General features: G+C 40.2%; 1 protein-coding gene and 1 long non-coding RNA gene across 2 annotated transcripts; both read right to left on the minus strand.

The window, feature by feature from the left end:
- Positions 1-25,499: 25,499 nt before the first annotated feature.
- Positions 25,500-41,398, minus strand: LOC122356088. The gene is made up of 2 exons (XR_006252272.1): positions 41,365-41,398; positions 25,500-26,385 (listed from the first exon to the last, which is right to left on the minus strand). It is a non-coding gene; the product is annotated as an uncharacterized LOC122356088 (long non-coding RNA).
- A 13,314-nt stretch (positions 41,399-54,712) lies between these two features.
- On the minus strand, positions 54,713-65,045 carry LOC122356087 (arginyl-tRNA--protein transferase 1-like). The gene is made up of 3 exons (XM_043254551.1): positions 64,810-65,045; positions 61,880-61,979; positions 54,713-54,736 (listed from the first exon to the last, which is right to left on the minus strand). The coding sequence occupies exons 1-3, from the start codon at positions 65,028-65,030 to the stop codon at positions 54,728-54,730; spliced, it is 330 nt and encodes a 109-aa protein (XP_043110486.1). The 5' UTR covers positions 65,031-65,045; the 3' UTR covers positions 54,713-54,727.
- Positions 65,046-72,089: the final 7,044 nt, after the last annotated feature.

Here is a 72,089-nt window from a genome sequence, read left to right on the forward strand (position 1 = left end):
AAAGTAACGTGTACAAGATGCACAAATTCAGGGTTATCCTCATTAACCTAAACCATTAAAAAACATTCCCATTACTTAAATAAAAAAAGCATTAACTGATAGAATATTTATCAGTTAGTGGGCATTTAATCGCATAACCAGTTTATTTTACATAATAGATTTTGTTTATATACATATACATATATACATACATATATACATATACATATACATATACATATACATATACATATATATATATATATATATATATATAGTTGTATTATCAAATGATTAATCTTGGAAAAGTTTTTGTTTAAATAATATGCATGTGTGCTGTGTATATTTATTATGTATATATAAATGCACACAAATATATATAAGTATAAATGTATAAATGGACAATTAAGAGTTTTAATTATCGTCTTAAATTACGACACAAAAAAAAAAAAAAAAAAAAACAAACTATGGACACAAACAATTCAAACACACACCAAGGCTCATCCAAACATGCCACATTTCCAGCTGGCAGCCAACTACACACTGCTCTCCTTTTCCAGAGCTTCCACACATATTTGACCCGGAGGCCAGGGAATGTCGTGTAGAGACGGGCCAGATGAGCCAGCGGAGGTGAGGCGGGGGTCCTGTGTTAACTGTGGTGTGAATGGCAGCGGCTCTCTGTGTGCGCTGTCTGCCCGCCTAATCTGCTAATGTATTCCTGAGGTCAGGAGGTCCTCCACCAAATCAATGGCAGGGATTTACACAGCTTTCCCCTGGAATGTGCCTGATCCGCACTCCTCTCCACGGCCGGGGGGGAAACATCCAGTCTGGCAGCGGCGTCCAATTTTCCGCAGAATTTAACCAATGAAAAGTGAACGGGGGAGGAGGAGGCCAGCGACGGCCCCCGCTGACATAACGCTTCTCACTGAATAATATTAATAGACGTAAAGGACGAAAACCTTCTCACACGGCTTCAAATGAGAGTCTGGGAGAGTCAAGTGCATTTTAAAGTAGTCTGAAACTAAGAACTTGGACCCAAACTCACTCGAAAGTGCGACTCATGAGCTAACGCTGACAAAATACCCATAACCTCACTATGAACTGTTACTATTATGAACTAACTTTTAGTTCGACGTTAACAGTTAATTAAATTAAAATCTGAAACTCTACAGAAATTCGGTCATTTTTTAACAAGAAAAAAGATTTTCAAGACAAACATGGATGAACAACAGATGGACGGATAGATAGAAAAACAGACAGAAAGACAGACAGACAGACAGACAGACAGACAGATAGATAGATAGAAAAACAGACAGACAGACAGACAGACAGACAGACAGATAGACAGATAGAAAACAGACAGACAGACAGACAGACAGACAGACAGACAGACAGACAGACAGATAGATAGATAGATAGATAGATAGATAGATAGATAGATAGATAGAAGACAGACAGACAGACAGACAGACAGACAGACAGACAGACAGACAGACAGACAGACAGATAGATAGATAGATAGATAGATAGATAGATAGATAGATAGATAGATAGATAGAAAAACAGACAGACAGACAGACAGACAGATAGATAGATAGATAGATAGATAGATAGATAGATAGATAGATAGATAGATAGAAAAACAGACAGACAGACAGACAGACAGACAGACAGACAGATAGATAGATAGATAGATAGATAGATAGATAGATAGATAGATAGATAGATAGATAGATAGATAGATAGATAGATAGATAGATAGATAGATAGATAGATAGATAGACAGATAGAGTGTGGCTTTAATCCATAAACTCCAGCTATAATAGAAGGGTTTTCGTGGAGGAATTTCCCTACAGAACTTCAAATAATGCTGGAAAAGACTCCAGAAAATCACTGCCAATACAAACAGACGCCTTAAACGCATTCAAATAGATCACTGCCATTTATAATCACTTTAAAGCCATCTAGTGAAAGCTGATGTCCTACGTCAATTTCTTATCTCTTCATAATGCAGCTTCTAATTTCCACCACATCATAAAACCCGGCGAGAGACAGAACGACGACTCATCGAACTAGTCAAACACTGAGATGATCTTCTCCACGAGTGCCTGCTCCTCTTCCAGAAGCCTCAGCCCAGATGATTGAAAAAGAACTTCTTGACTTACTTGGTCAACCAGATACATTCTGATTGGCGAGACTTATCAGTTTTGTCACTAACGAGGATGCTGTTTTCAGAAGTGACTTCAACCGAATGTATAGGGCGTTCAATAAAAGTGCAACACGAGATTATAGTTGACATCTTAAATGATACTGTGATTACTGAGGTCTTTTTCTCCGAGGAGCATCTGAGAAGCAGAAGACCGGCGTCTACAAGAAACAACAGAGATACTAAAACCATCTCGTTTGTAATTTTTCCTTTCTGTGAGCGAAACACAGACAAATCTGTCAGAAGGACGGAGAAGGAATCACAGATGATTAGATCCCATCACACTAAGCAGCCCCTCCTTCTTCTCCTCTTAGCTTTTCATTGCCATGATCTCTCCATTCATCCGTCAATGTGCTTCCTGTCCGAGACGCCACAGGGTCAGCAGAGTGACAAACATATAAATCCACCCCATTTCACCATGTGCCCCATCCCATCCTGAGACTGTCCAACCAAACGGCCCCCTGCCCTCTGGTTCCCACGGAATGTGTGACCGTCAGTCACTCTGAGTGACAGGCCTATTATAAACCACTGCGGTCCCTTGTTTCCAAACTGCCATGAGATGATGAGCTGTCTGTCAGTCATACGCCACTGAAGCCAAGCGCTAATGGGTCAGAAGGCTAACAAATAATAAACCCAAAATACGGCAGTCGGGCTCATAGGTATAAGGCGTGAAGCTAGCCTCCATATCATCCATATTGATTATTAAGAAATAAAAGGAAATATTGCTAATGCATATTATAGCAAGATAAAAAAAAAAAAAAAAACACAGAACGCCCTAGCTTTAAAAGAAAACATCCCAATAACCACATAGCAACATATCTGAATCCCAGAATGCCCAAGCAATCACTTAGAAAAATATTTACATTCAGATCTATTTAAGAAAACATACTTCAGAATAATCCAGAACCACCTAGTAACCCCTTAGCAACGGAACAACTGACCAAGAACAACCAAGGAACCCCTTAGAAACATACTTAAAACTATCTCAGAACCACCTTGTAAGCACTTAGCAACATACTTAAAATAACCTACAACAAGCTGGCAACCCCTTAGCAACATATTTAAAATAACCTACAACAAGCTAGCAACCCCTTGGCAACATACTTGAAATAACCTACAACAAGCTAGCAACATACTAAAAATAACCTACAACAAGCTAGCAACCCTTAGCAACATACTTAAAATAACCTACAACCTTAACCATAGCCCTTTAGCAACATACTTAAAATAACCTACAACAATCTAGCAGCCCCTTAGCAACATACTAAAAATAACCTACAACAATCTAGCAGCCCCCTTAGCAACATACTAAAAAAATAACCTAGCAACCCCAACAATCTAGCTAGCCCCTTAGCAACCTTAAAATAACCTACAACAAGCTAGCAACATACTAAAAATAACCTACAACAATCTAGCAACCCCTTAGCAACATACTTAAAATAACCTACAACAAGCTAGCAACATACTAAAAATAACCTACAACAAGCAAGCAACCCCTTAGCAACATACTTAAAATAACCTACAACAAGCTAGCAACCCCTTAACAACATACTTAAAATAACCTACAACAAGCTAGCAACCCCTTAACAACATACTTAAAATAACATACAACAAGCTAGCAACATACTAAAAATAACCTACAACAAGCAAGCAACCCCTTAGCAACATACTAAAATAACCTACAACAAGCAAGCAACCCCTTAACAACTATACTTAAAATAACCTACAACAAGCTAGCTTAAAATAACCTACCCTTAACAACATACTTAAAATAACATACAACAAGCTAGCAACATATACTAAAAAGCAACCTAGCAACAAGCTAAGCAAACCCTTAGCAAAATTCTTAAAATAACCTACAACAAGCTAGCAACCCCTTAGCAACATACTAAAAATAACCTACAACAAGCTAGCAACCCCTTAGCAAAATTCTGAAAATAACCTACAACAAGCTAGCAACCCCTTAACAACATACTTAAAATAACATACAACAAGCTAGCAACTACTAAAAATAAACCTAAAATAAGCTAGCAACCCCTTAGCAACATACTAAAATAACCTACAACAAGCAAGCAAATCTAGCATAACATACTTAAAATAACCTACAACAAGCTAGCAACCCCCTTAACAACATACTTAAAATAACATACAACAAGCTAGCAACATACTAAAAATAACCTACAACAAACAAGCAACCCCCTTAGCAAAATTCTGAAAATAACCTACAAGCTAGCAACCCCTTAGCAACATACTAAAAACAACCTAAAACAAGCTAGCAACCCCTTAGCAACATACTAAAAATAACCTACAACAATCTAGCAGCCCCTTAGCAACATACTTAAAATAATCTAAAACAAGCTAGCAACCCCTTAGCAACATATTTAAAATAACCTACAACAAGCTAGCAACCCCTTAGCAACATACTAAAAATAACCTACAACAAGCTAGCAGCCCCTTAGCAACATACTTAAAATAATCTACAACAAGCTAGCAACCCTTAGCAACATATTTAAAATAACCTACAACAAGCTAGCAACCCCTTAGCAACATATTTAAAATAACCTACAACAAGCTAGCAACCCCTTAGCAACATACTTGAAATAACCTACAACAAGCTAGCAACCCCTTAGCAACATACTTAAAATAACCTACAACAAGCTAGCAACCCTTAGCAACATACTTGAAATAACCTACAACAAGCTAGCAACCCCTTAACAACTTGAAATAACCTACAACAAAACCCCTTAGCAACATACTTAAAATAATCTACAACAAGCTAGCAACCCCTTAGCAACATATTTAAAATAATCTACAACAAGCTAGCAACCCCTTAGCAACACAGGTTTAAAAAATACTCCAAAAAAACTAAAGCAACCTAACAACCACATTGCAAGGCTCTGACAAGCACCCACAAGCGAAACTGAAAAGATCTAGTTTATGTATGTAACCCCGCTCCACTTTTGCTTCAGAAAGATGAAAGCATGAGTGTTGCACTGCAGCAGATGTGAAAGTGCAGTGCAGTCACTCTCATTTAAACTGCTGCTCTATCCACTGTAACTCATCCCAGTCGGAGCGGAGCAGGCAACGTCTGCCAGAGCCTGAACAAAACCAGAGGCACATCACACTGTCCGTCTGAATAGGAGGAATGTAGCATGAGAAAAGTGCTTTCTCCGCAGACGGACAGCTGAATGGAAACCGAGCTGGTGCTGCGCTCTCTTGGCACATGAAGGCAGATGCCCCTATTGGAGCAGTCCAGTGTAAGATAGAGATTCGTCCTGGGTGGGTAAACAACAGTTCCTCCTCACATTCTTATGCAGAAAGGCGTTTGATGGGGTAAGAGTTAGCATGAATGTCAACCCACAACTTTAACTTCAAATAAACCCACAATCTATGCTTCTATAATTAATACTGTCTGACGTATAGTCATAACATACTGAGGTAGTGTCCAGTGGAATCTATCTATCTATTCATTTATCCATCTGCCCATTCATCCATCTATCTATCTATCTATGATTCATCCATCTATCTATCTATCTATCTATCTATCTATCTATGATTCATCCATACATCTATCTATCCATCTATCTATCTATGATTCATCCATCCATCTATCTATCCATCTATCTATCTATCTGTGATTCATTCATCCATCTATCTATGATTCATCCATCCATCCATCCATCTATCTGTGATTCATCTATCTATCTATCTATCTATCTATCTATCTATCTATCTATCTATCTATCTATGATCTGTCTGATTCATCCATCCATCTGTCTGTTCCATCTATCTCATCTATCCATTCATTTATCCATTGTTCCATCTATCAATCCCATTCATCCATCCATCCATCTATCTATCTATCTATCTATCTATCATCCATCTATCTATCTCCATCTATCTATCTATCTATCTATGATTCATCCATCCATCCATCTATCTATCTATCTATCTATCTATCATCTATCTATCTATCTATCTATCTATCTATCTATCTATCTATCTGTGATTCATTCATCCATCTATGATTCATCCATCCATCCATCCATCTATCTGTGATTCATCCATCTATCTATCTATCTATCTATGATCTGTGATTCATCCATCCATCTGTCTGTCTGTCTATCTATCTATCCATTCATTTATCCATTGTTCCATCTATCAGCCCATTCATTTATCCATATCTATCTATCTATCTATCTATCTATCTATCTATCTATCTATCTATCTATCTATCTATCTATCTATCTATCTGTGATTCATCCATCCATCCATCTATCTGCCCATCCATCCATCCATCCATCCAGATGAGGTGAATCCTTCATATACTCTGCAAGAATAAAAAAATCAATGACTACGCGGACTATGAAAGTTCTCATTTTTAGATGAGAGCATCTTATCACGATCTGAAGACTTAATGTGTTCAGGCGGAGGAGGGAGACGTCTGGGGAGAGTCCAGGGCTCACGTTCTTTCCAAGTGGAATTGCACTGTCACACGGCACATCCATTAAGACCTCGCTAAGTGATCGCCTGGCTTACAAGAGGCTAAGAGAAGATGAGCTAATCTCGTCAAACTCACACAGACATTTTCAAGAGGGGTTAGCTCGCCTCCTCACTGAGTTATTATGGAACTCTCATTTGGATTCGGTTCGAAGAAAAGGTCAGAGATTTTAAACGAGCGTGAGTTCTCACAGCGAGCGTCAGATGAGAACAAACGTCCTATGCTGAAATAATAAAGAATAAATGATCGACACGCTACACAGAAACCATCAGTTCTGAACCACCACAAACTAAACTTCAAGCTTTGATTTTGAAGAGAAATGTTCAGTGATTTTCATTCTGCAGAGTGTGACAACGGCCGTCCGTTTTTATATGTTCAAAGAAATTTCAGAAGTTATTTGCCAGGTCCATGGGAAAGAAAATACTGAATATGTAAATTAGATGGAAAGTTCATTTGCGAAGACTTTTCATCCTTACTTGAACCATCCATAACAACATCCTCAGCTTCTAAGGCCCCCAGTGATCACACGTATCACTTATAAAGTTAAAAAAAACTAATCAGACAACACAAAAGTTGCAAACAAATGCAAAATTTCTCAGGAGAATGCAAAATGTGGGCAAACGAATGGAAAGTTTCTCAGTGGAGTGCAAACAAATGTGAAGTGTCTCGGTAGAACTAAAAAACGTACAAGTGAACGCAAAGTTCCTGTAAACACGCATCGTTTCTTTCACATACAGGAAGAACAAAGTTTTGTTTGCACAACATTCGTGTTCCACAAAGAAACTCTGCATTCATCTGAAAAAACTTTGTTGCTTGTTTACCGAGAGACTTTACATTCGCTTGAAAAAAAACTTTGTTGCTTGTTCTGTGTTCTCCTGAGAAATGAAAATGTTGCATTCCCCAAATAAACTTTGCATTCGTTTGCGAAACTTACTATTCTCCTAAAAACTTCGCATTCGCTTGCTAGCTTTTCGCATTCGCCCAAGAAACGCCAAAACGGTGATGAAAATAATGCGATCCGAGGAAAAAACGATTTTTTAATGCTAGATTTGTTTAAACGCATGGCAAAGCGAATCTTCAGCTCCAACTTAATCTGTTTTCCTAATGAATGCTGCCATCTTTTGTTATCACGTCAGTTCAGAGACGTGCGAGTGGACCTGGAAGGGTTAACAAAAAAGCATGGAAAGAGACCCGATTTATTTTATACCCACTAACCGTGCCTATCCATTTTGATTTCATTACTGGTTTTTCTCTTGAGCTGCTCTTTTCTTCTTGTTTACCAGTGAGCACCACAGAGAAGAAAGATCACCCTTCAGCTCCCAGCATTCCCATAAACCAGCCTGGAATATATACTGTACAAACACAATCTTCATAATTACATAACCACAACTAAACGCTTCCTCTCCTCATGCCTAGGGTATCAAATTATTGATACCATTAATTTTTGAGGCTTGGCTTCGGCTTCCATGATTTAACCCCAAATTCGCTCTTGGTTCCTGGGGTCTGGTGCCACAGATCCCCGGCCACATGTCTCAATTCTTTGGGGGTTTGTAAGTAAATGCAAATTCTCTTTAAATTGCTTCTAGCCCTGGATGTGAAGGAGGGAAAGGAGAAAGAGAGGCGTCAAGGTTTTCGTCTCCTCAGCTCAGAATTCCTGGATAATGACTGGGCTGTAACCGTACAGCGTCGCTCGCAGCCAAGTGAAACAATCACTTTTGCCAGTTTCTCTCTATTTATTTCCTCCATTTTTCATCTTTCTCTTTTTTTTTCTCTCTTATTAACACACACACGCTCAAAAAAAAAAGTCACATAGACAGAATCTGCACTTCATTTGCATGGCAGCCCACCGTTCTCCTGTTTTTTTGCACATTCAGCAAATGCTTGGGCCAAGACCGGGATTTGTGGCTGGTCGTTCTCCAGTCGGAGTGGGGAATATTTTCTGAGAAAATGCACCGGCCAACAAGGTTTCTGTGCTGTGGTTATAAACGCTGACCTCCGTAAATTAGTTTTAAGTGTGCAGACAATAAAAACACTTTGGAAAAACAAAACCTCTGTTGTCAGTTTTGTTCTTCAGGTACTTTTCTGCAGCATAGACTGGTTTTATGCTCACACAGATCACAGATACTGAGCACATATGAAGCTTGATACTACTGGTCTATATATACTGTGTGTGTGTGTGTGTGTATATATATATAAACAAACTTTAAAGGATAAATTGTGGGTGTAGTGTACAGTACAAAAATAAATGCATCGGACAAAACTTGCCTGGTTGCAGCTAAAAATCAAAGAAGGAAACAAAAGAAAATAAATAAATTTTTGTTTAAAGGAGGTTTTAGGGATCTAAATAAATAATGAAATAAATACATTAATAAAACATATATATATATACACACATATATATATATATGTATATATATATACATATATATATGTATATATATATACACATATATATATATATACACACATATACATATATATACACACATATATACATATATATACACACATATATACATATATATACACACATATATACATATATATACACATATATACATATACACATATATACATATATATATATACACATATATATATATATACATACATATATACACATATACATACATACACATATATACATACATATACATATACACACACATATATACACACATATACACACACACACACATATATATATATATATATATATATATATATATATATATATATATATATATATATATATATATATGACCATATACGACCATTTAAATTGAAAGGTATTCATGTTGCAAATCGTCTGATTAAACAAAACAAAAAAATCCACAGTAATTTACTGCATTAAACCGAAACTTAATGAAAGTCACCACTGAGAAGAAAAACTCAGTAGTGAAATATTTAAAAGTACTAAAATGCATAGAAAGCCTGGGTTTGAGTTTGAACCGAACATTACAGCAGAAATGCAAAAGCGCAAGAGTACACGTCAGGCAGCCAAAGTGAATGCATATGATTGAGACACACAACGGAGCGAGGGTGACCTGTGTTGAGTTTGGCAAGGCAGGTGTGAGGCTTTGCTCTGGAGCACGCAGTGTGTGAGCAACTGATCTGCTCCAAGACTCCTTAAGACGACTCACTCACGCACCCAGCGGCTCTGAGGCCAGACGGGAGGGAGAGAAGCGTCTCCGCGTAATCTGCTTCTCAAAGCCACCGCTTTCGTCTCGTCCAAAAGACACAGCGGCTAAGAGCGTATGTGCCCTGTGGAGGGAACCGCTGCATTATCTGAAGCTCATCTTGGCGAAAGGACTCCATATATGGTTGGATTTATGGTTCAAACCGCAGCTCTAGGATTCGGTTCTGCATCACAGAAGCTTGGAGAGGTCCGGCAGCGCTGAGACTCCATCGCTCAGCACAATTTTTCCTTTGGACCCGGGGCCCTTTACATGGAAAAACAGAGCACTTCTTTCAACCAGTGCTAGAAAACAATAACTTGAAGTTGCATAAATCAGCATTAAAGGGATAAATCAGCCCAAACAGGATCATTCTGTCACCATTTGCTCACCCTTGTGTAGTTCTAGACTTTCTTTCTGAGAAAGAGGTGTTTTGCGGAGTACTTCAACTCCCGTTTTCCATGCAATGAAAGTTGATGATCATGCACACTCTCAAGCTGTGAAAGGGCAAAGAAACACCTTAAATGATTCGAAACGAGCGCATTTAGCTTTTTAATTCGTTATTTTTTGCTTCATCGGCATTTAAGGAATATTTGAGCCAATACCGTCATTTACTCACCGACCGCATGAAACCCGGATGACCACTGTCCAACTGCAAAAAGGCCCCATAAGCAACTTAAAAAGCACTGAAATTAGCACTCTGTGCCTCGGCAGCATTAGAGGAACGTTTCTAACCCAAACGGAAAACTCTTTTATTTTACTCATCCTAGCTTTGTTCCAAACCTGACTTTTTTTTGCACTCGAAAAAAGGTGTATTGCGGTATATTCAAGCTACTTTTCCATGCAAAAGCTGCTATTCGCGCACACCGTCAAGCCGTAATGAGGAAAAATTTTAACTGCACTTATAACGGCTTTGAAAATGACCTTCCACGTAGTCTAAGTGAATGAAAACGTCCTGTAGTTTTAAATGTAAAAGGCGCACTGTGTATAAAGTTAATCATTGTCTCTCGAAAGAGCCGACTCTCATTAAACCATTGAAACGAATCATTTTTAAAATGAATCGTGTTGACTTCAAATCTATTAGCATGTATAAAAAGTATTAGCATGGCGCCCGTCCACTTAAAATGAAATTCTGTGCCTCTTTGGAGCGGTAAAATAGATGTTTCCGTGGTAACGGTTGTAAACTAAAAATGGACCTTTTTCAAATTTTTTTTTTTTGCATTCCCATTTGCTCAAATAGCCAAAAAAACTCTACGATGGTGTTTTCATGATTTCCTAAAGGGAAAATCGAGAGATAATGATCACGGCAGTCATCATCGGAATCGTTTGGGAAAATAAGATCAAAACAAATGCATATTATAAGACAATGAAAATCTTTTTTGGACCATGCATGCTTGTCGACCTGTTGTTGGGGACTCCCAAAACCAACAAACCCACAATTAAATGAAATTTACGTGCAAAATTAGCATGCAACAGGTCAAGTCGATAACTTTACTTCGATATTTCAGAAATACAGAAATGACTACATGCCTGCCGTTACATCCTGTCAGAGTCCATCACTATAAACTCCATCGCACCTCAAAATAACAACGTGTTTTACAAGTGTAAAATAATGAGAAAAATTCTTCAGAAAGCTGGACGAGAACTTTAAGAGATTGTGAAGTGCCTGGCGATCGCTCTTGGCTAATGATGAACCTAAAGCGTTCGGTGCGCTTCAATACAAGTCTACACTTACTAACTCTTGAGTGGAATCATTTTTTTTAGGGCAAAGACTAAACAAGTCGATAGAAACCTGAAACACAGCGGCGTCTAGTTGTATTCTAAGTGTAGACTTGTTAAACTGCACACCTGCAGAAACTATATAGTCACTGAACATTGAGATGATCGGGTCGCTCTCACAGTAGCAGAGCAATCGAAAAAGCATGGGTTTAGGACGGGTACGATCCGCTGGCTTCCCTCAGGCCCGAGGTGGTGGGATTTAATGAAGCGTGTCTCCTTTCTACTCTCTAATGACCGTTAATTAAGAGCGCTGTGATCCAGCTCAGTTAAACCACCTCAGCCAAGACACTGAGTGAGAAACCAGCGTCTCCAAACATTAGACCCGAGCCAGTGTACAAATATATGTTTTATACATACAGGCTTTTGACCAGTTTTAATTTACATGCAATAAATAATGCCGATACGATAAATTATAATAATAATAAAAATGTATTTTATGACCAATATGATGAAAAATAAAGTGAATAATATTCTTAATAAAAATATTTTTTAAAAATCCCTTTGAAATTTTGAACTGTAATAAAAGCTACAAATTATTCAAATATTATCTGGACAATGGCAAGAAAAATATAACTTATTATTAATTTCTTAATTTTTATATATGCATATTTAGTTATTTATTGTTTGTTTGTTTGTTTGTAGTGATGAAATTTTAAATATTTCAAATACGGTCACGAATAGTAAAAATAGTAATTCTGCAGAAAACTAATTGACTGACTTTTATTTAGCGCTTTAATAAATACTTAAAGCTTATTCAATAACTGAATTATCGCAACGTACTCGTCGGAGGAAAGGAAAATGTGAAAATATATAAACACTTTTTTAGTACAATGGCTTAAAGATGTACTAAAAGATTATTAGATGTGCTACAAAAAAAAAAATCATTATTGCATTCAACATTATCAGTATAAAGGAAAATATAGATTATTAAAATGACTATCACTTAAATTATACAGATTTTATCTGGAAAGTAGAAAAATAAAATAATAATAAATAATAATTTAAAATAAATAAATAAATATATATATATATATATATATATATATATATATATATATATATATATATATATATATATATATATATATATAAACTATAGTTATATAGTTTTTAATACATGCATATTTGATTTTTACTGTAATTATTATTATTACACATTGTGCTACTATATTAATTTCCATTCATTATGCAAAAACATGGTCGGATAACGCCCTTTCTTTTAAGTATCCTGAAATATTTAAAAATACTGCACTGTATCGTTGTACCAAGGTACAGCCATAGTACAAACTTGTGATGCTGTCTAACCAAAAAACAAGTACTTTTACTAATCACTAATCAGAGCAGAGCATATATCGAATCCCATCCTAAAAGTGTCCACCATGAGATTGCTTACGTCAATCCCGTTTGATTGTTTTGGAGGAAGAAGCAGTAATACTTCTGCATGTTTCTCCAAATCAGCGGTTCATCCATCCAAGGGCACTGATGAGTCTGTGGTCAAGCAGTCCGGTTACAGCCAGAGACAGAGTTCTGGACAAGAAAACGGAAAAATGCTGAAAGTTACTCCACCCATCCTCTGGAAGATACAAAAGAACAGAGTTACAGAGCGTCTAGACTGGATCCACTTCACAACTGCACCGAAATATAGATCTTCTGACATGTGCCACAAACACGAAGCGGCGGCGTTTCATCACGACAGCTACGTATGTAGTAAGCGTTTAGTAAATCAGCACATCTGATTGTTTTATATGTAAAATAAATGCTGGATTTAGGAGGATGTAAGGCTTGAAACATTTCTGACATTGCTGAAATGTGTGTTAAATCAGGAAGGGCAGTAAATGTCTCGGTGTCTGTGATTTACAAACACGCTGTAGGCCGAGCGCAGGCGTTCATGAGCCGAAGAGCTGGAGGTACGGTGCAGTGAGACGTTATGTCACCGCTTCTCGTCCAGCCATCTTGTTCATATTAAACGGCAAACATGTTTTGCCGTTTTTGATGATTGATGGATGCCTCTTCACCCAAAAATGAAAATGCTGTCATCATTTATTCACTCTCATGTTTCAAACTTGAATGGCTTCTTTCTTCTGTGGAACTTGAAGTTAGTTTGAAGCGTTTTACTATATGGAGAGTTTATTTACAAAGCTGTGTTTTTGAACATTTAAAAAAAAAAAAAAATCATGTTTCTAGGTGCTTTATTGTGAAAGTTAGCTGTATTTTTTATATTCTTTACATAATCAAACCCTACTGCAGTTTTATTGAGATTAACTGGAATGCAAGTGAGCTCCTCATATACAGTATATATCTATAATTATTATTTATTTATATATTTATTTTTATTTTTTTATATTTTTCATGATAAAAACTATATAAACTTTAGAAAATTTTGTTATTATTATTCATGTTTTACAATTGCAAATTATCTAATATACATATATATATACACATATATATATATATATATATATACACACACACATATATATATACATACATATATATACATATATATACACATATATATACATATATACACATATATATACATATATATACACATATATATACATATATATACACATATATACATATATATACACACATATATACATATATATACACATATATATATATATATATATATATATATACTGTGGCGAGGCAGAGGAAGCACAAGAGAAACAGGTGCAGTGAAAACCCCCGGAGGGTGTATTTATTAGACAATACACAGAAGGTGAGCGGTGAGTCCGTGCGAGGAGTGCGGCGGTGAGTCCGGGGGTGGTGTAGCGGTGAATCCGGTGAGTGCAGCGGTGAGTCGTCTCTGTGTTTCCGTGCTTAGTAACGTGAGGGAGTCCACTGTGAGGTAGTAGGGGAAGTAGCTCAGGCAGGCCCGTCACGTTGTAGCTTCTGGGAGACAAAGAAAGAGACAACAGGTTAGCTTGCGTTTCCGGAGTCTCGTGGCTCACTGAAGCCGTCGCCTGGCCGGGCTTATCTGGCCCGCGGCTGATGAGCTCCAGGTGTGGCGAATCCGTCGTTGAGTGGCTGGTGTAGGTGTTCCGTGTTTGTTCCCAGGGCAACGCTGATCGATCCTCGGGGCCTTCGTCACACTCCCCCAAGCGCTGTCCTGGTCCTGGTGGATAAAGCAGAGCGTAATAACGGGAAATTTGGGGTGGGTGGGGAGTGACCCCTGACAGACCTGCAAAAGCCGACCACATCCGCGATAGGCCGTCGGCGTTGGCGTTGGCTGTCGGCGCGGTGTTGCACGTCAAAGTGGAAGTCCTGGAGCGCGAGAACCAGCGGGTCACCCTGGCGCTCGTGTCCTTGGCCTGGCCATCCACTGGAGGGGTGCGTGGTCGGTAAGTAGGGTGAACCGCCGGCCCAGGAGGTAGTACCGCAGTTCCAGGACTGCCCACTTGACGGCTAGGGCCTCCTTCTCCACCGCGGCGTAGTTCTTTCTCGGCGGGGTCAGCTTTCCTACTGATATATAAGACCGGATGCTCCTCACCCTCCTGGATCTGGGACAGCACGGCTCCCAGACCCACATCAGAAGCATCCGTCTGTAGCAGGAAGGGCAGCCGAAGTCCGGGGCTCTCAGGACAGGGTCTGAGGTGAGTGCGGCCTTAATCCTCTGGAACGCTTCCTCCAGCGTCGGGTTCCACAGAACCCGTTCAGGCTGCCCCTTCCTGGTCAGGTCTGTCAGAGGGGCGGCTATGGAGGAGAAGTCGGGGATGAAACAACGATAGTACCCTGCCAACCCCAAGAAGGCGCGTACCTGGGTTTTGTTGGTGGGCCTCGGGGTCTCCTGGACCGCGGTGACTTTACTCTCCTGTGGCCGGATCAGTCTCGCCCAACTCGGTAACCCAGGTACTTCGCTCAAGAGCGCCAGGTGACATTTCTTGGGGTTGGCGGTGAGTCCAGCCCGTCGAAGATCCCGAAGCACCCTCCGCGGCGCGCTCAGATGGTCTTCCCAGGTCTCCGAGTGAATCACAAGGTCGTCGAGATAGGCTGCGCGTGCTGTTGGTGGGGTCGGAGTAAGATGTCCATTAGTCTCTGGAAGGTGGCTGGTGCCCGTGTAGACCGAAGGAAGGGACCGGTATTGCCAGTGGTGCGCCGGGGTGGAGAAAGCCGTTTTTGGCTTGGCTTCCTCTGACAGCGGAACCTGCCAGTATCCTTTGGTGAGATCGAGGGTGGAGATATACCGGGCCCTTCCAAGGCGTTCCAGCAGTTCGTCTACACGGGCATGGGATATCCGTCGAACTCGGAGACCTGGTTGAGTCGCCCGGTAGTCATTGCAGAAGCGGAGGGTGCCGTCCGGTTTTGGAACCAGGACGATGGGGCTGGACCACGGGCTCGTCGATGGTTCAATCACCCCAACTTCAGCATTTGGTTTACCTCCTCCTCAATAGCTCGCCGACGAGCCTCAGGGATCCGGTAGGGCGCGCTGCGGACGATGGCGCCGGGAGGGTCGGATCGTGCTGGAGGAGGTTAGTCTGCCCGGCGTGGGCGAGAACACATCCGAGAACTGACCGACCAAATGTTGGAGTTCCGTCTTCTGTCGCGGGAGCGAGCAAGGCGTTGGTGTCGACGACCGGGCCCTCCTGAATGGCGAGAGTGTGGAAAGGTGTTCCCTAGTCCCCACCCACTTCTTTAACAAGTTAATGTGGTATATTTGTTCGGTAAAGCGTCGACGGTCTGGTTGGCGGACTCGGTAAGTAACCGGGCCAACCTTTCCAGGATGGTATATGGACCCTGCCAGGTGGCCAGGAATTTGCAAGCATTGGTGGGGACTAGTACCATGACCCGTCGCCGACCTGGAATTCCCGAGGTTGTGCAGGGCGGTTATAGTGTCGTTGTTGTTGCTGCTGGGCCTGCGTCATGTGCTCCCGCACGAGGGGCATCACCCGTTCAATTCGGTCCCGCATGGCTTGGACGTGTTCTACGACCGACCTCTGGGCATCCGGCTGCTGCTGCTGCTCCCAGGCCTCTTTTGCCACGTCCAGCAGGCCTCGCGGCTGTCGGCCGAACAGCAACTCGAATGGGGTGAAGCCGGTGGAGGCCTGGGGCACCTCTCGCACTCGAAGAGGGCGAGGGAGCATCTGGTCCCAGTCCCGTTTGTCCTCGGAGACAACCCTTCTCAACATCTGCTTCAGTGTCTGGTTGAACCGCCCCACAAGTCCGTCCGTCTGGGGTGGTACACTGAGGTGCGCAGCTGCTGGATCCGTAGCAGCCGGCAGAGGTCGGCCATCACTCGGGACATGAACGGGGTGCCTTGGTCGGTCAGTATCTCCCCGGGTATCCCCACTCTGGTGGACAGGGTGAAGAGCTCCTGGGCGATCGCCTTGGCGGTGGCTTTGCGGAGTGGGATGGCTTCGGGGTACCGGGTGGCGTAGTCCACGATCACCAGGATGTGTTCGTGGCCGCGGGCAGAACCTCGCAGCGGGCCCACCAGATCCATCCCGATGCGCTCGAAGGGCACCTCGATTATGGGCAGCGGGATAAGTGGACTAGGGGGAGGTGGCCGGGGCGAGGTCTTCTGGCACTCGGGGCAGGCCTGGCAGAACAGTTTCACATCTCCGTCGAGCCCCGGCCAGTGGAAACGGTCCCGGATCCTCTTGATAGTGTTGGCGGCCCCGAGGTGTCCGGCCAGCGGGTGGGCGTGGGCGAGCTCCAAGATGGTGTCCACTTTCCCTCGGGGCACCACCAGGAGCCGTTTCTCCTCCCCCCTCCGCTGGGCGACGCACAATAGAGTAGGCCGTTCTCCACAATAAAATGGGGAAGAGGATGGGGCCGGGCCGTCTCTTCTCCATCCATGAAATGTACCTGGTTCCAGCAATTCTTGAGCCGGTCATCCTCCCGCTGAGCCCGGCCGAGCAGAGCCCCTCCGACTACCTGTTGGAACACATCAAAGAATACATTAGTAGTATTCGGAGGGGACTCACCATCTCTTCCGCTGTCCGATGCTAGGAGAGCGGCAGGCGGCGGTTTCCTCTCCCCTCTCGCCTCTTCCGGCGAGGGCTTTGGGGCTGACAGGCTGTGTCGCGGTGTGTAGCGCCTCCTCGAAACCCGGCCAGTCCCGCCGAGGATGATTGGTACCGGCAGGTCCTGTACGAGGCCCACCTCCAGGGGCCAGCTTCCTCCTGTCGTCAAATCCACGGTGATGAGGCGGTGGAGACTTTCCTGGTGTCCCGTGGGCGCAGGTCAGTGGTGCAGCCGTTTCGCGGTTCCGTGCGCGGGGTAGGAGGCGGGACTGAACCAGGCTGATGGTACTGCCAGAGTCAAGGAGGGCTCTGAACTTCCGTCCATTCAGGCCGATGGGGATTTCCGGTGCGGCGCGGGGAAGCTCCCGGTGGAGACTGCAGCCTGCCAGCCACGCTCTAGAGGAGTTGGAAGCCTCTTCGGTTGGCATCGGCTCATCTCTCACGGTCGGGACCGCCGCCCTCTCCATCGGTCGCCGGTGCTCCTCCGGCGCGCGTCGCTCCTGGGACACCCTCCGGGAAAAGATGGCGCCGCTCCCGGCCTCTCGAGCGCTGCGGCTTCCGCCAGCTCGACCGCCTCAACCAACTCCATGGCGTTCTTGGGGTTTCTCATACCGACCGCCTGGCGATAATTCCGGGGGAGAGCCCGCAGGAGCCGGTCTATCACCACCCTTTCCACAATGATGGCGGGGGTTGGTGTCCCATCCAGGAGCCAGTGTTGCGCTAGCCGAGTAAGTTCGGCGGCCTGGGTCCTTGCCGGCTGGCGAGACTGGAAGACCCACTCTTGGAAGGCTTGGGCTGCGCAGACCGGTGATAGACCGACCCTGCCCAAGATTTCCCTCTTTAGGTCGTCGTATACATTCGCCAGGTCGGCCGGCATGCTGAAATAGGCGCGCTGGGGCTCTCCTGACAGCAGCGGGGCCAGCGCGTGCCCAATCCCTCCGGTCCCATCCTTCCGTGGTTGCGGCGCTCTCGAACATCTCGAGATATATTTCAGGAGTCATCGCTGGCGGCCATTTTGGGTAGCAGCTGTGTGGCTTGCATCCGGGGATCAGGCACGACGGGCGTGGTTGAGTGGCGCGCGGAGAGCAGCGAGCTCCTGCTCGGTCTCGTTCTGGCGGGTAGCCAAATGCTCGACGATCTGTTGCTGGCGAATGGAAACCTCTGAGAGGCGTTGGAGGAATTCCTCCATCTTCGCCGGGAAGCGGCGCTGCCTGGGGAAAACAAGAGAAGTTGATGTTGTGGGGAACCTTTAATAGAAGCGGCGATAGCGCTCTTCCTTTCTCTTTGTTTCCTCCGTTCTCTTGCGCTTAAAACTGCCCGCATTCTCCACCACTTGTGGCGAGGCAGAGGAAGCACAAGAGAAACAGGTGCAGTGAAAACCCCGGAGGGTGTATTTATTAGACAATACACAGAAGGTGGCGGTGAGTCCGTGCGAGGAGTGCGGCGGTGAGTCCGGGGTGGTGTAGCGGTGAATCCGGTGAGTGCAGCGGTGAGTCGTCTCTGTGTTTCCGTGCTTAGTAACGTGAGGAGTCCACTGTGAGGTAGTAGGGGAAGTAGCTCAGGCAGGCCCGTCACGTTGTAGCTTCTGGGAGACAAAGAAAGAGACAACAGGTTAGCTTGCGTTTCCGAGTCTCGTGGCTCACTGAAGCCGTCGCCTGGCCGGGCTTATCTGGCCCGCGGCTGATGAGCTCCAGGTGTGGCGAATCCGTCGTTGAGTGGCTGGTGTAGGTGTTCGTGTTTGTTCCCAGGGCAACGCTGATCGATCCTCGGGACGCTCGTCACAATACATATGTATATATATATAGATAGACCGACAGACAGATAAAAGATAGATAGATAGATAGATAGATAGATAGATAGATAGATAGATAGATAGATAATTTGCAATTGTAAAACATGAATAATAATAACTAAATTTAAGTTTATATAGTTTGTATCATGGCCGTTCTATATATCTCACAATTTTGAGAAAAAAACAATTGCAATAAAGGTGGCAGAAACAGGCTTCCTTAAATTTTAAACAGCATTACAGTAAATAATTACAGCACTTTCTTTTTAAATTGAACATTGGATAAATATTTTCCAAACCCACACTTTTCTGGCAGTCTATTTTATATATACATCAACTGAATGCTATTCCTTACCGTGCACCGTGTAAGAAAATGCAGCTGGACCCAAATAAACCAATATATACGTCTCATAACAAGATCTGCTGGGAATATGAACTGTGCAAAAATAAATAAACTCAAGATATTTGGAAAACGAACCCGCAGAACAATAGCAGTTCTTGGAATAATGGGCTATTACAGACTATTAATGAGCAGAAGCAGCGTTTACTGGACGAACATCCCAGCCAAGAGCATTTACAGGATCAAATGAGGTGTGAAGAGGCGAGAAAGACAAAGGAGAGAGTGAAGGAGTCACATCTTTAGCTTTATGAGAGTGAACAGCAGTACGCTTGTTGCTTTTACAGACAGAGTAATTGCATGGGTGCATTTATCCATGACAGAAACCAGGTGAGAACACTACATGAAGAGAAGGAGCGAGTCACCGTGACCTCAGCAAGACGAACATATATTAACTCAATCTTCCAATCATCAGGTTTTGTGAGCGCGGCCGCACTGGACCACAAACATCTGAGATCTTCTAATCTGCAATCTACAGAGGTTTTCACGCTCCGGAGCGCGGGCCAGCTCTCCCCGAGACTCAGCAGGGTTTCAGGGCAGACGCCAAGCGCCAGAGAACAACAACAGCATTCATGAAGGTGCAAGACGTAGAGGGTCGCGAATATAAACCCCAATCCACTTCACCTGAGGACAGTGAAAGAAAAGATTTATTTTCCCCAATTCTGCTCCGAAACCTAGCCAGCCGCCTACCCAGACATCACAGGCTCACTCCTGACAACGTCTATAAGGGTTTGACACCGAAATGATCTCAAATGATCTCCAGACGTGAAAACAACTAAAAACTGTATAATGTGAGATTGCATAGTTGCTGATGTCACTTTGTAGAGAAATATGCTTATAGACGGAACGCACAACATGCTTAGGCATCGCTTTTTTCACAAATTCGGGTTTACGTAGAGATAACGGTATCGTTTTTTAAAAAAATTGCGCAATTTGAAACCCGTTTTCAAATGTTAGCTTTTCCGGGTCCCCAAAAAACACAGCTGTGGTGGACACGGAAGGCCAAAAAAGGAATAAAACGTTTTTCGGTTTTAGTTGAACCCTTGAGACCGCAACACAGGAATCCTTAGCGTCAAACTCGGAACGGAGAGAAATTCGGATTTGGGAATGGCAATAAATGTCGATTTTAAGTTGATCTGAAAGGGCAGTTTATCTAAAAATCATTTGCTCATGTCCACGTTTTTTCCAAACCTGCGGTACTGTGTCTTGTGGAACACGAAATAATCAGGGTTTAAAGGTTGACTAATGTTGACCGGTTGGATTATTGCTCGCTCCCTTTGGATTACGTTTGCCGTGGATGACCCTCGCTTGCTCTCTGGTGTCCTCTTACGTATCTGTTAGCCCTTGATTTGACCTGCTTTCGTCTCGTCTGCCCCGTTACACTATCGTTGCGTGAACAAAACTATCATCTTTCCTCAGAAGACGCTCATACAGTTTTGGATCAACATGACAGTGAGTAAATATCGACATCATTTGAGGAACTGCTTCAAGTCGTGAAAACTCTTCTAGCCGAATCTAAAAATAAACCAATGAGCTTACGGTCACTTTAACGTTTGTGAGGTGTCCCGTACGCCAGCGGACACGCACAAGCATCACGGTTCAAAGCGGATGAATTTTATTGACAGAGCCAAAGGGAAGGTGGGGGTCCCACAAACCCCAGGCCTAATCCCTCAGAGAAAAGCCCCGCATTTAGGCCCTGGTACACTTAATCCAGGGCCCCTGTTCTAATACACTTCAGATCTTCTTCTGGCCGCTGAGCTTCGCTCGGGGCCCATCAGTGCCACGAAAAACACAAAGACAGAACGAGAGGTTAGGAAACTACAACACATGGATGGCTTCAACAAATCAAAGTTGAGCGCTGATTTACCTAAAGCTTCCACGCGATCATCACCGCGATGATTGAGTGATATAAACATCCAGCGTTTACAATATCTCGCCGGCTGCCAAACCGAACGCGAAGCATCCAAAAGAGCACAGTGTTTTATTTACAAGTCAAAAGCACAAAACCAAAAAAACAAGCCAATAATAAAAGCACTAAGTTAGAATGCTAACCCTTCCCGCCAGGGCAGAAACACTCACCCTTCCTTCTGTCTTCATCCTTCTCGCGTCCGCGCCAGGACAAACATGTATGAAGAGCACGTACGTATCACAAACACACACCAGCGGGCATTGTGAGTGTTTAGACGGAGCCCGTGTCGAGACGGAAAAACAAACTTCTCTGAATGGACAGATAAGCGAGGGCAGAGGAAGATAATGTTTACAGGAGACGTCTGCGCGTTTGCCACGTTTATTCTGAGGCACCAACGGCTGAAATATTTAAGATCTGAGATTTGATTAGATTTGACCTGAACAAAAATATACTGCGGCAGTACCATACCCACAGATGGGACTTTAAAGTTTATACTACTGTCCAAACGTTTGAGGACAGTGAGATTTTTCAAGCGCTTTTGAAGGAAGCTTGCAAAGCTGCATTTATTTGGTGAAAAAGGGATATTGGGAAATATTACTGCAATTTAAAACCACAGTTTTCTGATTGAATACTTTTAAAAATAAATTAAAAGCTGAGTTTACAGCATCATTACTAGAGTCTTGATCCTTTCTGCTTATTTCATATTTTTGTGCTAATGGTGATACTTTTTGGTCTCAGAAAATTCAAAAGAACAGCATTTATCTGAAATAGAAATGTTTTGCAACATTATAAAAGTATCTAACGACGTTTTTAATTGCTTTAATGCATCCTTACTGAATAAAAGTATACAATCTGACAAATGTAAAAAAAAAAAAAAAAAAAAAAAAAAAGCTCAATGTGGATGCTCAGCCAGACAAAAAAAAAAAAAAAAAGTAGGCACACTGCAGCTACAAAAGTAGAAAAGCATTTTAGTACCATTTGAGCTTCACATTCATATTTTAATAAAAATGCAAATAATGTGATGTTTTGGTATCATAACATAAAACTAGAGTCCATAAAACTCAAACTTACTGTTCAAGTACGAAACACACAATGCTGCTCATTCAAGACTGTTCTGTTCAATAACAGAAAGCTAACCTCACCACATTCAAGTCCTCTAAATAATCTGAATGATTGTATTTGAGTGGGATGACGGCAGAATCATTACCAGAGGTTACGTTACATCCTCACATCTCATTCCATGTTTACCGTTATTCCTTTTTCCTCGCTTCCCATCGGTTCCTGTGGCCTATCCATACGGAAACCCAGCGGTTAATTTCGTGAAACATGAAGAGAGTCTCAGAGCGGAGAAAAATCTTCGCCAGCGCCACAAAGCAAGCAGTGTTTCTGTCCTGCGGTTGATGATGCCGAGTCCAAGTACATTTCTTCTGCGTGCAACGAGGCCAACAGAGGATCTACCAAGACGTTTGAATGTGCTTCAAACAATATCAGAGCGTTTACCTCGACTGCAGTAGGATGGTAAAACAAGCTATACAGCCTCAGCGTGGGTCACAGCGCTTGGAGATGATCTTGGATGTGCTCCGAAACCTGAAAAATGATACCTTTGCGAGGAGCATATAGAGGAATGAGGGCATCAAGGCACATCTGACTCCAACTGCATACATTCACTTTATCTACAGCTTTCCAAAAGGCTAATTAAATAAGTACATTTAAGATATTAGATGAGATCTTAAAGGAACAGTTCAACCAGAAAATGAAAATCAGGCCATTCAAGATGTGGATGAGCTTGTTTTTTCAACTCAACGTGTTTGGTGGAATGCAACAGTCCATCACTTGCTCAGCAACGGATGCTCTGCGGTGAATGGGTGCCGTCAGAATGAGAGCCCAAACAGCTGCTAAAAACATCACAGTAATCCCCAGCACTCCAGTCCATCAGAATACATCTTGTGTGAACTCATCAAGGAGTCCATAATCCATAATAATGGTTCTCCCAGATAAAAAAGTCCATTCTCTGTTATCAAAATATAATAACCAGTATATTTGTTTAGAACAGTCTTATTTCTGATGACCTTTTATAGCTATATTATAGATAAAGGACTTTTTCGCAGCATTGCCAGAAGCAATGAATAAGATATAAATGTCTGCATGATAATTTATTTCTTCTCACTTCACAATACTTTACCTGATGGACTGGAGTGGTGTGGATTATTATGATGTTTTTTATCAGACTCTCATTCTGACGGCACCCATTCACTGGAGAGCATTCATTGGTGAGCAGGTGATGGAATGCTACATTTCTCTAAATTTGTTCCCATAAAGAAACAAGCTCATATACTGTACATTTTGGACGGCCCGAGAATGAGCAAACTGTCAGCACATTTGAATTTTTAGGTGAACTATTTCTTAAACAGAAAACGCACACCTCAGCTAAACATTTACACATTTAAAAGCATTAAATGGTAATCTGTTAATGAGATGATAACACTAAAGATCGTATCACAGTCTTTACGGGGACACTACATCAGAACAATGATTTAGGACAAACTGAATCATTTAGTCTGTCAGCGCAAATAACTTGTGGCTGAAACACAGCATGGCCAAATTTTCTGAAATGGTAAAGTGATGCCTGGTGTTTTTTACAGTCCTGGCTCCAGAGCTCCGCTGGCACAGTTCAGCAAACACGGCGCAGAGACGCTAACGCAGCGTGGCAGTGCCAACAGAGGCCTGAGAGACTGAAAGGGAAAGATAAAAGAGGACACCATATAAGAGACGTGCAGTCTCAGACAGAACCATCCCAAAACGTCCCCGCACAGAAATGCCACTCGCTTCCTCTGACAAGCTTTATGCGATTTATGCGACCCGTTAGGCTGGAAACAAGGTTAGATTAGATTAGACAAACACATCTGAACTAGTTTCACCAAAGTTCACCAGGTTAACTGCATCAAATCTTTGAAAGGCGCTTTATTTTAGACAAAATAACATTGACCTGTAGAACTATGCTACCTGCATGAAACTGATTATAAGATATTTATGTTACAAAACATTTCCCTTTCAAATAAATGCTGCTCTTCTGAACTTTCTGTTGATCAAAAAACACACACACACACACACACACACACACATATATATATTATTACCACACTGATAAGAAATGTTTCTTGAGCAGAAAAAGAATCATGATTTCTGAAGATCATGCAACACTGAAGACTGGAGCAATGATGCTGAATATTCCTGTAAACACAGCTGAACACATTTTTTAAACTGCACATTACATAAAATTTACACTGTAAATAATATTTCACACCATGACTATTCTTACTGTATTTATGGTCAGATAAATGATGAGCCCTTGGTGAGCACAATAGATGTCAACTGCTTCAACCTCAACCTGTAGAGCCTCACTTTCAATGTCAGTCAAACAATCGATTCCAGTTTAAGTGGCCTTTTCTCGGGCAGACAAATCTGAGACGGTCTCAACAATGTGGCCATCATCAGATGTCAGGTGACTCCTGTCCGCGTCTCGCAGGTTCTCTGGGTCTACACCTGGCTCTCGCTCTTGGTTCAACATCAAGGCCACCCACCCCTTCTCACCAGAGCCAGCTCAGCCGAAAAAACACACCGTTAACCAGCCAGACGCTGCATCAGCATTCACGCGTTACTCTGTAGATCTGACAGGAGCGCAGGAACGAGGCCCAGAGAGCATCACCTACAGCTGGACAAGAAGAGACGCTTTATTGCTCGAACACAAAAGAATCCCACAAACAGCAACAAACTGAGACCACACCAGCAGATTAAATCTTTTCGTTTTTTTGTCGTTTTTTTATTTAGTTTGAAACAAAACAATAATATTAAAACAAAAGCACTCAAGCTATTACTTCGATCGAGAAAAGACAAATCTGTTCCACGGGAAAATGGATTGATTTAACCCTCCAGCAAAGCCATGCGTCATAGCACCTGCTCGGGAAAGTATCACCACTTCAGAAGAACAGAAATATCAGGACTTTTGGAAAGCAGTGATCTATGTCACCAAAGGCCAAACGGTTCACAACGGTCTAGAAGTACCCAGCCAAACGGGTTCAGAATGAAAGTATGCCCTATAGTACATTATTTCTTGTTTTACGGCTAGTTAAGATGTGATTGGTGAGTTGTTATATTTTGGGATACACTATGAGATAACACATGAACGGCTGCATGTGCGCGAGCGTGATTATTACAAAGCGATGCTGGCCAGAAAATATAAAAGTAGAGTTCAAAGAGATTACGAAAGACTGGGCGAGTGAAGCAATGCACAGCAGTACAAAAAAAAAAACCCAACAAAACTGTACACACAGATGGGGAAAAGACTTCTGGAAGACAAAAAAAAAGATGAAAAGCAGACAAATAAACAATCAGGAAGACAATAAACAGACAAGTGTACAAGAGGACAAACTCTTACATGTTTCCAAAGACAAACAGAGAGAAAGAAAGACAGATGGTCGTAAGGTAAGAAGGGGTTGTTCTAGGCTCTGTAGAGCAGGATTCTCTCTGCACATGTCTGGCCCACCAGACTAGCGTACTGCTCCACTTCCTTCTCGTCGTTCGAACCCTTCCGCTTCCGAGCGTAGGCTGCATATGGCATCACTGTCCTCCTGTGAAGCACTAAGACCCTGGCCAGCTCCTTCAGCGCACGAGCATCGCCTACAGAACGACACAGAGAGAGAAACAAAGTTAGACAAACTAAACTGAAACCAATTTCGAATTTTGAAATTCGAAGAATCGCGTATTCCAATAATTCTACTTTATTAGAATCAAATTCATACTGCGAACTTTTGTTACGGTTACGTCTATCGTTTGCACTACTCCGGCTTATTCAAGGTTTCGAGTTTGGAAAACGCTGCAGTAAGCAAGACCTGAGTCCGAATTTTTTGGTCTGAAATATTCACAAAACAAAATGCATTCGTAGCACCCCTTTTTGATAGGAAAGTTTGTTTGCCACCTTAAATGTAAACCCAGGGACAGAACTGGACGTTGAAATTCAATCGCAATCCAATTCTGAAAAACTAAAGCGCAGCAGGATCTCATAAATGATAGGCCATTTGTTTCTCATGAGTCACCACTTAACTACAGACTAAGCCTAGAGTCTTGTTCTGAACTTCCTAGTGAGCTGCCTTGCTGTCTACTAGCTGCTGTACATTTTTGCTCCCTTTTACTGTGCATCAGTTCTGCTGTTTTAAAATGTTTTTATGACTATATTTCATACAGTTGAGGTGTTTTTATATATAAATAAATTATATAAAAACAGCAAAACTACAATATTGCTAATTACAACCATTACAACCATTGCATTTGACTGTTTGCCTTTGTTTTGTTTAAACGTTGTCTATTTTAATATATTTTAAAATGCAATTTATTGCTGATGCAAAGATGTCTTTACATGACCCTTCAGAAATCATATGCTGATTACAAGACACCTCCTTCATTATCCATTCTGAAAGCGGTTTAGCAGTTTTTGGTGAAAACTGATTTTTTAAAGCACACTTTGATCAATTAAATGCTGAAAATTACTTTTGATTAAAATCTTTTGTAGCAGTCTTTTTAGCAGTGAATTCTCCTGTCAATTCGATGCATACTTTCGGAGAAAAAAATTACACAAACAAAAAAAACCACCTCAAATTGTTATACTTCAGTGTAACATGAAATCCACTTTAGAGTCTGGCCAAATAAAAACCTTACAAGGTCAGAATAAACACCGGGAAGGCAACTGCAACTGACATTTGCACAGGAAGGCACATTTTGACTCTTACCTAAAAATAAAGCCAAAAAAGGCAGCCCTCCAACTAACAAATATACCTTAATTTTACATCCTTCACTGACACAATATGAAGTCACTGGGTGGAGTCAGAAACATCAGTGCATGTGGCCTGAACTCAAGGTTCAAATGAGGGTCAGGTGCAGAATCTAACTCACAATTAGCCAGGTATGAGGATGAAAAGGGATCTCTTCACCCTTAGGCAAAGACAACGGGTCAGTCAGGGTTACAACAGCTTGACCTCAGTCGTAACAAACATAGAAGCAGAACCGTTCCAAAACCAGAGTCTCAGAGCAGAACGGCCAGAGACGTGTAACAATGATTCCTTCAGTGAAGGAACAGCTTGGTTGGTTCCCATTTGTTTATAGGACTTCACTCCAGCAAGCCAAAATTCAGACACACATTGCGTATTCAGTCAAGAAGCCAACTCCTTCCCCCATGAGCTGTTAAAACAGGAATTGCTGAAGAAGAAAAAGAAGAAAAAAAAAAGAAGCAGTCATTGGTGGAAGCCTGAAAATGGCCCTCCAAGACAGCAGGAGGTTAAAAACCACTAGGCCTGGCTGATTAACCTAAATGAAGAATTACGTCGTCGACTCAAGTTACCGTTTAAAATGTATTAACGTTCTTGACATTTAAATGCATTTTGGATTTTGATATTCACAATGTGGATATGCAATTTAAGAAAGCAGGTTCTAACATTCGAAACGTAGCTTTTCAGTTAAGTTCAAATTAGAAAGAACGATTAATTGGAATTCTGCCTCCTTGTTTGCTACCTCGATTTAAATACTTGAAAGGTTCATATTTTCAACAGGCTGACACTCCTCCTTTGTGTGACAACAATCTGCTGTGATTGGTCGATTTCATTTAAAGCAGTGTTTGTGAGCTTTTCGACTCTCTGAAAGCGACACCTACTGGCAAAGAATGAATTTGCATTTTCATGCACGCAATGAGAAAAGACCAACAAGTGGGCGGGCAATTTGGTAGTATTTCATATTGACGTCAACATGGTGTACTTTCAGATTTTAAATTTGCAGGATTTTTTCATCCACTTGGAGCTTGCATGAAAAATCCATAATAGCTGCACTTCAAAAGGCATTACAAATTCAGTCCTGAGCGGTGCACACATCCTGTGCAGGAAACACGGTTAATAAAGCTAAAGAACATATGAAAATACTTTGCAACACAACATACTCAAATACTAAAAACAGAGCACACAAAATTAAATTTTGGCATAAAGTACTGGGAAAATACCGTAATATTGCACAAACTGACAGAAATACACAAACTATAGGCCACCAGCCTTAAATAGAGCTGGAGGAACATGCGGGAAAATAAACACCAGGATATGCAAAACTCCAGGCCAAAAGTGACAGATGAGAAACAATATATTGCTAGGGAATTTTTCTTTTTTGAAAGTTATGATTGTTATTAACAGATCTGACTCTGTGAAGTGCCTCATCTGGAAGCCAGCTGACAGAGATTTCACGGGATGCTGGGTAATGTAAATTAGTCCTCCTCATTTCATAGACGCAGGGGGTAGGGTTTAATTTTCACTGTTTCCCTGTAATATAACCAGTAAAACTCATCCGCCACACAGACACTGGGCAAACGTAGCTTGGGGTTTTGTGGGAGACCGAGGGAACGAGAACAGGGAAGGCTGGGGGGTGGAAAAGAGAAATGAAATCTAAAACCTGAGCAAAACTACAGTACCCACAGCGTTCTCTCATTTTAATACAAAAATAAAAGAGCAAACAACGTTGGGAAGACCAGTGTTTTAAAGCTCTTCCAGATCTCGCCATTTAACCAGAACCACAGTTTTTAACCACCACAGACCAGCCTGAACTAGTAGCCTGAACCTGATGTCTTAAGGAAAAGTTGGGGGAAAAATAAAATAAAAAGAAAACAAGATGGATTAGATGCACTGCGTACTTTTGGCACACTGTGGTCACAGAAAATATCTGAACACTTATGCAATGCTAAAAAGTGTCAGAATTTCATCACATTATATGCAGTATATAAAATCAAACGACACCTGCAAACAAAAGACAACAACGGCTACAATGAGTCATAATATTTTGTCTTCATTTCGAACAGTGCATCTATTGTTCGATATCCAACTTTTGTACTGAAAAGTGTTTTTTGTTATCTGGTGCTGAAGAGGCCGCATAGTCGTACGAATCTGTACGTGCTGCGTCCGATTTGACCGATCCTGGTCTGAAATGGAGAAAGATGCTAGCCACTCCAGACCGTAATTCGATAGCAACGTGCAGACAGATAAAGCAGGATAAATAGAGTGCGAGGAAGACAGACAGCGAAAGAGAGAGCGAGAGAGAAAAAAATAGAGAGGAAAAAGAGAGGTAGCTGGCAGTCCATCACACTACATTCAATAAATTATGATAAATGAAGAGCAGACGAGACTCGTGAACAGCAAGTTCTGGACGTTCTCTCATAACGTGTCTGAAGCCCCTGCCTACACCCCAAACTAAACACTGAGAGCTTTATTATTTCCACTCAAAAAGAAGAAAAAACATTCCCTGGAAAACCCCTTTAGGCGCTCAAAGCTCGGTTTCTGTCCCAGTAAGGTATTGCACTTACCCTGTTAGAGGAAAACTAAAGCTTACCGTGCGCTTTTTATATAGCACATCTTCATTTATTCATCCGCTGGCACTTTTTTTTGCTTGAAAACAGTAGTTCCCTGAATTAAACAAGCTTTGAGTTTAAAATTCAAGTCAATCCAAAATTCGAAATCAGCACAAATCTGACACCTTGAATATAAAATCGAGCAATGTGGTCCTTTGGGATTAACATGTTGCGTAATGCATTAGCATTTTAAAGAGACGAGCCAAGTGAGTGCATCTAAAAAGCAGGAGAATATGTGCTCAGCATGGTATTATGCAACTCAAGTGGGCATATTTTGTGAAGGAAAAAGTTCAGAGGTAGCCAGAGGTGATCGTTAACCCTTAAATAAGACTATTGCAAAAAAAACAAAAAAAAAAACAACGGTATTTTGCACACATTTTTGGGCTGAATTAAATATAAGGTATTGCAAAACAACACAGAGGCAATAAACAGTAAATTATTACATTGTTTTCTTCACAGGTTGCATGCAAAGATAAGCATCTTATGAGTGATTCCTTTAATGAATCACAAAACTGATGAATATACCAGATAACCAACAGCATCATATTCTACAACAAAAGATCTCGACTCATTTAAGCAGAGAGTGTTGAGATATCAAACAGCAATAAACAATTCAGAATAAAAGCTTTTAGCTGCTCAATTAAGCCACGACAATAACACTGTACAGAGCCGTCACGACAGTTGGGCTCTTTTCATTCAGACAATCCAAACATCCGCTCTGTATATAAACACACTCCTTCCCCCGACCCATTCATCCATCCTCTATCTCCATTAACACTCCTGTCAAGCGGCATCAGGCTTTCTCAATCAGCCACGCCGGAGGTTCACCGACACGCTGCTGCTTCAGGGCCTGATCTGTCCGGGGTCAAAGGTCGAAGGTGATAAATCCAACTTTCTCTGGAATGAGAGAGATGGCTTGCCAAAGAGGTTTCTGACACCCAGGCACGCTCCTCAAAAGGGGAGGAGGAGGAGGAGGAGGTCTGGAGCAACTACAGAAACATATCTGCGACAAAGCAAACCTATTTATTAGAACTTTTCCGTGCATGTGTTCACCAACGGTCAAAAAATTGTAATAATTAAGATTAAGAGTTCAAATGTTTTTTTTTTTCAGTAGCATTTTTAATAATAATAATAAAAAAACAATAATATTGTGAAATGTTTAGCCATTTAAAATAACTGTTTCCTGTTTAAATATATTTTAAAATGTAATTCTTTTTTTTGGCATCATTACTCTAGTCTTCAGCATCACATGATCCATTAGAAATCATTCTAATATGCTGATTTGCTGCTCAAGAAACATTACTTATTTTCAATGTTAATAACAGCTGAGATCAAATAAATGCAGCCATGGTGAGCAAGAGCCTTTTTCAAAAGCGTATTCATAACTTGGCCAGTAATGTGACTCTAGCTTCGCATTATGATATAAATAGCCATTCATCCAGCAACAGCTCTGACAGATTCAGCAAGTGATTTGTTAAACTCATTCAAACTGATAACTTTGTGTGCTGGCATCGAATACAACACAATAAAATTGTGTTTATTTTTCCCATCACATTTAATTCAAACTCTAAACTCACAAATCAGATGAATTATAGTTTCTTTTGCCGTGGCGCTGTAGATTCAGCCCAGACTGTCAGTCCTAAAGATTACATTTGAAAAAGCAAATCAGAGCAGCGTAAACAAAGCCAAATAAAATCAACAATTTGTGTGCATTCATCACGCAAATACAATTATTCTGACGTGACCCAGATCCTGTCGGTCAGAAGCTCCCAAGGTCAGTCACGATACTCTGTCACTGGCCTGGTCCATGCCACATGAGATCCTAACAAACACAATGCAGACTCGCAGCCAGATTTACCTTATCAGGCAGTAACCCAACGATTGCAGAGTTCAAGCAGCATGGGAGTAAACATACTCCACAGGACGCTTCATCCTCTGGATTGATCATTGGCTGGCCTGACACAGAGGCCCCTGACAGAACGTTTTTGAACTCACACAAAATTCAATCGATCACGTGTTTGTTGAGGACCACAGAGGATGAGAGATTCGTTAGATCAGGACAAAAACATTATGTCAGATAGACCACCAGCGCTATATCACATATCACAGCTAGAAGAACTAAGAACCGGTCTGAACCGCAAACAAACTGTGCTTTTGAGATGGGATCACACTGCTTGGTGTAATAAAGTCACAGTTGACATGAATGCAAATTGATTTAAAGGCATTGAAAAGAGCAGGAAACAGAAATCAATCTTTAAAGACTTTAAATAATAAAAAAGTTGTTTCAAATCATTGAAGGTCTTATGATACATATGAGAAACAATGCATGGTGCCAATGAAGCTAAACCTGGTGCACATGCATAAAAGAGAAAATTAAGTTTGTAAAATTAAGTAAATATGATTTCTTTGCGGAACATCAAAATTTATGTTGGAAAGCCAAACATCGAGCCATTGACTTCCACTGAATAGACAAAAACATTAACACATTTCTTAAAATGCATTCTTTTATGCTCAGCTGAAGAAATAAAGTGGCGTGTTTGAAACGTCAGCAAAAATTGATATTAAAATACTATTATTCAAATAGTACATTTTGTGTGTGGGATCTCTTCACCCTTAGGCAAAGACAACCGGGTCAGTCAGGGTTACAACAGCTTGACCTCAGTCGTAACAAACATAGAAGCAGAACCGTTCCAAAACCAGAGTCTCAGAGCAGAACGGCCAGAGACGTGTAACAATGATTCCTTCAGTGAAGGAACAGCTTAGTTAGTTCCCATTTGTTTATAGGACTTCACTCCAGCAAGCCAAAATTCAGACACGCATTGCGTATTCAGTCAGAAGCCAACTCCTTCCCCATGAGCTGTTAAAACAGGAATTGCTGAAGAAGAAAAAAAAAGAAAAAAAAGAAGCAGTCATTGGTGGAAGCCTGAAAATGGCCCTCCAAGACAGCAGGAGGTTAAAAACCACTAGGCCTGGCTGATTAACCTAAATGAAGAATTACGTCGTCGACTCAAGTTACCGTTTAAAATGTATTAACGTTCTTGACATTTAAATGCATTTTGGATTTTGATATTCACAATGTGGATATGCAATTTAAGAAAGCAGGTTCTAACATTCAAGCGTAGCTTTTTCAGTTACGTTCAAATTAGAAAGAACGATTAATTGGAATTCTGCCTCCTTGTTTGCTACCTCGATTTAAATACTTGAAAGGTTCATATTTTCAACAGGCTGACACTCCTCCTTTGTGTGACAACAATCTGCTGTGATTGGTCGATTTCATTTAAAGCAGTGTTTGTGAGCTTTACGACTCTCTGAAAGCGACACCTACTGGCAAAGAATGAATTTGCATTTTCATGCACGCAATGAGAAAAGACCAACAAGTGCGAGGGCAATTTGGTAGTATTTCATATTAGCGTCAACATGGTGTACTTTCAGATTTAAAATTTGCAGGATTTTTTCATCCACTTGGAGCTTGCATGAAAAATCCATAATAGCTGCACTTCAAAAGGCATTACAAATTCAGTCCTGGCGGTGCACACATCCTGTGCAGAAACACAGTTAATAAAGCTAAAGAACATATGAAAATACTTTGCAGCACAACATACTCAAATACTAAAAACAGAGCACACAAAATTAAATTTTGGCATAAAGTACTGGGAAAATACCGTAATATTGCACAAACTGACAGAAATACACAAACTATAGGCCACCAGCCTTAAATAGAGCTGGAGGAACATGCGGGAAAATAAACACCAGGATATGCAAAACTCCAGGCCAAAAGTGACAGATGAGAAACAATATATTGCTAGGGAATTTTTCTTTTTTGAAAGTTATGATTGTTATTAACAGATCTGACTCTGTGAAGTGCCTCATCTGAAAGCCAGCTGACAGAGATTTCACGGGGATGCTGGGTAATGTAAATTAGTCCTCCTCATTTCATAGACGCAGGGGGTAGGGTTTAATTTTCACTGTTTCCCTGTAATATAACCAGTAAAACTCATCCGCCACACAGACACTGGGCAAGCGTAGCTTGGGGTTTTTGTGGGAGACCGAGGAGAAACGAGAACAGGGAAGGCTGGGGGGTGGAAAAGAGAAATGAAATCTAAAACCTGAGCAAAACTACAGTACCCACAGCGTTCTCTCATTTTAATACAAAAATAAAAGAGCAAACAACGTTGGGAAGACCAGTGTTTTTAAAGCTCTTCCAGATCTCGCCATTTAACCAGAACCACAGTTTTTTAACCACCACAGACCAGCCTGAACTAGTAGCCTGAACCTGATGTCTTAAGGAAAAGTTGGGGAAAATAAAATAAAGAAAACAAGATGGATTAGATGCACTGCGTACTTTTGGCACACTGTGGTCACAGAAAATATCTGAACACTTATGCAATGCTAAAAAGTGTCAGAATTTCATCACATTATATGCAGTATATAAAATCAAACGACACCTGCAAACAAAAGACAACAACGGCTACAATGAGTCATAATATTTTGTCTTCATTTCGAACAGTGCATCTATTGTTCGATATCCAACTTTTGTACTGAAAAGTGTTTTTGTTATCTGGTGCTGAAGAGGCGCATAGTCGTACGAATCTGTACGTGCTGCGTCCGATTTGACCGATCCTGGTCTGAAATGGAGAAAGATGCTAGCCACTCCAGACCGTAATTCGATAGCAACGTGCAGACAGATAAAGCAGGATAAATAGAGTGCGAGGAAGACAGACAGCGAAAGAGAGAGCGAGAGAGAAAAAAAAGAGAGAGAAAAAGAGAGGTAGCTGGCAGTCCATCACACTACATTCAATAAATTATGATAAATGAAGAGCAGACGAGACTCGTGAACAGCAAGTTCTGGACGTTCTCTCATAACCGTACGAAGCCCCTGCCTACACCCCCAAACTAAACACTGAGAGCTTTATTATTTCCACTCAAAAAGAAGAAAAAACATTCCCTGGAAAACCCCTTTAGGCGCTCAAAGCTCGTTTTCTGTCCCAGTAAGGTGTGCACTTACCCTGTTAGAGGAAAACTAAAGCTTACGTGCGCTTTTTATATAGCACATCTTCATTTATTCATCCGCTGGCCCTTTTTTTTGCTTGAAAACAGTAGTTCCCTGAATTAAACAAGCTTTGAGTTTAAAATTCAAGTCAATCCAAAATTCGAAATCAGCACAAATCTGACACCTTGAATATAAAATCGAGCAATGTGGTCCTTTGGGATTAACATGTTGCGTAATGCATTAGCATTTTAAAGAGACGAGCCAAGTGAGTGCATCTAAAAGCAGGAGAATATGTGCTCAGCATGGTATTATGCAACTCAAGTGGGCATATTTTGTGAAGGAAAAAGTTCAGAGGTAGCCAGAGGTGATCGTTAACCCTTAAATAAGACTATTGCAAAAAAAACAAACAAAAAAACAACGGTATATTTTGCACACATTTTTGGGCTGAATTAAATATAAGGTATTGCAAAACAACACAGAGGCAATAAACAGTAAATTATTACATTGTTTTCTTCACAGGTTGCATGCAAAGATAAGCATCTTATGAGTGATTCCTTTAATGAATCACAAAACTGATGAATATACCAGATAACCAACAGCATCATATTCTACAACAAAAAGATCTCGACTCATTTAAGCAGAGAGTGTTGAGATATCAAACAGCAATAAACAATTCAGAATAAAAGCTTTTAGCTGCTCAATTAAGCACGACAATAACACTGTACAGAGCCGTCACGACAGTTGGGCTCTTTTCATTCAGACAATCCAAACATCCGCTCTGTATATAAACACACTCCTTCCCCCGACCCATTCATCCATCCTCTATCTCCATTAACACTCCTGTCAAGCGGCATCAGGCTTTCTCAATCAGCCACGCCGGAGGTTCACCGACACGCTGCTGCTTCAGGGCCTGATCTGTCCGGGGTCAAAGGTCGAAGGTGATAAATCCAACTTTCTCTGGAATGAGAGAGATGGCTTGCCAAAGAGGTTTCTGACACCCAGGCACGCTCCTCAAAAGGGAGGAGGAGGAGGAGGAGGAGGTCTGGAGCAACTACAGAAACATATCTGCGACAAAGCAAACCTATTTATTAGAACTTTTCCGTGCATGTGTTCACCAACGGTCAAAAAATTGTAATAATTAAGATTAAGAGTTCAAATGTTTTTTTTCAGTAGCATTTTTAATAATAATAATAAAAAAACAATAATATTGTGAAATGTTTAGCCATTTAAAATAACTGTTTCCTGTTTAAATATATTTTAAAATGTAATTCTTTTTTTTGGCATCATTACTCTAGTCTTCAGCATCACATGATCCATTAGAAATCATTCTAATATGCTGATTTGCTGCTCAAGAAACATTACTTATTTTCAATGTTAATAACAGCTGAGATCAAATAAATGCAGCCATGGTGAGCAAGAGCCTTTTTCAAAAGCGTATTCATAACTTGGCCAGTAATGTGACTCTAGCTTCGCATTATGATATAAATAGCCATTCATCCAGCAACAGCTCTGACAGATTCAGCAAGTGATTTGTTAAACTCATTCAAAAATTATAATAAAATTATACAATAAAATTGTGTTTATTTTTCCCATCACATTTAATTCAAACTCTAAACTCACAAATCAGATGAATTATAGTTTCTTTTGCCGTGGCGCTGTAGATTCAGCCCAGACTGTCAGTCCTAAAGATTACATTTGAAAAAGCAAATCAGAGCAGCGTAAACAAAGCCAAATAAAATCAAGAATTTGTGTGCATTCATCACGCAAATACAATTATTCTGACGTGACCCGAATCCTGTCGGTCAGAAGCTCCCAAGGTCAGTACGATACTCTGTCACTGGCCTGGTCCATGCCACATGAGATCCTAACAAACACAATGCAGACTCGCAGCCAGATTTACCTTATCAGGCAGTAACCCAACGATTGCAGAGTTCAAGCAGCATGGGAGTAAACATACTCCACAGACGCTTCATCCTCTGGATTGATCATTGGCTGGCCTGACACAGAGGCCCTGACAGAACGTTTTGAACTCACACAAAATTCAATCGATCACATGTTTGTTGAGGACCACAGAGGATGAGAGATTCGTTAGATCAGGACAAAAACATTATGTCAGATAGACCACCAGCGCTATATCACATATCACAGCTAGAAGAACTAAGAACCGGTCTGAACCGCAAACAAACTGTGCTTTTGAGATGGGATCACACTGCTTGGTGTAATAAAGTCACAGTTGACATGAATGCAAATTGATTTAAAGGCATTCGAAAAAGAACGAAACAGAAATCAATCTTTAAAGACTTTAAATAATAAAATAGTTGTTTCAAATCATTGAAGGTCTTATGATACATATGAGAAACAATGCATGGTGCCAATGAAGCTAAACCTGGTGCACATGCATAAAAGAGAAAATTAAGTTTGTAAAATTAAGTAAATATGATTTCTTTGCCGGAACATCAAAATTTATGTTGGAAAGCCAAACATCGGAGCCCATTGACTTCCACTGAATAGACAAAACATTAACACATTTCTTAAAATGCATTCTTTTATGCTCAGCTGAAGAAATAAAGTGGCGTGTTTGAAACGTCAGCAAAAATTGATATTAAAATACTATTATTCAAGTAGTACATTTTTGTGTGTGCGTATCACTTTAGGAGCTGAGAGCGATATTAAGCTTGGAACAATTTCATAGTTCAAAATGACCTCACTGATTAATAACAAAGAAAGTATCACGTTCTTCTCACTTTCTGAAAGAGGGCGCAGAGTTTATAAAAGCCATTTCTACATTCGGTTCCTGATGCGGCTCCGATGTGGCTTCCACAGAATCCAAACATCGACCTTGTAACCAACAGTCAGACCGCTGGCCTTGAGCTCTGCTGAGAAACAGGCCTGAAATAGTTGGTCTGTCTGGCCAAGAACAACAGGTCATGTAGGACTGGAGGCACCACGAGAACGATTTAAAAACACTGGGGGAAACGAAGGCCCGCGTCTGGTTGCCAGTCAGCGCAGAGGTAGGTCAGACAAGACCAAGGGCCTCCCAAGCTCTGCAATCCAAACGTGTGGGAAGCCATGAGGATTACGATGAGGTCATTCCTGGCGTCGATCTCAAAAAAGGAGATAATTTAAAGACATGAGAATATTTCCTATCCGTACCCTTTGCGGTTTTGACTTGGAAAAAAAGGTTTTAACACGAGTCCCAACCTTGCACGATGTGATAAATTCTCTCTCGTCTATGTTAATCTTCGTTTTGTCCTAACCAGACACTAAAAAGCAACACAATATTGTATTGGTCGCTCAATTCCGCAGCCCCGCCCACAGCGTAACCGATTGGTCCTAAATCCTTCTAGTCATGTTAGATGCATAAAAAAAGCTGCAGTCCGTAAGTTTTGCCTCTTTGTTGCACATCAGCATGGTCTATAATGTGCACTAGTGTCTAAATGTCAATTTCTAATTGTTCAATCTCTAATTGTCATACCATTTGAATTTTATATTAAGAATTTCTTTTAACCCAAAAGCAAAGACTATAAACGATGCGTCTCCTGAAGGATCCTCATGCGATACCCTACGCTTTTTACCTATTAGGTTCAAATGTGTCCACTTTAAATACTAATATGTACCTTAAGGGTACCAAAATGGACTCTTTAGGTACAAACATGTCCCTTTTGAAAAGGTGTATTCAGCAGACACTCTACCCCAAATAGAAACCGTATTAGTCACTTCAATGAGGATCCTAAAGTTTGGACACCCTCTTCATCACTTTCTTCAGAGACGAGTTCAAACGGCTGACCGTGAGCGTAATCTCTCCTTGACCTTTACCTCAACCTCGCTCCAAATGCTTAGCTATTACTTAAATATTTACACGCAAGAAAAGTACAGGCACACTTAGGCTGGCCCCAGTGTGTTTACAAGGCTGACAGGGTCAAATGTGAAGACAGATGAACCCGATGAAGGAAAGTGTGCTCAAAGATGGGTGAGATCAAAATGCTATTGTTCCTTATAGAGAAAGGTGCACCCAGAAATGTGAATGTCATAATGTATGATAATGATTGTTAAAAAACATTTGCACCTTTTGTGTTACTGATTTAAACATATTGAATAGGGAATATAAAACAATATTCCGAATGGATGTTGGAGTATTTTGCTTTCACGAGTCTATTTTAGGCTTAAAAAATATATACCAATGCTTTCAATTATATAATACTTTGTATATACTTTCAATTTAATGTTATTATTTATTCTAAAAATGCATTTATAATGTCTAAAGATTATTCTATTTTTAAAATAAAACAATAATAACAATAATTAATAATAGCACTTTTTAATTAAAAAAATTGTAAATTAAGCACAATTCAACACACACACACACACACACACACACACACACACACACACACACACAAACAAATCATTCTTACGCATACATTTTAATATAAATCTATATTTTAAATGGATGTTGTAGTTAGTTTAGATGAAAAAGACAACATTAATAAATGTCCAGCATGCATTTCTAGCTCAAATATAAAGGTTTATTTTGGACAATTTCACAGTTTCCAACACATGAGAAAACCCAGACTATTTTTCTAATATGTGAAAAACTGCTCTAAAAAAATATTGTGAAGCTGTGACCAAACCTTTGACTGCTATAGGACTCAAAAAAACAAAAAATCAGAGAGAAAGAAGAAGAGCGCGAGTGCTCTTCTGTTCATCGGTGCTTCTCCCTCCCTCTTTGGTCCAGGCATGGCGTCTACTTGTCGGTCCTGATATTATTACTATTATTATTATTATCATCATCATCAAGCCCACAGTTCTGGGCCATGACCACAGCACTGACCCTGCTTGACTGCCGCTGCAGAATCCTGGACGCTCTCCATGCCTGGATCCAGTCCTGTTATTTCAACACACGTTCAGCAGGACCAACGCAACCCCTCCTTTTGTTCACAGAACTCCGATCTATAAACACAGTTGACGGTTTACAAATCGAGCTCTAGCGAAATGGCATCCAAGAAGCACGTTTGCTGAATGGCTACCGTTATTAAGCTGACACAAATGACGTATATTGCGTAATTACAGTCATGGGAAATGCTGTTAGGTATTGATTTTACAAGTGTCAAACTGATTAGTAAGTTTGATAGTAAAGCGTCATGACGTGGTCAAATGGAGCGGTTCCCGAAACCAACTTGAAGCGATGGATCTCCATTGGATTTCACTCGTTCTGACCCGGAGTACAATAACCTGCTGCAATTCTGACACTAAACAGACTGCATTTGATAAGCCCAGTCAGCTGTGTTAGGGGAAGGTTGGCTGAACCTACAACTTTGTCGGGAGGTCCTGTCAGATTGGCTCTGGAAAAGGGAAGAGCTGCCAATGTATTTGAGTATTTACAGGTTCGACCGCAGGATCTTTTTCAACATGTGCTAGAGAAAAGGTGACGTAGTGGATGAATCTCGCGATGTTTAAAAAGGTGATCAGGGTAAGATTTCATCCCCCAAAAAATTACATGCTGCTTATAGAAAATGAATCCTAAACATCTTAAGACATCAAAAATCTACCGTAAAAATATAACATGTTATTTATGAAATTAAAACATTTTTATTAAAAAATATTTTATTTATTATTAAAAAAGGTTTGGTTCAATATATATTTTGCTTATAGAAAGCAAATTCTATTTTAGAATTAAAGGATATAAAACAATTAAATTACATATTTTAAAAAATTACAAAATAACTAATAATAATGCTATTTTTAAACAATTAAAAAGTATTTAAATTATATATATATATATATATACATATATATATATATATATATATATATATATATATATATATATATATATATACATATATATATATATAAAATAATTAATATACATTATTAATATTAAATCATAATTTAAATACTAATAATACATTTAACAATTAAGTATAAAACATGACAGTTTTATATTAAAAGTATGAATTTAAATAAATATTAATAAACTATGTGTATTTATTATACTGCCTGTATGACATTTTTAATAAAAACAATCTAAATAAACGTTAAACAACAGAAACAGAAACAGCAAATACAAATAAATAAATAATATATATATATATATATATATATATATATATATATATATATATATATATATAATGTATATAGTGGGTGCAAAAAGTAATCTAGACATTTCTTTGTGAGATGCACCATAATAGTGGATTTATTTTATCAGGGTTTCACAATCCCACGGACGGCTCACCTGCTTGTGTGTTCTCACTGAGACGAGTACGCAGAGATATCAAGGCGGGAATGCATCTCTCGATGGGCACCCAAGTGTACGTTTCAGGGGCACAGGAGGTCTGAAGGCGGTACTGACCCTACAAATGCAAAAACAAGAAGCAATGATATTTGGTCAGTGCATTGGTATGTCAATTCCTGTAGTTTTTTTTTTTCGGAAAAATCAGACGGGAAAAAAAAGAGGGGAAAAGCAGATGGCCTCCTGGGCCTTGAGTTGCGTGTCTTTTTGGGGGCCGCTGATAGTCATACGGAGCCAAACAAATACACACCGCAGTGTAAACAAGCAAACGCCTCAGCGCACATCTCTGCATCGCTTCAAACGCCCCGAGCCGTTTCAGGCCGAGGCAAAAGTTCAGTGTCGCTGCTGCGTGCGGACACGCACCCGCTCAGATCGTGCGGGTTTAGTTCAACGAGAAGCAGCCTCGTTAAAGTCCCACCATTACTGGCAGGATCCGTCTGTCATTATCCTGCAGTGGAAACTATGTGTCCTGTTTTTACAAGACAGGCAACATGGGAGCGAGGGACCCTGTGGAACGTGTAAATAAAAGGCATTTGGTCGGGTGGCGATATGTTGGGTGAGGAGCGAGGGAAAGGTTTTCACACCCGTCTTCATCACTCTGTCATCAGCGGACTATATGGAGAGCCCTAAAGAGTGAGGTGACTTATTCAGAGCAGGCCGATGACAAGCAAGTGAGGGCACTGGATTTCAAGCAATGCAAGAGAGTTTTGAAGTCCGCAGACGTGTGTGCAAAATTAAGAAAGCTGCAATAATGCATAAAGCAAACATACATACCGTAAAACTGCTAAATCTTAACATACTACATAAGTAATTCAACATAAGCATGAAATGGAAAAGCTGTTTGGAAATAAAAGAGAGTTGTGGAGGTATGTGGAGGTTAGTCAATCGTAAAGGTCTTTTATAGAAAATCTTTAAAGTTACAGTAGCAAAAACAGTCCAAGTGTTGCAAAAGGGTCGAAGAGAGGGTGGATAATGCCAGAACACAACTGTTCTGTTCAAGAAACCTTGACTAACGTTACAATGGACTTCTGGGGAAAGGAGTAAAAGGCTTCAGATGCACAGAATATGACCCCTTTAAAGCGAAGGATGCGCTCGAGTATATTCGGATATGCTTAAGTTAAACGTCACACTCCACAGCCCTTAAATGTGCTCTGGAAAGGAATCTTGGCTGCTGGAACATGCAAGAGCCTGTAAAGAGATTTTGCAAAGATGCAACTTCCATTATTGGGGAAACCAGGAAGTAACCAGAACAAACAGATGATACATTCAACAAGCCACACTAAAAACAAGAGAAACCGTCCAAAAAGTGTTTTTTTTTTTTTTTTTGTTCTTGATCATTAGCCAGTTAACAAAAAACAGCAAAGAAAGAAAGTCCTTTCTATTTAAAAAGAATAAAAAAAAATGAAAACTAAATAAATGAATACTAAATAAACTAAATGAAAACTAAATAAATCAAAATTAAATGAAAACTTATTAATAAACTAAACTGCTGGATAAATAGCCAATAATACACAAAACATGATATTTATATATATATATATATATATATATACAATAATAAAATAAACTGTAACTACACATTTTATGTGATTAGAGTTTTTATTAATGATTTATTAATGATTAGAGTTACTCGTAAAACATTTGTTGGATATACTGCCACTAGTCATTGCTGTTGAACTGTTCTAAAATTTCAAATATGATTAATTCAGGTGAAGGAATAATTGATTTAAACTGTAATAAATTCTGCAAATGGAAACAGTTGAAAATTAGGAAATGCTGCCAGGTGAACCAGGTGAGACACGGGGCCCAAGACTGATCTAAATGATCCAGATACAAATGTGTTACCCATTCTCAATTGAAAAGTGCCCAAGCAACATTGCTCAAAAAAAGTTGTCCAGTCTATCATCAGCCCAAGAGAACAGAGGGTGGGAGAAAGAAGTGTGCAATAAAGGGCTGATGTCAGTAAGTGCCCTCTGGACACGCTTGCTGCCAACAATGAAGGACCGCCTGTTCCAACAGGTCTGAGCCACAGAGAAACAAACCTTTTCTGGGAAAGTGATTCTCGGACGCTTTTAACAATCGCGCTACTAGAAACGGAGGGACATATAAAGACACCTATTTTCTACCGGATGCTGGTTATGACTGTCTGATTCCAGTTCCTTAATTTCATTTAGGAAACAACAAAAACATTTGCCTAATCTGTTCTTAATGTGTATTTTAACGCAACTCAGCATGAACCAATCTTGGTTCACGTTGACCCCATTTGAATATCATTTATCTAATTAATCAATCATAAAATGATATAACCACCGTGGACTGAGTTAAGCTCACGAGTGCCATATGTTTGTTTTTGAGTTCAGCCAGTAAAGACAATAGAGACGCGTAACACGCGATAGAAAAAACCAGTCTTGGCTTTGGTTCCCGATAAATGCGATACCTCATCATAATTCAGACTGCAAGCTCACTTTTCTGGAAAAACATTTCTTTTGCCGTAGAAACGCGGTGCAAGAAACGCTGTAGTTAGCACATACTTACAGAAGCCGGTGATCTCGAGGGAGTCGGAGCGGGTCATGCAGAAGACACTTGGATAAAGGCTGTCAAAGAGTTAAGACGATAGAGAGAGAGAGATGGAGTCTGGCTGGTCATTATCTCGGTGTCTGTTCCACTTCCCTGACGGCTCTGTTGGACACACGTCTCCAGACTGAACCAAAGGCCTTCTCTGTCCACAAAACCTCTCTCTAAGACTCAGTGTTTGCACATAAGCCATGCTTGATCTAAAGATCGCCATTTTAAACAGCACCCTAAAGTTTAACCATCTCATCGCTTACAAAAAATATGCATGATTGATGATCAAAAAAACGACTGTGTGTCTGATTTCGAGTTCTAGTTCCTTAATGGTTCTGCAGGTTTGCATTGAACGTGTCTAGAACTTTATTAAAGGAGAATCTCATAAATATAAAGATTTCGTCATGAGATTCTGTCACTCTTTTCCTTCACTTACAAAAAAAAAAACATTTTCCAGGGTGTTGTTAGTATACTTCTTTTAAACTTAGATAGGAAAGTGCACTTTAAGTCTCAGAAATATATTTAAAATGGCACTATACTGGACTTGTGCCCCAAAGTATGTTTTCTTCCAACTAAAAATAACAGATGCTTCAGATAATCAGACATCAAAACCGTGTAACGTTATGGAATAATACGTTGACCCATAAACATTCTTTTGATGTTTTGGATGTTCAGATATTCATATAACAAAATATAAACCAGGACATAGTAGTATACTTAAAGTATGATGTGAAGTTCACTTGTTAGTATACTTGCAGTATAAAACTTCTTAACTAATAGTTTACTGAGATTATACTTATCACAAAAGTGATACAAGTATTTATTTAGCAAACTATTACTATACCATTAAGGTCACTTTTAGTATAACTGCAGTACAAACTAAAAACATAGGTAAACTATTTGCGTACTCAAAGTTTAGTACGGTTATACTTAAAGTATACTTTAATTTACCAGGATGTGGGCCAATTTAGTCCCAAGGTGTATTAAAATAGTACACCTGAACAATACCGATATAAGTATAATTGATGAAGTAAACATAAATACTTATTTTTGGTAAGGGTTAATATTACACTGAATGGGAAGCGGAGCAATAAAACTTGAGTAATGCCAAAACAGTCGACATGACTCCTGAGCATGCTGGGAACTAGGGTGGATGTCAGCGCACAGTAGGTTTATAATGCTTTTATGGTGCTTATTTCTGAAGCTTAAATATACTGAATACAGACCTATTATTTAAAAGTCTGGAGTTGCCAAGATTTAAAAAAATAAATAAATAAAAAAAATCTTCTCTGAAAAAGATGACATTTTTCTGATTATGACGCATAATGAAAACAGTATTGGGAAAATATTATTTTAATTTAAAGTGTTTTCTATTTGAATATATTTTAACAAGTAATTTATTTCTATGACGCAAAGCTGAATTTTCAGCATCATCAGCGTCACATGACACTTTAGAAATCATTCTAGCATGCTGATTTGCTGCTCAAGAAACTGTTTATATAAAAAAAAGCGTTTCTTTGATTAGGATTCTTTGACGAATAGAAAGCACTGTTCGTTTAAAACGGAAATCTATTGTAGCATTATACTGAAAATGTCTTTACTGTCACTTTTGATTATTTTAATGGCTTCTTGAATAAAACTGACCTCAAACGTTTGAACGAGAAGAAAAAAAAAATTGGCCTGACATGAGGGTAAGAAAATGCATGCCAAAATTTCATTTTGGGGAGAACTATTCCTTTAAACACATACTTTGGATCGGGTTCTTCTGCGAGTTTTGTCACGAGCGCCACATCTGTGCTCCTGCATACACCGTATACATTTACACAGATGGGAAATATTGAATCACGCTTTGAGAGCCGATTCACATCTACAGCTGAGAGAAAATAAAGCACACTCATCATCGTGACAACACCTCTGATGCTTTTATTGCACTTTTTATGAAGGTATCCTGCCTGCATCTGTGGAACGATACAGATGTTCCATAAACCACAAACAGAACTGAATGAGGAGAAAATCATTGGGTTTCCAAATCTATTTCCTGCTATCTCCTGGTAACCCGATCTGGCTGACGCCTGTATCTAAAATGATAGCAGAGGGTATCGCAAAGACGAAAAAAACAGCCAAACACGCGAAAGCCGACCATGTGGAGCGTGTTTTTTTCTCTTCACATCCATAAATCCGTCGGTTCTGATAGCTCAGCACAGCTCTATCAGAGGAGGATGTGATAGCGCAGGCTGAAGGCCAGGTAAGGGGAAAAAAACCAATGCTCTCTGTCGCGCTCTTTCCAGCTGATCGAAAGCCACTTTTGTCTTCTGCTGAGGCAGGATGCGGTTAAGAGTCTGAGGGTACGAACTCTGATCCAACGTCAGTTCATAAGAGCAGAGGGGGGGAAAAAAAGTGAAGTGAGCTATGACGGCTGAAAGGACAAATTGAAACCAGTTTAATCCGTGTGTTTCTGTCTGCAGCTCTCACTCCCCGCGTTTGTTTAAAAAAGAATGGCACCGTGAACACAGCGCCATCCGTCTTCAAGTCCTCCTGCCAACCTGCTTTCACACGACAATGAAGGTAATGTTGACAGACGGCCCGCACTCGCTAAGGCTCATTGACATCACCATAGTGAGGAATACAGAGGATAAAGAAAAGAAAATAAGAGGCGCCTTTCGTCATATCGCATGAAAAGCTGTTTAAAGAAAAATACACGATAATAAATCAGAGATAAAATCAGAAAGATCCAGAAAAAAAAAAAAAAAAAAAACACTGACAGATGACAAATGCAACGTCATGGACAATTGGTTTAGATAAAAACCAATCAAGGTGTAGAAGAAGCAGCGGATATGCAGGTATGTTTTGTTTTAATTTAGTAACTCCAATTTCATAAATCTCCACCAGATTTAGATAACAGTGTTTCGCGCACATTAGAAGTCGTTGATCCATTTTTACTGTATATTACAATTGGGGATAGACAGTATTGGATTTTGTCGATTTTACTCATTTGGGCGATACCGATATTTCCTTTACCCTGGAAACAACACTAATCTCTCCTGCAGAAATTACAGGCATAAAAAATTATTTTGGTTAGTTATTAACTTATTTGTTAGAATGAAATAAACAATAATGTAGTTTTTGACAGTACATTAAAGCTTTGAAAATAACTATGAATAAACTATATATAAATTGCTTGTATTTTATTTTGAGATTTCACATTTGTAGATGGTCTTAAGCAAAAAAATAAAAACTGTTATAAAATATTTAATTTAAAAGTGTCATGTTTGTGATTTGACTTTAAGACATCAATTAGTGCTTCATTAAATGTTATATAATATGTATAATATATAAATGTGTATGCTACTTTTAAAATAATTAGAATTGTAATTAATGTAATACATTTTTACTAGCTAGACATGTCGGCATAATTTTTCACTTTGTGCCGATACCGATATTTACATTTATATGTATCGGCATTGTTCATATGTAAGACCATATTTTAGATCGCTTAAAAAACCTTACTAACAGCAAATTAGGAGTTCATTGAGGCAAAAATTTAGTTAATAATCAGTTAATAGTCAGAACTGGTCCCAAAATAAAATGTGACCCAAATTTGTATTTGATTTTATAATTGAGAAAGCAAAACGGATGCAGAATGGATTGTTTTAATTCATTAAATAATTAAAATAACCTAAAGTATAATGTTCAACTAGTTAATAAACGTGTGTCACAGGCAAAACATATATAAAACATATTCTGAAAGTCTGGTTATTATTCGACAGCATTCATAGAAAAGCTACAAAATGTTTGTCTTTAAAATGCATTTAAAGTAAAAAGGAAAAAAACATTTAAACTAAAAGTATGGAGTTTAACCAATCATTAAAAAAAAATGATTGGCTATTTGTGTAGTCCATATTTTTTATCTTCAGGTTAATGTCCTATACAGGTAGAATGCTCAAAAGATATTATATGAACTGAAAACATTAATTGTAATTTAATGTCAGTCATATGTTTTATATGAGACGAAAGTCAAGTCCCGAAGAAACGCTTTATTTTCACTTGCTCTAAAATCTCCACCCCTGTGGCTGGGGCGCGCTGCAGGGTTCATACCTGAGATTTATTAGAAAAGCAATTAATCAGGGGCATAAATCCTCGACTTCACTCCTGGCTAGGAATCTCTGTGAAAGACAACACCTCAGCTCTCGCTGCGGGGAGTGAAGATGTCTACACAAGCTGATCTGGGAGAGCAATCTTCACCTTAATGTCAACTACGACCTGCAGAGCACCATGCAAAAATGGTGAGGTTAGTCTGCTCTAACTGCTTTTCTACGTCTGTTATGCTACTTTCTATGCTAAAAAATGTTAAATATTATTAAAGATTGAATTCTAGTCAAATCGCACACAAAATTTGAATGGGGCTGCTTGCAAATTTTGTAACTGTAGAACAATTAGCCTTTCTTTTCTAAATCTGTGGAACGCGCCACTGTCGCTGTAGCTGAACGCTCAGATCCAGATCCTAACCACAATCTGGGTCCTAAAAAAGGCCATCATGGGCCACTGAAGGAACCCAAACCCTCCCAACGCGAGCCGAGGGGGTCTAAATAGGGAGGGATGTCGGCTTTTCACCATTCACTATGATTTCATGCACATCTGGGGCCTATTTCCTCTGCAGAGGTCCATTTCATTTTTTAGAAGTTCTCATAGGCACCTACAGGCTGAAATGACTGTGAGAGAAACTAGATATTTAGACTTTCTGAAGAAAACGTGAGTGGTATCAGACCATGCAAAAGTCAAAGACACACATACTATGCTGTGTGTATAAACCTCTAACCCCAAGTAGAGCAATAGTAACAGTGGTACACATAGTAAAACATATAATTGTGTGCACTGAAGTCATGAATTCCGGCTGCTACCTGTCTAAACATTTACCATGCTGTCCACATTCCCTACTGCTCCACATAGCCCGAACAATGCCCGACCTATCCCTTCTGACATAACGGCAAACATACACAGGCAAAAGGACAGGTCTGTGCATTGACAGACACAAGTGCACACTTGCTTTTACCCACTGCTATCTTATCTAGGCTTTGAGACACACACAAAGAGCAAACACGGTTGCCATGTTGTGCCTATTGTTTAAATCGGAGGTTACACACACTGTTGACGAGTACAGATGAAATGGAGGCACAAAAAGTGCGGAATTTGGATCAGGTGCGGAATTTGGATCAGAAACACAATCCATGCTGCAAACAGAGATCTGTGGTTTTGCTTTACAGTCAAAGGGGGCGATAGAGTTGCTTTCATATGTCTTTGCAATTAATGCATGCCTTATTACTACTAAGTATATGTTTGAAACACGTCAGTGATTTAGTGCATTGAGAAAGCAACACGCACTTGCATGTTTTAGAAACTTCAGAACATAATGTGAGAAAATTTTGCGAGCTAGAATCATAGGGAATGTTCCAGTCATAACGTGCCAATATTTACCACTAGAGAGTACAGTGCTGTGAAAATGAGTCCTAAAACCCAGAAACAATTTGCATTTTTCACTGGTTCCAATGTCTTGAAGTCGATGAGTTTTCTGAATGTGTTTTTGGTTAAATGCACATTTTATTCTACAACCTAAAACTCACTGAATTGCTGATGTATTTTAAGTTTTTATGTGTCTTGAAAAAGGCGAACAAGTGGCTTAATGGGACTATGAAGGTTGCCATGGACGTTAAACATCACAACTCACTACAGTATTAAAAATAAAGGTTTCCTATTGGCATCCATGCAGTGGACCAAAACGTTCTTTGTAGAGGAAAAGTGTTCTTCAGATTATTCAAATGTTCTTAACTCTAACCAAAAAAAAAACATTTTGGCTATTGTATTTTTAAAAGTGTAGACATTTTCAAAGCCAAGTGCTCTTCTAAAATAGTCTACCTTAAACTTTGCAACGCAGGATGCTTAACTATTAGAAGAGTCATTGTGAAGATGATCTTGATTACCAAAGCTTGTAGGAATCATAAACCTTAGTTGGTCACAGAACTTATTTCCTACAATAATTCAAAAACCAATGGAAATATTCTATTGTCTTTTTGTGAAGGGAACCAGGGTGATGCTAGCATTCAGACTGGACTGCAAAAATCTCTGTACTGATTTAGTTTGTAAGATCTACCTAGCGGGAGAGGGGGTGCTGACCTGGACTAAGAGCCAAAGTTGCCCTTTAGGTCAGTTAAACGGCCAGTACAAAGAGAACCCTTTCATTTTTCCTTAAACTGACCCTCTAGTCTCTATATCTGCCTCATCTCAACTTTCTCTGGCGTTCACAAACGGCACACAGATGGCAAGACCGCCCTGTTAGAGCTGACATCAGGGCAGACGTCGCTGAATGACACGTGTAAACACACTCGCGCACAAACAGCGGTCGGACAGGGCTTTGTAAATGAGCAGAGTAGAGGTGCTCTCTGACAGACGTGTGTAAATAAAAAGCCCTCCCTCTCCTTACGTACTAAACTACGGCATGCATACAGAGTACCACGCGGCGGTCCTCAGGAGAGCATCGAACCGCATTCAAAACTCTGATATTTACACAAACCTGCAGTTTAAACACACAAAGTTGGGCGAGTCGTTTCGCCTCGCTCGACACATTACCACAGGACAGAATTCAAATAAACACTGCGTCCCGACTGCTAACTAATGCCTCCTCAGACATACACACACAAATACGCGCTCACTTGTAGTGCCTGGCCGGGCTGTGTATCAGGGCTTCGTGGATGACAGCTTAATGATGGGAAAATATTTTTACAGGCTCACGTTTCAGCAGGGCAGCGTTTTACAGGCGCAGCCTCCCAAGCCTCTTTTTATTTCTCTATCTCTCCTGGCGTTTATTGGCGGGTGGCTTAAGCGCTGCGGTCTTACGGCCTTAACACTCACCTTCCTTAAGTGCTTTTCACTCCAGACATCTCTGATCAGGCTTACTAGAGGAACGCCCAAAAATAAAGCACCACATTCGCAAAGAAAGAAACACAAACGCAAGAAAGTTTACGATCTGCCAGGAATTTGGAGGTAAAAATATACTGCATATTTACAGTATGTGAGTTGTTAGGGTTTTAAACCTAACAATACAAAACCAAAAAGTAAAAAAATAAAAAATAAATAATAATTACATTTATCTGAATGTATTTATTTGAACAAAAACTATAATTTAGTAAAATATTATTACATTTCAGTACATTTTTTATAATAATTTATTTTTTTTTTTTTTTCAATGCAAGTTTAAAATTTAGAGAACCATTTATTATTATTAGCAATGCTGAAAACAGTCATGCTGCTTCATATTATTTTTCTTTTTTTTTTTTTTTTATAATTTTTGCAAAGAACGCATTTATAGAAATGGCTTACTGTTTGAATACTTCTATTGTCCTCAAGGTTTTTTTTTTTAGATAAAACTATACTAAATCATTAAATGTAAATAAAACTGAATTGTGAATTGAAACATTATATATATATAATACCATGTTTGATCAACCTTATGGATTCTGAATACATACACAAATCTCCTTAAAAAAAAAAAAAACTACATCAGATAGTGATAATAGCATGTTTTATAAAACACATCTACTCCCTTTTTTATTTTATTTCTCAACACAGTCAGTAAGTTTGGTTCGCTCTTTATTTCATCCTCTATATATCAATGGTGCTTCAGACAAAGTGGCTGAATCCAAGGCTCAGAAAATAAACCGAGGGCGAGTTAATGGCAAGGCAAACACACTGCGCTGGCAGCTGGGCCGCTCTGGCTATTTTCACCCTGACATCAGATCTAAACTCTCATTTTCCAGCCCTGTGACCTTCACACCTCCCTCGCCGAGCCTCCTTCCCCCTCCATCTATCGTTTCTCTCTTTCACTGCCGAGACTAAATCGTCTGACCTGACCTCTGAACTCTGACCCTGGATGTCAGCGCTGGTGATGGGGGGGGGGGCAGAGGTAAGTGCGCTGAACCAGGGCCTCAATGTAAACACATAAAACACGTCGCCTTTATTACCACACTGTGTCAACACGCTTAACCGATATCATCAGTGTGGGTTATTTATTATTTAGGGATGCACAATATATCTGCAGTCAGGCTTGTTTCAATTATCTGAGAAAACACAATCACTTCCCTACTGCCATCCCAAATAAGTCAATTTCAGCAAATGCGATGTGCATTTTAATGTCTTTCCGGTGCCGTAATGCATTATGTGAACTCTCAACCGTCTCATCGACCCGCATCGCAGACACACAAACCAGACAAAGGCCTGCTACTGATGAATTCGTGTCACACACGCTCCCACCAAAACATAAACAAGGCTTATTGTGCACTGCACTGGTTTTATATTACTATAAAATAATATTCAAAGCTGGGTGGGTTCGAAAAGAGAAAACACTGTCAAAGTGAGCTAAAAAAGAGAAATATATTAAACCCCTTGTAAATATTTTAGTAACTAAAACAACATTATTCATGTTACTCTAGCCTTGTGCGATATGCTTAAGAAGCCTTAAGGGAAGTCAAAATGGTGCACCTTCACTGTGAACTTCTTTATACTTGCTGGGGTGCAGGACAAAACTTTAAGTAACTCAAAGAGTAAACTAGTCGACCACATTGTTCCATCTCTAGTCTGGCCAATCTTGGCAGTGTGAAGTATCAAAAAATCTTTTTAAGGGGCCTTTTCAAAGGGACATGTTTGTCCATTTTGGTACCTTAAAAGTACATATTAGTATTTAGTACACGTTAGTATTAGTGTACATATTTGGATCTAACAGGAGCAATAGGTACCTTTTTAAAAGGTACCACCCCAGTGGCAGATTATTTCTGTACAGATTAAAAACACTGTAAAAATATACACTGATTAAAATAATTTATTAACTTTATTTTAAAAAACCCTGAACTGTCAGCATCGATACTTAAATTTTTAGTTTCACATGATCCTTCGGAAATCATTCTAACATTTCTTATTATTAATAATGTTGAAGGCAGTTGTACTGCTTCCTATTTTTTTGCGAAAAACACTGATTCTTTCAGGACTCGAAAAGTTCAAAAGAGCGGCATTTATTTGAAACCGGCACCTTTTGTAACGCGGCACCCTTGCTCAATGAAAGCGTGCATTTCTTTCAAAAAGAGTTTACGTAATCAGATTCTTAACGGTAGTGTATGCTAGATGAAACGTTTTAAACGCACTGTTTACTCGAACGCACGCAAAAAAAAAATGCAAAAACACAATCTAAAAAGTAAAATACTGCACCACCACAAAAATCGACACAGACAGAAAAGGTTTGCTAGACGAGGGAGTATTTTTTTACTAATTGAAACAAGGCTCTCGTGCTGGCTTCGGCTCATGTCAAAACTTACACCGTACAGAAGGGAGAGAGAAAAGAGGAGAAACAAACCCCAATTCAAACAAACTTTACCCCTGATACGGCTCGCTGTTGGTGGTCTCAATTTAACCAAATCAAAAAACTTCTGTCAGGTTGGCAGCCAATGGGGGACTCGGGGAAGGGTGAAAATCAGGCGAAGAGGGAGGACGCTGGACTCGTGAGCGTTACTGAAGAAGTGAGAGGTTAAAGAAACGGTACTCGAGGTGATTCGGCACAGCTTTTTAAACTATAATGAGCAAAGAGGCGATCAGAGTTCACGAACAGCCATTTTTAAAGACACATTCAGCCAAGTTCGCTTCACCTGCAAACGAAAACAGACCCTCTTCCGAACGTGCCTTTATAACAACAACAAAATAACGTATTCGGGGTGAACTGACCAAGAGCAAAAACACCATACTGTAGATCATGAATTTGACATTTCATTCCTACGCTAACAAGCTCTCACTTGCTCAAGCTTATGGGAGATTTCGGCCTACCGTCTTTTTCCTGTCCTGACACGCACCGCAATCACGAGCCCGATCTCAACAGCACGTAACGAAAGTGCAGACCGCATTTAAACGCCTAACTGACAGTTCCACGGGGCCGTAGCTTATTAATGAAAGAAAAACAAGCGAAAGAGATTACGCTGCAGAACCGAGCGCGCTTCAAAGGCGCTTTGATGAAGGGGGGAAAAAAAAGGGCAGAACATGCCAAACTAAATGTGTGGTAATTGTTTATCTTTCTCTCAGACCACTTTCTTTCATTTCAGGCCCTCATTTCCTATCGTTTCATTGAGCGCTTCATGCCGGCGTGAGACGGGCGCAGAGACGGTAAAGAAAGGAGCGAGGGTTTGAAGTCCGTTTACTTGATGAAAGTTGAATGAGATGGGTTGGGTCCTGCAAGGATCCAGGGGGAAAACAAAGACTTGCGCTGAAGAAAAAGTAGATCGTGCTTAGACTGTGCCTCAAAGCCTAGTAAGTGGCCTACCTAGGCAGCATTTTTGGGCATCATAGAAGCATTCGAACTCAAATGCTTTCAGTAGGCACCTCAATGGAGTTTCGGGTTGGTTTAATCACTTTAATGGGTTGACAAAAATAAACACAGATGAAAGTGTGAGCATGTACGCAAGAACAAGCAAAGACTAGAGGCAACGAGAGCAAGAAACGCACTTGTTCCCACCTGCCTCTGCATTCCTGAGGATTTATACAACAGCAGAGAGAGAGAGAGAGAGAGAGAGATACAGAAACAGGATGAGGACTCTATTATAGAGATGTAGAGATTAGATGAGAAGGGTGCTTTGTGCTTCTCTGCACCGGCTCCAAACGCCACATGTACTCCACACATCTCCAGGGTCCCCACTGCTTTTGATCGCTGAATTTGTCATGACTTCTGGATAGATTCAGTGAAAGATGGACAAAACGAAAGGCACAATATTTAAGAGCTGAGCAAAAAAAAAAAATTTTTAATTATTGACAATTTTTAAGAGCTAAAAGTGTAAACTTTTTCAATTTTCCTGACAGTGGGGCCCTGATTCACAAAAGCAATCTTCTTCACTTGGTCATGTATCCAGTGGGAAAAACAAAAAAAAGTCTTTTTAGCATCATGACACTAAAAAGGCACGTTACAGTTTAAAAGTTTAGGATCAGTAATTTTTCATGTTTTTGATATTAATATGTAGTAAAAATAGTAATTTTTCAATACATGTTAAAATGCAATTACACACACACACACACACACACATATATATATATATATATACACACATACACATTATTTATATATATATTATATATATATCAAATGTTTTATATATATATATATATATATATATATATATATATATATATATATATATATATATATATATATATATATATATATATATATTGCTGAAAACATTTGAGCTGCTTAATATTTGTGTGTAATTATTTTTATGTTTTTTTATTGATAGTAAGTTTAGAAAGAACAAACCTTTGAATGTTAGTGTAGAAAATCATTTTCACTTTCTCTGGTCCAAAACAATGTACTCAAACTACATCATTGAACTTTGTTTGACATCAAAGAATTAAACACAAAAAAAAAAAAAAAAAAACGAAACGAAACGAAAACAGACACTTGGGAACATTCTTGGTCTTAAAATATAAAGAAAACAACAATAAATAAAATGTTGTGCAACATTACAAGGCCCCACGCAAAGCAGGGAAAAGGGGACTGGGCCCTGACAAAAGTCAAACGCATTTCTAAGAATTACAGTTAAATATAACAAATGGAAAACATGAACAGATGTCGTCTATTTAATACACTTGTCCCAGATGAACGGATGAGAGGTTACAGTCAACCAAAGAAGAGTGTTACAGTAGAAGCGTAATCCCTCTTGACTACACTAGAGGGACTTTCTCTGAAATAGCAACTCCATACATTGCTGTAAGAAACAAACCTGACAAACAGGGGTCTTTTCATAGAGTCTGAGTTAAAAAAAACACTCATGCTTTAAGAGATACATAAGGCTCACTGAATATATTAGTAATTCTTAAGCATGCTTAACAGTGGCACATTTGCATCAAGGTTGGCCTGAGCACAGTGCAAGCATTATCCATTTAACCCACTGAAATTCCACAGGTTTCTAACATTAACTTAGCAGCAAGCGGCTCTTAAGACTAATGAAAAGGCTCTCCAGATGACCGGCGGCCCGCACACAAACGTACAAAGACGACCCCAATGCAGTGCTCAGACGCTTGTTTCCTTTGGCCTGGATGTGGAATTCACAGGAAGCTTTGGGAAACACCTGGTGGATGGAGCGGGAGGCAGGTGTAGGGAGGGTGGAGGGGGGACACGGCTCTCGCCAGAACCCCACAGACCTGCTCATTCCACCCCATTAGACACATTGAGAAGCTTGAAAGCTCGGGCACAGTCGAGGGCCAAACAGCCATCAGAGGCTGAGGCGCAGAATGGAGCCGGCAGGGCCAGGAAGTCACGTCTGGAACTGGACGGCGGTCTGGCTCGACTGCAGTAAGAGGAATGGAGCTGGCTGGCACTGGGCACTGCCTCTCCAAGGGACTCCAACCACTGCCTTTGTGACCGGTCAAGTTTAAATAGAGGCCAGTTAAAGCTCTTGGCATTGTGTCTGGTTGTTGTTTACGGTCTGCTCCAGTGCTTCTTCCACAACAACTAAATAATATATTCGGTATAACAAAAGCATATTTATTTTACAAACCTAACATGAAAAATTCAAATGTTTGGGGTCACTAAGTTTAATAAATTAATTCATTAAAATAATAATTTTTTTTTTTATATATATATATATATATATATATATATATATATATATATATATATATATATTTTTTTTTTTTTTTATATATATATATATATATATATATATATATATATTTTTTTTTTTTTTTTTTTTTTTTTTTTTTTTTCATAAATATATGAACAGCATGATAATCAGAACAATTGATAAGAAATGTTTCTTCAGCAGTAAATCAACATATTAGAATATTTCTAATATGCTGATCATGTGACACTGAATACTGGAATAATCATGCTGCATCACAGAAATAAATTACTTTACAATACAATAAAAAAAAATTCTATACCATTTACATTTTTTTACTGCATTTTTAATCAACTAAATTCAGTCTGAGTGAGACTTTTTAATTAAAAAATAAAAAAAATCTTACCAAACCCATACTTTTTTAACAGTAGTGTGAGAAATCTGGCATCTCTGTGCTGCCAACTAAAAGCTAAAATAGCTTAAAAAAATTTTATTAAGTAAAACCTATACCTATAATAACCTCAAGACTTGGTATTATGAAGGTATTATTTTTTCTGTCATATAATGACATTTTGGAACACGCCACCAACATGTGCAGCTAGAAACTTTCGTATTACTGTACTTGTGCAGAGTAAGTTTGAGGTTCAAATAAATCTGCGTGTCCCTATATCCCTTTGACACGTAAACACGCGTGGACTCCAGCACATAATGTAAACTCCGCACGCAGTTGGCGTGCTTTGCCAATAGACACAGTGGAGGTACACAGTGTTCCCCGGCCTAATGCGATGGAAATGAGCTCTAAGCAGCACGGAGCATGAGAGCTCAGGGGCTCTGAGCAGACACAGCGGGTGCTGAGCTCTTAGCGGAGGTGCAGGGGGTCATTCTGAAACAACACACTCGGATGGATTTCAACAAGACATTCCAGGACAGCCACAATAATACCATATGCCTTCATGTTAAAGGAATAGGGAAAATTCTCTCATTGTTTACTCTCCTCGTGTCTTTCCAAACCCTCCACAAAATACAAAAAGAGATTTTCCATGCTCTTTTGCAATTGTAATTAATCGTGACTAGGGCTTTTAAGCTTCAAAAGATGCAAAAACATCATAAAAGCAGTTTTTGCGTAACTTGTCGCACGATCAAAAGATCAGAGAAACAGATCCAAATTTAAGACACTTTATGGGAATAATCACGAGCATTCACTCTTTAGAATCTTGTAAATGAATCAATCTATTGTTCGTTCAAGGATTCATTTAAGAATCTGATTGATTTGTTTGTCACTCACTACGTGTACGTGCACCAGATAATCCATTTGATAATCAGATGGCTTAATCAAACCCAAATACTTTTGTGCTGGCGCTAAGTAAGTTTTTTTTCAAAATAAAATCAGACAAGTGTAATCTAAAGCATGTAAAAAGCATATGTGAAATGCATTGCAATGTTCAGGATTCATACAAACAAAGTCTGTTTCTCACAAAAAGCTGGTTCAGTATGATATGCTTTTGTGTCCTTTTCAAAGCTTGAACGCTTCAGACCTCGTTGCACTGAAAAGGGCAATAAGGCTTGAACGACCGGAACGACTTTTTGTGAGTTGATTTTTTATTTGAAATACTTGATTTAAAAAAGGTAGGTTCTGGATGTAGGTGAGAAACGGACAACCTTCTAACCCCAGACTAATCTCTCTGCACAACTGGCAGGAGGTGAATGAGAGGGTGAGTGGCACTCATCCTCTGATGTGAGAGATTACCCATACAGCTCCGACCGAGCTCTATTCACTATTCCACACGCACAGCTCTGCAGAAACCGGCTCCACGGAGAGCGCTCAACAAAGACAGGCGCACAAACAACTTCCAGGACTGCAGATACAGCCTGAGGTTGAAAGTTTCAGTCTACCAACACCGTACTGCAGTGCAGAGAAAGTGAATTAAGATACCCAGCGGCTTCATGCTCACTGACGCATTGCAGAGATGCTCGAAGCTTTCATGGTTTCTAATAGAGTGCAGCACTGACATGAAAATTGAAAATAAAAGACAGCGGATCATTCTACTGAACGTGCCGTTTGTGTAGCTCTTAAATATATATTATCTTTGAGCGAATACTATTAATTATTAGACAAATAATGAAATTACTTGCCTATACTGAACATATAGGTTAGGTATTTCTAGAAACAAATTATCAAGCTTTTAAAAGGCATAATAAACAGTATAAATGTAATGTTAACACTCTGGGTATCTACAGATTTTAATTTTTTTTTTGCTTCTTTGTAACGAGATGACATTCGGTGGCTTTCGGTGCATTAGCAACGGAGGGAAAAATTGAAATATGAATAATGTTAAAGGGGCGAAAAACAAAAAGTATCCTCATGGTCAAAAACGACACGGGAAATTAATTTCAAATGCTAAATTTCTTTACAATGGGGTGAAATTCGGTCACTTTTGTGGCATTAGCTACGTAAAAAAAAATTGGGATAATAATTCAGACACGTGTCAAACAATTAATACTAACAGCTGATACTTTCATGATTAAAACACAGGAAATGAATAGGAAATCAGGAAAGAAAACATTTGTGAAAGAAATATAGCTAATAGACGTGCTTATAAATATAGCATAGTATCAAAAAACCTAAACAAAAAATTCTAAATAATAATAAACCAAAAATATTATTAAACACAACTAGATTTGGCCGATGTTCTATGGTAAATGGTGCTGTCAATTAATTGCATACAAAATAAAAGTTTGTACACAAAAACCTTTATTTTGGATGTGATTGATCGTTTGAAAGCACTTTGGTCCCTTCTGACCCTGAAGTGTGCTCTCAGAGGGTTCATTTAAAGCGCCACGACGCAACTGAATACATATTTTTAGCTTGACACAAAAAGCAATGCAAACCTTTCATTCTTTCATAGAACGATGTTAAAAAGTCCCAAAATTTTTCTGTGTGTCCCATAATGTGAAACGGGTCCATCAAGATCCAAAATTTTAAATAAATAAACAAATAAAATATGACTTGTTTGCTATACCATGAAGACATATAATAACCCGTGCAGAAACAAGAGAAAAATTGCTCTGAAATCTCAAATTCAAGACACATCATGCCAGGTTTTAATGATGACTAGAAACTTGGTGCTGTATGTCTTGAGGTGTGCCTAAACAAACATAAGCATGAATGAGATGGGTAAATGACAGACTTGTGCACTATTCCTTTAAGCAGAGGAATGTTAGAATAAAGATTAGGGCCGTCTAACTTTCCGATAACACTATCAGGTGACGCCGTGAACTACAGTAGCTCTGACCTCCTCCTCAACCGCTAATAAGCCCGACAGCCGCGCGTGTTCCCTCGTCCTCGCCGTCGGCTCTGGGCCGGTCCGTCACTTTTATTTACATTCTTGTTCTCTCTCACCATCTCCGTCCATCGTATATGAATCAGCTGTTCGGCCGCCCAGCGTCTCCCTCGTCCACACCTGCGCAAGCACTTACACCGAGTTCCCGAGGGACCGCTTTACCGTCGTCCCGCGGCCCAGCTCCAACACGGATGCAAGGCCTTGTTCGCCCGAAAACCAACCGCAGGCCAAGTGCGAGGCTGTGGAACACGTCGCGGGAACAGCTAGCGGTGTCAGAAACGCAATAAGCTGCACAGCAGAGCCAAATCTGGAAGCATATCTCCACATTTTCCGCGGCCTGTCCGCATCATGAGGCTTAAGGGCTGAAAAGCAGGCATGCGATTGCGATGCTGAGATAGCGCTGATGAATTTTGCAGGTCGGTCTGATGCCGAAGTTCACCGCAAGTCAAATATATTAGCTTTCCACATTTTGGAGTAGTTTTAAAATAATCCAAGTGTTCCAGCTAAATCTAGGAACATTTAGCGTTGCCATATAACCTGGGGTTGGCAATGCTAACATTATGTAACTGAAAAAACAAACATGACCTGGTAAGTGAACTTAAATGTACGTGTTGGATTTAGAACATAATAAATATTAAATAATGTGTTTTATAAATAAGACGTATAATAAGAAATGATTTAACATTAATACAAACAAATGTATTAAAGACCTAAAACCTAATAAAAACAAATAGATACCATTGATTACCACAAAATGTGTGGCATGTAATTAAGACGCTTAAAAATGCTAGTTGCTGCCAATCCACTTTAAGTGAAGTTTTATCACCGATGCAAGTCCTCAAAAATAAGAGGGAAGAAAAAAAATGAAAGTGTGCAACTACTGTACGAGTTGTTAAACACGAGTTGTTGCTCATGCACCTCTTGTAGGTCATTTTTAGATTAGTTTTAAATACAAATCCAACCAGAAAGACGAGGAACGTATTTCCTCACTCCTCTCCAGTTATTGTCATCTAAAAAATAAACACTAAATAAATACACTTGTTTAGGTTCGATATAAAAAGAATGTGTTAATATTAAGTTTATGCGTTAAACCTAAAACCTTAAAACCTAAAAACAAAGTTTTTTTTTTAAAAGTGTTTGCCTTGACAACTAACTAGAATAAGCATTGAAATTAAATATTTCAAAATATAATAAAAAAGCTAAACCGAAGCAATAATAAAAATAGAATAAAATACATATAAATAAAAATAAAATATTTTGTGAAAATCGAAAAAAAATAATCGTCTATAAATAAAACTAATTTAGCACTAATTCTCCTATACTGTATGTACATTCTCCCAGGTCTAATAAAGGAAGGAGGAAGAGGTGTTTCCTGCGGGCGGAGGCACTGCAAGAGTGTAATGAGAGAAACAGATCCCAGCAGCACCCGAGCGGAGAGGTGTGATGCTGGCGGACCACAGGCGATTAACACCTTTAACAGGTGTCTGCTTCAACTCCAAAACAAAAGCCACCCTGTTCTTTACACAAACACTGCTCGCCGGAAGTAGAGAGGACGCATGCATATAAAAGATTTAAGTGAATACTTGTATCTGCTGGAATGACTTGTTTTGATGCATGCTGTTTTACTACGGAAACAAGGTTTTGAAAGAGGCACGGTTTATCTTAAACTTCAATTCAGAACTGTACCAGAAGATGTAAGCATCCAATTTAGGTAGATGCACAAGATAAAGGTGCATTTTTCTGGAGGTTCTCTATGAGGTTACAATGCAATGCAATGAGGCAAAAGCTTTGATTTCTTTCGGGTGCATGTTCAATATGATACTGCAGTACATCAGTGTTCAGTTAGGAGATATTGATCAGTGCAGAGATGAACTGAAATGAAGGCTGTGGGTTGATCTCAGACCCAAACTGTACCTTATAGCGCATCTTGGGACATGAATGGACGTAGAAACCCAGATAGTAGTAGGACAGTTTGGGCGACTGCTGCTGCAACTGCCTGGTGAAGGCAATCTCCCTGCAGAGAGACACAGAGCAGAAATAAAGCTTTACAGGCATATGGTTCAAATATCCACTGCTTGACATTTTTAGACTGACTGGTAAAATAAGACATTCACTTACTCTTGCAGAGTTTATCCATGTAGTTTAACAGCTTTCTTTTCATTTATGTAATATTTTATTATTTTTTTTTACTTTATGGAACTAGAAATAATAGGAATTTGTGCTGTCATGCTCTAAAAACTACAACAACAATGAAAAAGTAGCGCAAAATTAATCCATAAGACTTTTGATATATTCTGCAGGCACTAATATCATTGTGCAAGAAAAAAAGACAGACAAATATCAAAAATATATGATTAAATTTAAACATGCTTCATCAAGTCTTGTCATGTGTAATATTAAAGGGACCTCATAATTTATTTTTTTAGCGATATTCCACTTGACAGTTGACAACAAAACTATATTTATTTAGGTTTTTAATATATAAATATAAATATAGAATGAAGTTCTCACCATGCATATTACTAATCAAAATGTAAACTTTTATATATTTACGGTAGGAGATTTAAAAATATCTTCATGGAACATGATTTTTACTTAATTTCCTAATGATTTTGGAGCAAAAATTAAATATATACCCTTGACTTAAGACTAGTTTTATGGTCCTGAGTCACACACACACACAAACACACACACACACACACACACACACACACACACATACATATATATATATATATATATATATATATATACATATGCACTATTAATGGTTCCTAAATATACTATTATGATGTGTAGAATCAGGATATGATGCCTAAAGTAGATAAAACATCACCAGACTTGCTGCATATGGACCAGATCAACAGTTTCCCTCATAAACAGCCATTAAAATGTGTATCTGCAAGTGCAGGAAAAAAAAGAGGAAGGGGAGGAGAAAAACAAAGGGAGCTGAGAAAATAAAAACAGGAGGAAAAATAGAGGAGATTTATACTTCCTCCTGCGAGCAATCAATGAGCTCCTGCTCTCTTTCTCTTTTCAGTTCCCGCTTTATTCCCTGCACAAACACGTTTCTCTTTTCCATAAATAAATCCTGCTCTTTCTTCTGCATTTTGTACACCTCACACTCTCTGTCTTCCCAAAAAATTAGGGAGGGGGCTGGGGAGGGGGGGGGGTTTCTTGCAAGAAAAGGAGAGGAAGATAGAGAGAAGCCAAAGCAAAATAAAAGTGGAGGAAAATAAAAGAGAAAAATAGCGAAGGGAAAAGGAGCGACGACAAACAGCGAGGTGCTGGAAGGTCATGCGGTCGCTGCCAGGTTCCCGGGTTCCCATCCCCTGGTGACAAAGCCTGGCTCTCGGTGAATGAGAGACGGATAAGAAGAGGCTGTGGAACCCATTCACAAAAAAGATGGAGAAAGAAAGAGGGACAGAAAGAAAGGGCAGCCCCCTCCCTCGTCGACTCGAACCCCAGTCCCCACCCGCTCGGCTCTGGCAGCAGTTTGAAGCCTCCATTATCTCCTCTTCAGAGCTCTGACACCCCTACACAAGCCAATTATGCCGCAGCGCTCACCACGGACAAGACGTCTGCTTAATATTAATGTCACACACACACACACACACATTCAGAGCAGGAGATGTGAGGGCCATATTTCCTGCGTCCAAATAATACAGTGTCTAACTATTATAGGAGAGGTTTATTGACTGCTGTTTTGTTAATAATACAACATACACATGGTTAAGTTACATAAATGCATTTTAATAAGAAAAATATACAGTCCCACTTTATACGGGGTGGCAAAGCACTTACATTTCAATTAATCAGTTGGTACAATGTGTACATACATGTTTTTACATTGTACTTTTTAAAAATTACATTTAAAAGTACCATTGACCCATCCCTTATACCTTAACCTATCCTTAAACCTACCCATACCACCAAACCTGTCCCTAACCTTACCAATACCCAGCATCAACAGCAGCAAAAGTGTTTATCAATACAATATGAATACAATAAGTATTCATTGATGTTAGTACATAGTAGTTAAAACACCTAATACAAAGTATGTCTAAACATACTAATTAAAACAGGGCGAAGTTGATTAAAATTTATAATGAAAACAAAAACTTTAATTTTGGATGCGATTAATCATTCGTGCTAAATATGCTTCCTTTTACGACGCTTTTTTTTTTAGGGGTTAAATATGACATTTTTCAATGGATTCACCCAAAGACCGTGTCAATTAATTTTCAGCACGTTTAGCACTCTTTGCTGGCCATTTATCATTATTTTAACCGTCCAGCGCAGCGCGGAGACACATTGCTGAACAGTGTCACATCCTGCGCTCAGACAGTCTCACTCAATCACACTGACACACAACAGCACAAAGACACTGACCCCGCGGCTGACACAAGCTGCTCTGGGCACAATCTCCACTTCTCACTCGCGCCTTCTTTTCATTCTGTCTGTCTGAGAAATGAGGCTCCTGAGGCCTCAGACACCCAGAACTATGAGCATAAAACACACACACACACACACACACACACACACATCTGGCATCTCCTGCAAAGTGTAACCTAATCAGGTGAGCAGCCCATGTGAAATACTCAGACACACGTGAAAGACAGGCCTGTAACCGTGGGTGAGAGAGCGTATTTAAGAGACAAGATTGCGCACTATTTAGGAGAGGAGAGCCAGGGGGGATTTCTGTGCTGTTCGTCTGTAGAATTAATGCTGCTAATGTTTTGTTGGGAGGTGGTGTAGCCTAGTGGTTAAAGGTTTAGGCCGCTAACCAAAGGGCTCGGGCTCAGACTAGTTTCGGGTTTCGATTTGTGATTGGCTGGACCGACCTGAGAGCAGAGTAGGTGCCCAATGAGAGCGAGGAGAAGTCGGGGTGGTAGTACAGGTACACGGACGACACACAGGAGGGAAGGATGTCCACAACTCCTACAGCTACTATTCTGCCATCCAACCAATACTGCTGATGAAACGAGCCGTAGCCCACATCAGGGCCGTCGGGAGTGGTCTCAGCCTGGAGGAGAGCGAAAGACAAAGACAGAACAATAATCATTATTATAAATGAAATTACTATACGATGTATTTATTTTGTTGTGGGCTTTGGGCTCTTTTCATTGGATGAGAGAGAAAGGAATTTCCTGGGAAATGAGTAGCAAGTGAGTAGCAAGAAATCCAAGCATATATTACTTACATGATATTTAAGTGGAAAAAAGAAGAATAAAAAACATTTATACAATCATTTAAAATGTGAAATATTTTTGTCATTTAAAATAAAGGTTTATTTCAGTATCGTTAGTCTAGTCTAATGTTACATGATCTTTAGAAAGCTTTCCATTGATGTATAGATTGTTATTACAGGACAAAATTTGGCGAGAGTACAAAAAAAGTATAAATAAATAAAGGAAGAATTGCCTTTAAAGTTGTCCAAAAGAAGTTCTTAGAAATGCATATTAATAATCAAAAAGTTTTTACAAAAATATCTCCGAAGATATACATTTACATAATATCTTTACAAAATATACTAATGATTTTTGACATAAAAGCAAAATTGATCATTTTGACCCAAACAATGTAGTTTTGGCTTAAAAGATACCCAGTGACTTACGGTTTTGTGGTCCAGTGTCACAAACATTTCTGATTAATATCAATGCTGAAACAGCTGTACTGCTTATATTTTTGGAATCAGCAACATATTTGTTTTAACGATATAAAGAGAAAGATCAAACAAGCAGTATTTATTTGAATTAGGAAATTTGTGTTACATTATAAATGTCTATTCAGTTTGATTCATTTAATGGATTCTAGCAGATAAAAACTATTCACATCTTTCAACTGTTGTTCAATTAGCAACCGATGAACAAATTTAATACTGAATATATCATTTCGACAACTCCTACTTTGAAGCTGGGACCGGAATCGCTGCTCCGAAAACAAACGCTGGTCAATTGTACAAATGTTTATCAAAATGGTTTGACTTAGCTGTAATATATAAAGCAAAGGGCAAATAAAGGGCATACTAGAAAGGGAGCGACTTTTTAGTCATCATGAAACATCCCAATTTTATCCATAATGAGAAACAGAATATTCAACTAGAAAAGACTTTATTTTACGCGTCAGGATGTGATTGGATGGTGAAAACTGCTGGAGGGGAGGGGCTGAAAAACTTCACAGCGCGTTTACGTTTCGCTGGAAAACTTTTTTGTGCATGTACTGTGCACAATTACACCAGAATGTCCAACATTATAAAGCAAATCGATAAATATGACTGAAAATTCTGAAATATGTTTCTGTAATGCGATCCTGTGTAAAAAATATATATATATAATATATAAATATCAATCAATGTTCAAAAAATTTGAATGTCTGTGCTTGCAAAGGAACACACGGTGTACAGTAGCTTGCTAATAGTTCCCATATGTGGACTGAGTGTGTGTGTGTGTGTGTGTGTGTGTGTGTGTTTGTGGAGGGAAAGTCCACGCCAGGCGCACACAATCTACGAGGCGCTTTAATAAAAATCCTTGCACGAACAAAATCAATCTCCACACTGAAATCCTGCGCAGGAGGGACAGAGGGGCCACGAAGGTGTGTCTAAATCGGTGAGTCAAACCACAAAAAAACAACTACAACTACTGTTGCGTCTGAAGATAAAAGCCTGCGTTCCAACATGTGACACGAATGCACTCGTGTATGAATATATGTCTCCCGTTTCGGACGGCCGTGAAACCCGAACCGTTACCTCCGCGCTGAGATCGTGATTTCGTGACTCAAACCTTCACGCTGGCTTTTTCAATCAAGTGGTTTATCGAGAGGCGCTTTATTCACCCTGGTCCGCCAACGAGACTTCAAACGTCTCGGCCGGGAGGGGGCCCGCGCAGCCGTAACGGATCTGCGCGGCGGCCCCTCGGCCCATCTGGGTTCGGGTTAGGTCTGCAGGAAGGCGGCTCGTTATCACAACACCAGGAGCGACTCGGCCAATCCGTTTCAGTATGAGAGGCTTTAGACGCTGCCCTGCAACGGTCACTCACCTCCAAATTAAAACCAACACAGAAACATCCCGAACGCGCTCACAGGGGTTCAAACCCACACAGTAAAAAAAAAAAAAAAAAAAAAGTCATTTTAACGCTAAAAACCTATTAATTATATATCAGCAAGAATCCTTACTATGCATATAACAAATACTTCGTCCTCTTACATTTCATACACCTTAGTTTTGTGGCAGGAGGCGCTATTATTATGCATTAAAGAAGTCGTTGATCAGCCTTTTTAAATGATTGTTTGTGTTCATGCTTTCTTTTAAAGGTCCCATGAAAATGATTACCGCTTTTTTTTAACATTCACGAGTACTCTAGCCTGCCTGTGGTCCCCAGTGGCTAGAAATGCCGATACCCTGGGTATCCTGCTTCGCTTCGAGAAAATGAAAGCTCAGATGGCCCAATCAGGAATCTTCCCTTTATGACGTCATACAGGAAAAGTTACCTCCCGTTTTCTCCTTTGCCAGCCCAGAGAATTTAATAAGCGAAACCAGATCGTTTTTCTATCAATGCATATACAATAACATGTAGATAAGTATACTGTAAAAGTGTTTTTATTGGAATTAACTATAAATAAATTACTAGAGTATGTATTACAAGAAATCTTTATTTTTAACAATTTTGATTCAATGTGTTTAATAACTCAATGCTGTTTCTTTGTAATAGTAATATGTAATAATTTTTAATATAACGTAATATTTTTCAGTCCATTTACTTTTGAAGAAAAGATGGGTACAAAACTTTTTATTTGAGTAGATTTGAACTGATGAAGTGGTTTTGTACTGTAACTTTAAGTTCAGTCCTGTAAAAGCCAGCATCCTTCAAACTTTGCTGGTCCCTAGAGAGATGTTACAGTAAACCGTTCATTTCCCTCACAAGGAGCACATTCCATACGTACAGGTTAGTTATTTTCCTTCGGAGTGCTTGTCCATCGGGTTGGAGTTTAAACTAGCTGTCAGTATAAAGTACACACAGCCGCTCAAGATGAAGGTGCTTTCACTTGGCGTGGCTAGCGGCGATGATTAAGGGCTTGCGGTGAAACGGAGAGCCCCTTCTCAATCTGCCTTTTGGCACCATGTGCGGGCCCCGTTTCTGTCAGAACCAGGCCGGACTCGAATCCGACGGCTGTCATGCTAACTTACCCTCCGGCAGCGGAGAGCCGCTAAAAGAACGTTAAGCTCTCAGCGCCACCTGACAGCTACGCCCATCTTTCATCCATAATGATCTGACGGGCGTGTTCTAGATTGTGTTTCGGGCCGTTTAATGAAACGCAGCCCCCGCAGGACGTATTTCAAGGTAAAAGTCTCAAATGTGTTTACGGCCATGACCTAAGTGCGGGAAATGGCGTCACCTTGACCCAGGGGATCACCTCGACGGACAGCCTAATGACTGCGTCTGTGCCACTGTGAAGGCAAGCAAAACACACAGATGCAGCCAACAATAAAGGCAGGGGCCCAAATCACAAGCATATGGTGCCCTGTGTCGCTCTTTGTTTGGCTGGCTTTCTCTAGCGTGTAGTGGCGTGCTAAGCGTCCGTTTTGCAGTCGGCAGCAGGCTGTTTGTCAGGCGCATGGAGTAGAATTAACATTCCCGTTTATTAACTATACAGTGGCTCTTCTATGTGGTACAAACAATAAAGGATGTTAATACATGCAGGAAACCATCTAAAAGATTCTGCACAAATACACTGATACATGTACAGTATTACAGTAGTATGGAAAAGATGTAGTTCACATTACAAATGAACAAATTGTATAATTGTAGTAAAAGTGTGTGTATGTGTGTGTGTGTGTGTGTGTGTGTGTGTAAGCATGCATAATTTATAAAGAATAATTAGTTATATAAATTAAAATACATTAATTCACGTTTTGTTATATTATTTGAAATTTATGAAAACTAGTTTATATACAAATTAAAATACATTATTTCTTTAAATTATTCTAGTAAAAAAGCGCTTCTAATTTGTGTGTAAAAAAAAGGTTTTAAAAAAGAAATTGTCAAAAAATATTTTAAATAACATGTATATGTATGTATGTATGTATGTATATGTATGTGTATATATATATATATATATATATATATAAGTGTGTATGTATATATGTGTATATTGTGACAGGGAGGAGCCAGCGACAGACACAGTGGGGCGTGGCGCCAGGCCTCGAGAGGCTTTTTATTAACAAAAATAGTACAAAATAAAGTGTCCAAGGGGAAAAGTGTCCAAATAAAAGGGGAAACTGGTGCCTCGTTGTGCTTCTGGGATTGTGGAAGGTCAGGTAGTGTTCCAGGGGGCAGGGTCAGGTAAGGGGCGGAGTCGGCGGTCGCCGCGCGCTCCCCTCTCCTGTTCGGGCGCGAGGCGGCGGCTTCTTCCGCTGCATCTCCGTCGCTTCTTTCCTCCGGTCGTCAGAGATTTAGGGATTTAACGGCTCGGCATCCTGGCCCGTCAGCCGTATCCGGGTGCAATCGTCGCCTGGACTGTACGGGTCCCACGACAGCTTGTTCAGCGGCGGGCCGAGCTCCTTCACGCACCCTTCCTGGACCTCGAGGACACCAGCGCATGCATGCGGGAAGAGACCGGTCTCCCGAGGAGAAGCGCGCAGGGCATTTAACGGCGGCGTGACAAGGCTAATCCCCTTCAGGTGTGCCTCGTCACGCGCCCGCCAGACCTGGCCGATACCACGCCCCTCCTCTCGAACACACCCACTCCCGTCCGGGAGCCTGGTGAAGGGCGGCGAATAAAGGGCGGGGTGATGGTGACAATAAAGAGGAGGGGCAGCCGACTCGTCACATTCCCCCTCCCCAAAGCGTCAACCCGTCAGGCGGTCGCCGCCACGCAGGAGTGCTACCTTCCTCAACCAGGCTCCAGCGGTCGGAGTGGGGGGGCAGGGATCTCTCTCGGGCAACTCCCCTCTCTTTGACGGGACAGAGAAACCGGGAATTAGTCGACATGCTCAACCAGCCACCGGGTAAATGACAGTAAGCATGAAGCGTCACTTACCCTTCCTGGTGGCTGGGAGCGAGTCTCCGTTGTTCCTCCGTCCCGGCATGGGTACCAGCGAGGGGATGGCGCTCATCAGATGTCGCCCAACTGTGCCGTCTAAGCTCCGCCTTGCCCGCATTCTCCACCACTGTGACGGGAGGAGCCAGCGACAGACACAGTGGGCGTGGCGCCAGGCCTCGAGAGGCTTTTTATTAACAAAAATAGTACAAAATAAAGTGTCCAAGGGGAAAAGTGTCCAAATAAAAGGGAAACTGGTGCCCTCGTTGTGCTTCTGGGATTGTGGAAGGTCAGGTAGTGTTCCAGGGGCAGGGTCCAGGTAAGGGGCGGAGTCCGGCGGTGCGCAGCGCGCTCCCTCTCCTGTTGGGGCGCGAGCGGCGGCTTCTTCGCGCGGCATCTCCGTCGCTTCTTTCCTCCGGTCGTCAGGAGATTTAGGGATTTAACGGCTCGGCATCCTGGCCCGTCAGCCGTATCCGGTGCAGTCGTCGCCTGGACTGTAATGGGGTCCCACGACGCGCTTGTCTAGCGGCCGGACGAGCTCAGCTTCACGCACCCTTCCTGGACCCACGAGGACACCAGCGTGCATGCACGGGGAAGAGACCGGTCTCGAGGAAGCGCATGAGGGCATTTAACGCCGCGGTGACAAGGCTAAATCCCCTTCAGGTGTGCCTCGTCACACGCCGCCAGACCTGGCCAATACCACGCCCCTCTCTCGAACACACCCACTCCCGTGCGGGAGCCTGGTGAAGGGCGCCGAACAAAGGCGGGGTGATGGTGACAATAAAGAGAAGAGGGCAGCCGACTCGTCACAATATATATATATATATATATAGTGTGTATGTATGTGTATATATATATATATATATATATATATATATATACACACACACATCTATACACACACACACACACATATATTCATATATAAATGCTTTTATTTTATATGCATTTACATGAAATTACATAAATATACAATATAGTTTACTTTAAAAAAGCATAATATACTGATATATACTATACATTTGTGTGTGTAATTTATCATTAAATTTTAATAAATGAAAATCAATTTGTTTATCATTTTAGCTATTTTTTCATTTGCTCAATATAATAAATGATGACTTCTATTTTGAAAAGACAGCTGTCATGAGTGGCCCAACATACCTGAAGTCACAGCATAGTGTGAGAAGCACTGTACAAATAAAACTGACTTGAGCACAGTACAATAGAAACTAAAATCCCCCATCATATTACATTACACCCCATTTATTGACTACAGTGATTATTCCCACAGAGCACCGAATGTCAAAATGCGGCCCTGGAGAGGCGCTGGGAAGCGCTGCAGGACTCAAATGTTATTCGAGTCACACAGGCGCTCTAACACACGGCGCTCGTTAGACGCAGCGTTCAGCGTCGGCCCATTTAACCCACTGCGTGGAAACAGCAGCGCTCCATTACGGCTGCCATTTCTCTCCCGGAGTCGGCACTTTCGCGGCTCCCTCTGCGCGCAGATGCAATGCCTGTCCTGGACGCATGCAGGCATGCGGGCTCTGATTACATTATGGGGAAGTGTTTATTAATGCGCTAATGATTTCATTGTGCGTGAGGCTATGTGCCGTGCTGGCAGAGACACGGACAGTTGAAGGCTAATTGCTATAAACATCGAAACCGTCACTGGAATTAAACATAAAGGAAAAGTTGAAGATAAACAGCGTCATGCCGTGTACACGCATGTGGGAAGAAAAAAAAACAGGGTATGGGGCTAAGGCAGGGATCGAGGTCTATAAAACCTTGACTGACTAATTACACAACGCCACTGTTAACGAGCTTTTTCCCTTAGGACAGACATTTCAGGTCAATAAAAAGACATTTAAAAAAGCCAAGCAGAAACAGACATGCAAATGCAACACAGGCGTTTATCAGGAGAAGAGGGCATCTCGGTGACGCAAAACATGCCATGTGACACACACACACACACACCTAGATAAAGCGCAACCAGGTGAAGGGGTCTAATACACGCTAATGGCAAATCCACAATTCCTGATGCCAATTGTCCCTTAGTTTATCCGTGCATTAAAAAAAAGGGTGC

Source organism: Puntigrus tetrazona, chromosome 13 (genome assembly GCF_018831695.1).
Source record: "Puntigrus tetrazona isolate hp1 chromosome 13, ASM1883169v1, whole genome shotgun sequence".
Taxonomy (NCBI): Eukaryota; Metazoa; Chordata; class Actinopteri; order Cypriniformes; family Cyprinidae; genus Puntigrus; species Puntigrus tetrazona.

What these genes read in the sequence shown, in the direction of transcription:
- LOC122356087 (XM_043254551.1), bottom strand. Translation starts at nt 65,030, where the DNA reads ATGATTATTGTTCTGTCTTTGTCTTTCGCTCTCCTCCAGGCTGAGACC. An exon ending in GGCACCTACTCTGCTCTCAG is followed by an intron (nt 61,980 to 64,809) that starts GTCGGTCCAGCC and finishes GTCTCTCTGCAG; the next exon opens with GGAGATTGCCTTCACCAGGC.